This window comes from Polyodon spathula, chromosome 2 (assembly GCF_017654505.1).
Source record: "Polyodon spathula isolate WHYD16114869_AA chromosome 2, ASM1765450v1, whole genome shotgun sequence".
Classification (NCBI taxonomy): Eukaryota; Metazoa; Chordata; class Actinopteri; order Acipenseriformes; family Polyodontidae; genus Polyodon; species Polyodon spathula.
In genome coordinates this window covers 39,994,269-40,066,357 of record NC_054535.1, presented here as the reverse complement: position 1 = coordinate 40,066,357, position 72,089 = coordinate 39,994,269, and the positions used below count along the sequence as shown (strand labels likewise).

General features: G+C 36.8%; 1 protein-coding gene across 1 annotated transcript; it reads left to right on the top strand.

Annotated features, from left to right (window-relative positions):
• The first annotated feature begins 11,697 nt into the window (after positions 1–11,697).
• LOC121327954 (CXXC-type zinc finger protein 4) lies at positions 11,698–33,492 on the top strand. Its single transcript, XM_041272339.1, has 3 exons — positions 11,698–12,321; positions 13,987–14,926; positions 33,133–33,492. The coding sequence occupies exons 2-3, from the start codon at positions 14,102–14,104 to the stop codon at positions 33,175–33,177; spliced, it is 870 nt and encodes a 289-aa protein (XP_041128273.1). The 5' UTR covers positions 11,698–12,321; positions 13,987–14,101; the 3' UTR covers positions 33,178–33,492.
• Positions 33,493–72,089: the final 38,597 nt, after the last annotated feature.

The window sequence follows — 72,089 nt, the reverse complement described above, 5'->3', positions numbered from 1 at the left end:
TGTTTGTTTTCTGTGATTTTCTTTATTGCTTGCAATTTAACAGCAGAAATCACTGCATGCCCAGTGTCCAATCGGCTGTCTCACTAATTAGGTGATTAAGTGCATATGCTTCAGTCATACTCTCTCAAGCGTGTCATGGTCAAGGAAGAATGATCAAGTGATTAAAAATAAACCAAAAACATTTTGTCAATGTCCATCATTTATATACTTTTTTAAAAAAAATAAAAAGGCTACGTCACCGTGACCGGGTTTTGATCGGCAGGGGAATCCACAACTCACCCTGACCCCTGTGGCCGACAGGGCGCCTGTGGTTCTGCAGTGGAGCTGCCAGATCTGTGTTGTCCTCTGGCATTATAGGTATGGTGGCCTCACTGTGGATCCGCAGTGGGAAATATGACAGATTGGCTGGAGCAAGTTTCGGAGAACGTGTGCTCAAGCCTCCATTCCCCGAGTCAGCGGGGGGGTTGCAAGCGGTGAGCCAAGGATACACATAATAATTGGGCACACCAAATTGGGGAGAAAACTGGAATAAAAAAAAAACGTTTTGCCTCTGATGATTTAAATAAAATTTTTTTTATTGTTATTTATTTTATTTACACAATATTAATATATATTAGAAAACTACAAACCATATAAAACATTTTTTATAATCGATTATGTCGCATACGTTTATTTATACTGTACATAAAATGAAGTTATATCAACTATAGTTGATTTATTATATATATATACATATATATAATATATATATATATATATATATCTATATATATATATAATATATAAATTGTCTTTTTTCAATAGCCATATCGGCTCTCCGACTTGCTGACTACTGCATAATCCAGTTTATATTCCACCCGTCATATTTGTTTACAGCGATGTTTTAATCACCATTTTCGTGTTTGAAGCACCTTTGTTTTGTAGTATGTTTTGTAATTCATTTTCTGTTAAATCCCACATCAGCCATTTTTTCTTGTTGTGAGGAGTGAAGATGAAAGGCGTTCCTTTGAAAAGGGGCGGGACTGACAGTGATGTGAACCAATCACATGACAGATGGAGACTATTGTCCAGTGGTGTAAGTATGTTAGGGCAACAGTCCAATCTATTTTTCCTCCTATGATGAGGTTTTAACCAATCACAGGCCAGAATTTCCAACTACTGAAAACCTACTGATATGCATCAGTACATACATATGTCACCTTCATATCCTATCCATACAAAAAGAGCCATTCCTAAAGGACTGGGTACAAGGGTACAAAAGGACTGGGTATAAAAAACAGAGAAAGGAATTAAAAATAAATCTTGAAGAAGAGGATATAAAAGAACAGATTGAGAAAGAATGAGGATAAGTTGACAAACTCAATAGAAATGAGCTACTTGAGTATAATAAAAGGAAAAAGAAGGTTGAAAGAGTACCATTAATAATTACATATTCTAAATTATTACCCAACATTTCAAGAACAGTTTGGAAGCATTTAAGTATACTTCATAATTCAGAGACAATGGAAAGAATATTTCAAAAAGCGCCGATTGTTGCTTTTAGAAGGGATGCAAGTTTACATAAACGGATCGTAGACACCTTAAAGAACATTACAACCTGTAAGAGCACATGTAAGGCATGCAAATATATTTGTAAAGATAAAATTGAAGTCACAAATAGAGAAAAAAAAAAGTACTCAATCTTAAAAAAATCCCCCATGCAAAACTAGCAGCCTTGTTTATGGTATAATACAATTAAATATGTAGGAGAGACAGGTACAACATTATACAAATGCATATAGAATCACCTCTCAAACATAAGAAATACAAAAGTAAATGAACCAGTGGTTCAGCACTACAAAGAACAAGCATAACATGAATGACCTAAAATTCATAGTTTTCTAAACAATTTAATTTAACAACATAAAATAAATGGATGAATAAACTCAGCACCATGATGCCTGAAGGTTTAAATAGAAAGGAATACTAGAACAACTACAGCATGTGGTGAATGACATCACAATCACATTAAACAGAGATAAATGAGTGTAGTTGCCATGACATCCAAATCCTATAAATACCTCCACTGTTTGTTTTCAAACCAAACACTTTCCCTTTCCCATACCAAAGCATTGAAAAGTTGGCTCTTTTGAGCAAACACACACACACAGTACCTATAGAAACTCTACACTCCCTTTCAAAATGTTCACCTTTTGCTGCCTTACAGCCTGGAATTAAAATGCATTAAAATAGTTTTTTTTTTTTTTTTTATTATTTATCTACACATCCTACCCCACAACTTCCAAGTGAAAAAATATTCTAGAAATTTGTAGACAATTAATTAAAAATAAAAACTGAAATAGCTTGGTTGGATAAGTGTCCACCCGCCTTGTAATAGCAATCCTAAATGAGCTCAGGTGTAACCAATCACCTTCAAAATCACACACACCGAGTTAAGTGGCCTCCACCTGTGTTAAATTGTAGTGAGTCACATGATTTCAGGATAAATTCAGCAGTTCCTGTAGGTTCCCGCTGCTGGATAGTGGATTTCAAAACAAAGACTCAACCATGAGCACCAAGGGGCTTTCAAAAGAACTCTGGGACAAAGTTGTTGAAAGGCACAGATCAGGGTATGGGTATAAAAATATCAAAGGCCTTGAATATCCCTTGAGCACAGTCAAGACAATTATTATAGTTTGAAAAAACACTCAGGAGTGTGTGTGTATATGTTTATTATACACACACAGAGTAGATGCCGGTTATTAGCAACCCTGATTAAGACAACTATCGGTTATTACCAACATCTTCCCAGGAACCAGTCCCGTTCCATAGACTTTAATATTAATGGAATTCTGATACTAGCACGCTGCTTACTGATAATTTTATTACCAGTTGCTAGTGCTACAGAGCCTACTTGCATGATTTAAGTGCATTCATGCAGCTTTTATAACACACTGACTTTGCAACTGCAGATTTCTGGCAGAGTGAGGCAGAATTGTAGCTTTGAAACTGGCTATGAAGCTGTACGCAAAGTTGAGATAGATTTACAGTGGGAGGTGGTACATTGTAAAAAGCAGACAATGTTGAACAATTTCTTATTTTAAAAGTGTGCTCTTTAGATTTGAGTACAACACATTTTTACAACACATTATTTCTGTTTGCTTTACTCATTGTAAGGACAATTGTAGTACATCGTTGTGTAGCACTATGTAAGCCGACTCTTTTTTTGTTTCACACACGTGTGAATTAGACGTGTATGTTAAGGTATTTCATGTTGCTCATGTTCATTTGTAACACTAACGATTAAAACACATATATTTCAGTGCCATATTTGTACAACTACAGTATATACCCCTCCATATATATACATTTGAAAACGGGGACTTTTAGCTTATTGGCAACTCCCAGTTAAGGACAACTTTTTGCTGGGAAACGAGAGGTTGTTAATTAGCGGCATCTACTGTATGTATGTATGTGTGTGTGTATGTGTGTGTGTGTGTGTGTATATATAAACTGTACACACATATACATGCACGCAAATGTATGCATATACAGACGCATGTACATACAAATACATATAAATATACTGAAAGAAAGATAAAAACATTTTCATAATGGTTTTATTACAATTAAAACAAGTTCATCTCAAGCACAGATGATGCTGAACAGCAGTATTAAACCTGGAAAGGCTTGACAATGACACAATGGAATCCGGAAGGGCATTCGATAACCCAAAGGATGTGCCAAAGAAAGAACAACAACACAACTGAAGAGATAAGGAACGATTGTCAGAACTGCTCTGTGGAGACCTCTCAACCCAGGTCTTTTATGAGCACAGACTGGCACAGGGGTAGAACAGTGAATGCAAAACCTTACAGAAGTCAGCAGGAATAAAATAGGACCTTCTGCAACTTGGTGTTTTAAGAGAGGAGCAACTAAGAAAGTTATCTTAAGTAGAATCGCAATTCCAGTCATTCAATACAATCCTACAAGCACATTTTTTGTAGACTCAAGCGTCTTGCATTTTTTAAATGGGTGCCAAACAAAACAGATGTACTCTGAAATAGGTCTTGCCAAACTCTTGTAAAGATGTAAAATAACATTTGGAAGGGACTCTCTATAGGAAAGAAAAATAAACCCCAAAACTCTTCCTGCTTTACCGCAGACATAACCAATGTGGTGTGATCACAGCAAGTTATCGGTACTGTGTACTGTATGGCCTGAGCTTGCTTGCCACTTTAATCTGTTGCAATACCCAGATCCTGCTTCAGTTCAGTTTTATGGTTTTAGGCTGGTATCAGCAATGTTGTTAATGTACTTCAGCAAGCAAGATAAAAACAGATGGAACAATGCATGTGATTATGAACAACAACAACAACAACAGCAGCAGCGTATAATTAGCCAAGAATGACACCCAATCACAATTAACACTTGACCCCATAGCCTACAGAGAAAAGAGGGACCTGCTCTGACAGCTTTCATGAAACACTTCCCAATCTGGATTAAAGATAACAAACACCAGATGATTAGCCTTCAAAAAATGAATGGAATGTGATAAATGCATTTTCTGTCATTTTTTTTTTTCTTTAATGTGATTAACACAGTAAAAAAAAAGAAGAAATGTTCAGTCTTTGCTTAGGTTTTAGGTATCTTTGCTTTGATCTAATTGTTTATTTAGTTTTTTAGTTTTTTTTTTTTTATTACTTACTGTCAATTAATTGCCCTTTCTCAGGCCTTTTGCTAATTGCCTGGTTGAGAGCCTTCCTTCACCATCACCACTTTGAAAGAAACAATCAGTTTTACAATAACCAAAAATAATAATAATAATAATAATAATAATAATAATAATAATAATAATAATAAATAATAATCATCCCAAAATTTTGTGCACTACTGTACTGCTTATCAACATTATTGTGTTGCATCCTGCCACTGGAGCAAACAAAATGTATCCAAAGTATAGAATTTACACTAGTGGTGAAAAGGTTATCAGTGAATGCTGGCCACCACTTGCATTAAAAACTGGGAGAAGAATAAAAAAAAAAGGTAAAAAGAAAAAAGAACAACACATTTCTACTTTAAATCTGAAATAAGACAAAATGTTATGGATATTATTGTGTAGTTGATTTCAGACAACAACTTACAGGGCCGTATTTATAAAAGTGCCTGCTAACTGCCGTAATGAAACGAATTTTGTTTAAAACAAACAAAAATCGTCCATATTGCTATTCATAAAATGATCCGAGCTGAACGCGCGATTCAAGAACAAAAAAACGCCTCTTTTTGATGACATCATCAGCATTATTAATGTTCCCTGGGTGGTGACGGTATCTGTTGCAAAAAGAAAAACAGAATCCACCAACAGCACTACCGAAACGCGAGTCTGCCGCTGCCAGTCACGGGCAGTTTGCAAAACCTGATTCCGATGCCCCTATCACGTCTTCCAAAAATTAAAGACATGTCACAATTTTGAAATAAAAATATTTTTTAAATAAATACTTTGTATTTTCGTTTTGTTTGGCAACGCTGGTAAACACATTTCAATACACACACAAGATTGTCACCCTTAACTGCAGGACCAAAAAAATAAATAAAAAATAGTAAATAACTAAACTAAAAGAACAGTATATAATAATAATAATAATAATAATAATATAATAATAATAATAATAATAATAATAATAATAATAATAATAATAATAATAATAAAACCCGCTTAAAACAGGGAATCAATCGGGTGAGTTAATGTTTATGAATCAGTGAAAGTTTCACGCCGTATTGCACACTACACAAAATGGATCGTTTTATGGTGCGCGAAAAAAAGACTCCCTTTCAAGGGAGGCTCGATCAGTGTTTTGTTTTTTGCAACACCAAGCAAGCCCAAATTTCCACCGACTGCACCAGCAGCACTGGTATACTGTATATTGTAACGCTCCATGAACACAAGTAAAAGAAATCCAAATAAAAGGGCCGCTGTCGGCCGCGTATCACTGCAGGTAAATAATGATAATAATAAAACAACAACTGTCTATTCTCAGTCTCTCACTTGCTGTCTGCTTCACAGCGCTGTTTCAAAATGGTTATGCCAAAGATTATATTTCCTTCATATAAAGCTACAATTTTTTTTTTTTTTTTTTTTTTTTAAAAATATCACGGGTATGTCAAACTGTATAACAGAGCAAGTATAGTAATAAAATATGTCTTTAAAAAACTAGTTTTGCTGTCCTTCACTCTTATGAATAGCAGGTTGACGCTCAGAACTGATGGAAACTGTATACTAATGAGGTCATTGTTAACCTTTCTCTGAATTCGTTAAAAACATGCCTTCATAGACTAAAATCGTTGGGGCTTAACGACACATCTGAATGATCTCTTATGAATAGTAACTGCTGTTAAATAGGCAGCTTTGGACGAACTCTGATTATGTACGCCTGTTTTCTCATTTCAACAGGTGTTAACCCTTTTTGAATAGACCCCACAAAGATGCTTTTCTCATTTCTACAGTCGCAGACAAAAGTATTGGCACCCTAAACTTAACAGAAGATAATTCAAGAAAACATGTTAAATACAAGCATTTAGTGAACATTAGCCACTAACTAATAAAACAAATGCACTTAAGTAATTTCAAATATTTGTACATGACAACGGCACTGGCACCTTTACATTAAACATCTGTAAAAATGTAATAGAAGTGATTTAACAATACATTAAATGGTCTGAAAACCATTACATATTAATTAAGCTGCATTATAAAGTCAATAACCAGAAAAAGAGGTGACTATTTCCAACATCTGTTGAAGAAGAACATTTTGACAACACAGCAGATGATGGTCAAGACAAAGTTAGATTCACGTTTCATAAAAGCTCTCTTAGCAAAATACAACAAAGGAAATGGGTACAGAACAATATCAAAGAAATATGGAATACCAAACCCCACAATCAGAGCAATAATCAAGAAGTACCACAGAACACATTCAACTGAAACAATTGCAAGAAATGGAAATGCAAAGAAAATTAAGGGTAGAGCAGAGAATTGCCAAAGCAGCTAAAAAAATGTCCAAGATTAACAGCCAAGATGTAAGATTTAGAAGCATCAGGCATAACAGTGCACAAAATAACTTTACAAAGGCCCCTGTGCATGTATACCTCGCTGCAAACCACCTTAAAGAAAATTAATAAAACAAACCGTCTAAAATTTGCCATGAAATATGAGCAGCAATCTAAAGCATGCTTCAACAAAATTCTCTAGTCCAATGAGACTAAAATAGAACTTTAACCCCGAAAACAGACCATAGTATGTTTGGAGTTTGGGGAATCCTTCAATGAAAAAAAACCTTTCATTTACAATTTAACATGGTGATGGTTCGATCATGATATGGGGGTGTGTCACAAAGAATGTTGTAGTGGGTGACGTCAGACCAGAAACAGGGACCAACACAGAACAGGACAGACAGACGTGTTGTTTGGTGAAGCTGAGTGCTTGGTTGCACTCAGCATTTAATAAACAAACTAAAAGATTTAAATAAAAACAGCACATGGCACTGGAGGCCAAAATAAACAGACAACCAAACCGGACTAACACTTAAACAAACAATGGACTAACAGACAAACAAACACGGTGAGTCAAAAATAATTCTATTTACATTATTTTACTTTGTTTTACTCTCCTTCTCCACATCGTTCTCCACTCAACGAACACACAACCCTGAGTGAGTGAAAACATGCTGTTTTTATGCACCTGTACCGAGACTCGACTGCTAATCAATCATTCAATTGAATTCTCGGTACAACTGCACATGAATTAATCTAGTGCAATTTCCCGTGCTCTCATATTATTCCGTTTTACCTGCATGTGAAGTGCTGTGCAATCCTCGTGCCTAAATACAAATATACATTTTAAACCACCCGTGTTCATAACCCATATTATACCATGTACCAACTACAATACACCAACATTAACACAATACATACAACATATAACACAAAAATATGCACAGGGGCGGGGCACACTGCCACATACATCACCCCTTGTGCGCAGCACACATGGCCTCAATGGACACCTCCACCCTCAGTCCCAAAGTCCCGGTCACAGTTCCGGCCGAGGAACAGAGGCAACAATAAGTCCATAGGGGGCTGGCGGCCATGGTGGGAGGTTCTTCACCCACCCCTTCTTCGTGGCTGGCAGCTCCCTCTTCCGGGGCTCCCACCACACTTTATCTAGCAGCGAAATTGCTGCGGGGGAAGGTGGTCTCCTGACCTGTCCCCCCTTCTTCATAGCTGGCAGCTCCCTCTCGTGGGGCTCCAGCCACACTGACCCCTGTGGCCAAGCAGAGCTGACGGCAACCCCTGGCGAAACAATTCCGGCAACCCTAGGCGAAGCAGAGCCAGCAACCCCAGGTGAAGGCAGCAGCGGACCCTCCGGAGGTGAACTCGGGAGTCGAGCCTCTGGCCATAGAGGCGGCAGCGGAAGCTCCACTTCTACCTCGTACTCTGCAACCGGTGGCTCCACAGGCCATGCGGAGCAGCAGGCAGCCCCAGGTAATGCGGAGCAGCAGGCCACCCCAGGCGATGCCAGGCATCCCCGACCGATGACGTGAAGGCATCCTTGGGCGGTGTCGTGCAGGCATTCCTGAGCGATGATGGAGTCAGGACCAGTTGTGGTGCTGTGGTTGGCCACCGTGGCAGTGGCTGCGGTCGTGCTAGCCCTCTTCATGGCTGCTGCGGCCAGGCAGTTTTCCGCCATGCTCCCCTCAGCAGACTATGCAGTGGCTGCTGAGGAATGCCAGCATAGTGTCCTGGTCCTTCTTCTGGTGAAGGGAGAGGCAGCTCCTGCTCCTCTCCCCTTGGTGGTGGTGGAGGCAGAGGCAGCTCCTGCTGCTCTGCTCCTGGTGGTGGAAACTTGGAGGTGGAAGTAGCGTGTAATCTCCTGGCGACGGAGGTGGGAGCAGCATGAAGTCTCCTGGCGACGAAGGTGGGAGCAGCGTGTAGTCTCCTGGCGACGAAGGTGGGAGCAGCGTGTAGTCTCCTGGCGACAGAGGGGGGAATAGCGTGTAGTCTACTGCCAATGGGGGGGGGGGGGGGGGGGGGGGGAGCAGTGTGTAGTCTACCCTTGTTACAGTGGACTGGTGCGGCTTTTCCTCACTTGCAGGGGACTGGTGTGGTTCTCCCTCTTCCTCTGGAGACAGCGGTGGAACCTCTCCTGTCGCTGGAGACAGCAGCAATGGCTCCTCTCCCTCTGGCTCTGGAGGCGAAACCAGCAGGCATTCTTCCTCTGCTGGTGGAGATGGGAGCTGCACGTAGTCTCCCTTTAGTCCAATGAGGGTGCATGTAGGCGTGGCTCCTCCTACTTTGAACCTGCTAGGGCAGTCCAATATCGGCAGCCAGGTAGTTGATCACCACGGCTGCCGGGTTCACAAAGGGCCCACAGCAGGCCAACAACCTTTGGGAGGTCCTCCCCGTTCCACTCCGGGTCCGACACCCAGTCCAGCATCTCCTCAGAGGATGGGAAAGGCTAAGTCTCCTCCCTACTGGGCTGTAGATGCTCCGGGACCTCTCTCTTTGGCTGTGGACGTTCGGGCTCTTGCCCCTCAGGCTGTGGAGGTGAAACCAGCAGGCATTCTCCCTCTGCTGGTGGAGGTGGGACCAGCTCCCTCTCGGCCCCTGGACGTTCGCGGTCCCCCCGTCTGGGTGCTGGACGTTCACGGTCTCCCCGACTGGGCGCTGCATGCTCGCGGTCCCCCCATCTGGGCACTACTTCCTCCTCTCTTCATAACTGCGGAAGGGACAGCTAGAAAAGCGATGCCCCTGTTCACAGAGGGGGCACACCGGCAACGGCTGGTTGTATCACCCTGGGTTTCTAGCCTTCAGAAAGAACTCCTCTGTGTCCTCCTCCTCCTCCTCCTCCTCCTCCTGCCTGCAGTCGTTGCTACCGCTTTCCTCTCTTGTTTCTTCTCCCCATTTCTTTCTTCTTCTTTTTTTAATCCAAAAACATTTAAAAAAAAAATGTGATTCCCGCTCTGGTCTGTGTCTAGGAGGTGCTGGTAATCCCATGATGACACTACATGTCGTAAAGACAGCTGTAGTGGGTGACGTCAGACCAGAAACAGGGCCCAACGCAGAACAGGACAGACCGAGACGTGTTGTTTGGTGAAGCTGAGTGCTTGGTTGCACTCAGCATTTAATAAACAAACTAAAAGATTTAAATAAAAACAGCACATGGCACTGGAGGCCAAAATAAACAGACAAACAAACCTGACTAACACTTACACAACAGTCGACTAAGAGACAAACAAACACAGCGAGTCAAAAACAGTTCTATTTACGTTATTTTACTTTACTTTGTTTTACTCTGCTTCTCCACACCCATTCTCCACTCAACAAACACACAACCCCGACTGAGTGAAAACATGCTGCTTTTATGCAGCTGTACCGAGACTCGATTGCTAATCAATCATTCAATTGGAGTCTCGGTACAACAGCACGTGAATTAATCTAGTACAATCCCCGTGCTCACATATTATTACGTTTTACCTGCACATGAAGTGCTGTGCAATCCTCGTGCCTAAATACAAATATACATTTTAAATACACCCATATTATATCCTGTGTAACAACTACAATACACCAACATTAACACAATACATACAACATATAACACAAAAATATGGAAAGGGGCGGGTCACACTGCCACAGGGTGTTTTGGCAACTTAAGGACCAGAGACACTCATGTGATTGAATGAATGCAGCCATATATCCAAACATTGTACAAAGTACAAAGATACCGTCTGCTTGTAGGCTTCTTGGCAGACAGTTTCTTCCAACACGACAATGACCCAAAGCATATGGCTAAGTCAACTAGCATTCTTGAAGAAGTTAAAGATTAAAGCTATGAAATGTCCTTTGAAATCACCAGCTCTCAAACCAATGAATAGAAATGCTTTAGCCTGATCTTTAAAAAAGCTGTAGGCAAGCACTGTGTGTATCCAGTTCGTCTGAGCGGAAGGAAATGTGCATGACAGAATGGGCCCAGATTTCACCAACAAGATATAACATGCTGATTAGGATTCATCTGAAACATTTGAAAGTCCTAACAAAATATTTTTTTATTTATTTAAAAAGTGGTTCAAGTTTACTTAATGCGTGTCTTTAATCTGCTACCTTGAATTATAGTATAATAAGCATAGGGTGCCGGTACTTGTGTCTGCGACTGTAAAAGAGCTGTGAAAGTAAACGTGTACGTGTACACTTAATCTGCAGTCACAGTTCATTATTTTAGATTATAGAAATATCACGATTTACAGAAAACAGATTTTTTTTAAACAGCTTTTGTACTGTTAGCATTGATATATATGATGGCTGATGTGACTACGTGAAAGCTCGAATGCACAAGATGCAATCCCACGGCATCAATAATGATATTAATTTTAGCTTGCTTGATTGTCTTGTGGGTAAACAGCTTCTTAATTATGCTTCAAACCCTTATAATTTGACGCATATTTTTATGGAACACCAAACATGAAAGAATATATATGGTACTAAAACATTTCCGTGCAAATAAATAAATATTGCATATTACATATTGCATACCAAGTGTTAATAATAATAATAATAATAATAATAATAATAATAATAATAATAATAATACAAAAGACAAGTAGTGCGTTGGAATACTTAATTATGACTGGCTTCTTAAAAAAAAAAAAAAAAATAATAATAATTTACACCTCATCAGAAGCATTTTATTTTAATCATTGCACGTCTCAATTATAATTAATTTGACAAGTTTATTAACGAACCACAAAATCCTTATTAACGTACGTATCTTAAAATGACATGCCTCTCTAAATGTCCCGTCATTAGTCCAAGAAAAAAAACAGAAAGAAAAAAATGTTTAGACGCGGCTTCCACTCTATTCCCGACAGAGAGCCCTGAGCCACCCCCTCCCAAGTGCTCCTTATGTTTCTATAGTAATTTCCAGCCAATGATCAGTAGGTGTCCACATCTCTGCTTCCTCACCTCAGCACCAATCAGCCACACACAGCGACAGGAGAGACGGACCGAGCAAACACTCTGCAGCTACACAATACACACCGGACCAGGAGGAAACACCTCGCCTTCCACAGTACACCTCCAGCGCAGAGCTACCCTGCATGCCGTTTTTATTCGCTTTCAAACTCACATCTTGTATTACTTGTATGTACAAGCAGTAAAAGGGGCTTTGTTTTGAACGCATACTGTGTATATTCACATATTTTGCGTTCTATTTTCCCTCGTCGTGCAGTGATGTGTTGCTCTGTGTTGGCAGACTGGTAGCGTCTGGATTCCCTTTTCGCCAGGAACCTGGTAGGTGATGCTCTTCCATTCATCCCCCCCCCGCCACCAAAAAAAGAAAAATGAAATTTGCATGTATTATTTTACTGCTGTACTTCTTTCGTATGCTGTTGCCAAACTGATACAAGCACAGGCGAAAGAGTGTATTGGTTTAATTGTATCCTCCCTGCCCTTCTTGATCTGTCCATGCATGGCCTTTGATCTTAGTGTCTCCGGTAGAGCAAACTTGGAGAGTAATTCAATAATGACAGAATCGAGGTTCACGACCAAATGCACCTTTCTTTATGCAGAAAGTGTGGAGTATTTTGTTTCCCTAAACTTTGTTTACAGGTTTAAAATAAATAACTGGGACTTGCTTGACTCTGTTTTTCTAATGCCCAAGGGGTGGATTGATTAATATTGACTTGGAAGAGGGGTGGTTATTTGTGTGGGTGATTATTGGCCTGTTCTCACATTACACCTGCTAATGAGTTTATTAGTTTTAATGTTTACAGGTGTTGATATTTATTGGCTTACATTTAAATTACTGTAGTAATAATAATGACAGCTGTAAGCACAAGATAATGCTAACATGTTAATGACTATTTCTGATTCTAGCCATTTAAAATGAAAGTAAACTTTAAATACAGGTATCGGGGCCTTTTATGTTGTTATGTTTGACCTGGAAATGATGTTTTTTTTTTTTTTTTTTATACTTTACTGTTTTTGAAATTAATACGGTTCTTTTGAATAAAAAAAAAAAAAAAAACTCAAAAAAGGTAATAGGAGCAGCACATATGCCTAAAGGAAATCTATGGAAACAAAACCCAGACTGACTTGAGAGGAAATCAGGCCGTCTGAAGGCAGCTGACACTGCAGTTGTCGGGTCTATGGCTTGGCTGGGTTAAAATTCACCAGTGGCTATCTTGCTGTCATTGAGTTAATGTAATAGAGATGGGGGTGAATAGATGCCAGGTGCTCTTAAAAGGTTGGACTGAGGTGCATTTACATAGAGTGGAAGCACTTATGGCACTAGAGCACATAATTTGTTGAAACTCTCATCCTTCATCTTAAGAGACGCACCACAAAGAAATGCATCTAATATTATAATTCCCTCTAAAGTTAAATTTCTAAGTTAGCTGTCTTTATTCATAATGAAATCTGCACTTCTTATATCTAGCACATAGCTTCTTTTGGTGTATTTTTTCATTAACTAAAATGGTTTGTTTTCAAATACAAAAAACAAACTGGAAGGAACAGTAAAAAGGAAATGTAATAATACAAAAAAAGCCTGCTAATGTGGGTAAATTGTGTGTGTAATAAAAAATTGAACTGTACTTTGCAGGGTATAGGCTTGTGTTGTATTTGTTTTTATAAATCCAGTGTAACTGTAAAGAGGCAGAAAAAAATTTATTACAAATCTGACATATTACTGATGTTCTACTAGTCTAGCTTTGTAATGTTTACTTCCTATTATCATGTGTTGATATGTCATAGCTATCATGTCATTGTTATAAGACAGGATCTCTATTTAAAAATAATGAAATCCAGTTTATTAAATACAGTCAAAGAAAAATAAAATAGTCAACTGAAGCATCAGATACCAATACTCGTATCATACTTCATAACATTCTGTGTAAAATGATTAGAGATTTATTTTTAGTTGAATCAGTAATTGTTTTTTTTTTTCTGTTCTAGTATCAGAGAAGATATATGAAGAAGATGGTACGTTATTGTTTGTAACCTGCATCAGATTGACAAAGGTGGAATAAAATCATAGACTTTATTGTTAGATCACCAAATAATTACAGCAATGTCTAATATAAACAATCCTCTTTGTGTTGAAAATGGACAAAGTGCTGAGGCTTCGATATTACAAAAGGATAATATACAGGGAAGTGGATTAAACCCGGTTTTGGATTATAATGCAGAAATGGAAAGATACAGATCTTTTGCAAACTTTTACAAAACAAATGGGGCATTTCCACAGACTGCGAAGATTGCTCGTATAACAACGCCAATTTTTCCCAGTGCCAGAATTGGTGTGTCCCCTTGGAACTGTGATAACGCTATGCTGTGGGGAAGGAAATCAGCAGCAATAAACTCTAATAGGACCAGCATGCATAGAAATGATTCCCAGAGGCAAGGGAAGCCTGGCGTGCCGCCAGAGACGTTGCAAATGGCAAATAATAATTTCCTCACTACTTTATCCCCTGAACACTGCAGACCTTTAGCAGGAGAATGCATGAACAAGCTGAAATGCGGCGCTGCTGAAGCAGAGATAATGAATCTCCCAGAGCGCGTTGGAACTTTTTCTGCTATTCCGGCTTTAGGGGGCATCTCATTACCTCCAGGGGTCATCGTCATGACAGCCCTTCACTCCCCCGCAGCCTCAGCAGCCGTTACAGACAGTGCGTTTCAAATTGCCAATCTGGCAGACTGCCCACAGAATAATTCCACGGGTTCCAACGGAAACCCTGCAAAGAAGAAAAGGAAAAGGTGTGGGGTCTGTGCACCCTGCAGGAGGCTAATCAACTGTGGGGTTTGCAGTAGTTGTCGGAATCGCAAAACTGGCCACCAGATCTGCAAATTTAGGAAATGTGAAGAGTTGAAGAAAAAGCCTGGCACGTCACTGGAGGTGAGACAAGCTCTCTCTTACTATTAACTCCACACTCTAAAGCATTAACCTTTTCACTTTGTCACGTCTAAGACCTTGAAAATTGTTTCCATGCCTGAACATTCTCGATTTCTCTCATCTTCCTACCCGCCTAGCCTAATTGCCAATAATTAGGGGTGTTTCCATGGAGCACAAGCTGAGCTTGGCTCAGACACCCCTAATTGCTGCCAGTCAGGCTGTGGCTGGAACACATCCGAACAACCCCAGGCTTGGCTGGACTCCAAGCCAAGATGGGAAATGTTTTTCAACAGAGATCTTTTCCCCTTTTTTTGGTCACTTTAACCATCATACAAACTGACATGCATGTTCAAATAATATAGTTAGATTCTTAATAACATCTAAAAAATAGACTTTTTTTATTATAAAGGATATCATTAGCTAATGCACATCTCCTATTGAATTTGTTATTATTTCATGAGGGTACTACAGGGATGGGAATAAAACTCACATTGCCTGTTTTACTGTGACCCTAATTTGGACTCCCTGAACTTTTTATGTCTATGGTTTCCTAATTAAGCTGAAAGTTAAGCTTGGCTGGGTGAAACTGCTGTGCAATATGAGTATTTTTTCCACCACTGTTATATAGCCTTTTTTGTACAGTGCTAATCATAATAGTACTGATTTTTGAAAATGGTAAGTATCTGCAGTTACCACTCCAAAAGTTTGACAAGAACAAACTGGTCCACGTCGGATCTTGCAGGTTTGTTGTCCCGTAAAAGATTCTGAAATTGTTTAAACCTGCCCTTTGGTGTGTACCCTTTAAAGAATGAAGGTATGAGGACCTTTGGAATGTTTCTGGCATTTCATATTGGTTAACAAGACAACTCTTACATAGGAGGGGAAAATGGGATTGCTGTTCTGTACTACATTGTTGTATTGTCTTATTTCCCTTAAAATAATAAAAATTTGATCACAAAAAAAAAAAAAAAAAAAACCAAGACAACTCTCACACACACACACAGGCAAGTATTATAGGGGTTCCCAACCAGTTTGAAAGAGGACTGGAGCACACACCCCCTGCTGCAGGGTGATCTGTCTTCAGAATTTAGAGCCCACACACACACATACCTCATGCCTTGGAGAAAGCGATAAGCCCCTGGCAGGCAGTCAGATTTGCCTGTCATTGTTCCCCATGGGAGTCGCTATGAACTAATTATATTTTAAGCAGTGGTGGGAAATGCAAATCAGAGTTTTACTCATAACCCTGAAATCAGAGAGTCAATTTAATCTTACACCCCTACATTTAGTGTGCAAATGCAAAGCCCCAGAGGACTGTACTGAGTCACACCTGGGTTGAGAGTTGGGGTGGTCTCAGCCCAGTTAGTAAGTATTATCAACAGCTTGTATAGCATGGATTATACTGACCCTGCTATACTGTTACCCAATGATTTGCAGCACCACCCTCATTAGCTCTTTCGGTTCACTAGTAAAGAGAGATTCAAGTTCAGATCAGTTCCTGGTATTTGGAGTATGACTGTTCTGCAGCCTGCATGTTTATTTGCTCCAATGAAATCAATATCAGAGCAGCTTTGCAGTTAATCTACTGTGGTTTAAGGAAAATAAAACAAACAGCACTATAATATATATATATATATTATATATATATATATATATATATATATATATATATATATATATATATATATATATATAATTAGACACACACACACACACACACACACAATACATTTACTTGACGGTAAGAGCTGACAATTCCGTAAAAGACAGGAAATTGTTGGTTAGGCTGCCCTGCGCCCTTACCTGGCCCAAATATTTATAACTGTCCTAACTATTTCAGCTTTCTTTCTTTTTTTTAGGGGGGAGTGGGATTTTGTTTTTGTTTATGAAGGACAGAAAAACATGTGTTTTGATATGCTGGAAAATAAATTTGATCTATCTATGGCATAGTGATGTGCAGAACCCCTAAAGGTACATTGTGTAAAAATGTAAATGGGAGGCTACTGTGTTGTACACACGAGGTGCTATCTCGTGCACAGGACATAATATCATCATATCAAAATATCTCATACTCACAAGATAGTAGCGTCCCTTTTTAATTTACACAATGTGCCTTTAGGGGTTCTGTAGTAATGAGATCATTGAAAGGAGACAAATAATATGTTATACAAGCATTTTCCAACCAGTCAATCCATGAACTTTTATAGGTCTTCCTTATCCATTTATGGCAGTGACTCTTCTAAACTAAAGGATATCTATTAGGTTGTTTCAGAGAACTTTTAAATTGTCAGCAACCCACTGGTGACTACACATGTTGTGTGAAGTGAACCCACCTCCTGTACCAGTTAAGCAGAGTGTGCTGGAAAGCTTTGTCAGAACACGGGTCAGGTAAGGGCGCAGTGGCGGCCTTACCTGACAGTTTCCCTTTATCAGAATGGTCAGCTCTTACCGTCAAGTAAAACAAACGTTTTTGGTGTTTATTATCCATTCTTTTTTCACTGGAAGGCTGATTTTAAAACATGATATTTACCTACGATGGAAAGTAGATCCCTCCATATAGATTACAGTCCTCTCTGTACTATATCTTAAAGGAAGTTTTTGGTTTGCTTTTTTTTTTTAATTTGTAGTGCAACTCTTAGTTTTTTGTGTAAGATAAATTCTCTACTATTATAAGAAACATTCCCAAGTAGCACCACATTTTAGATGCTTTATACACATACATAAAACAGGCTATTATTATTAGGCTATTACATTTTTAATATATATTTTTTTAAATATAAATGCTATAGTTACGTTTATATTAGCCTAGGGGTGAAGTGTAAGGCAAAATCAAAGTTTATAACAGTTGTGGTTGTGCCATCATTTTCATTTAAGCCATGTCTGAAAGGTAGACAATAGAACCTCATGTTTTTTAGTTATAATGTTCTTCTTTTACTGTGAGTTTATTTGTCTCTTAATCCAGACGTTGCTTTGCTATTTATTATTTTTTCCCCACTGTTTCAACTGTAGGGAATCTAGTGCAACCAGGAGATCCTCACAAGTCACAAAAAGGAATACAGTTGTGTAAGATGTACCTGCAACAAACCTAAATAAATTGAATAGGTAGATATTATTTATGAGAACTTAGATATTGGACAAAAAGTGTCTAGCTTCCCTCTTCCTCCCATCCCTCACCAGTCCTGCTGGGCAGTCTCATCTAGGGAAGGGGAAAAACAATGCCTGTGGGACAGACGGCTTTTAAATCTGTAGATCTTTTACACATTGGGTTCATTCTAGACCTAAAAATGGCAGATTAATTTGGCTGGTCTGTAAGAAAAGAAAAACAAAATTTTATTATGTGGATCAACCTAAAGGTGAACCGTAAGTTCCTGTCAAGACAATGGGATTTTGCATCACAGCTGCATGTCAACTTTTTAAATATACAGTGCATATCTCCTAGCTAGGGACTGTTGGCTAGTGAAAATGGCTAGATTCTGATGGCCACGTCAGTTTAATCTTCTGTCTGCTTTGATTTTCTGTCTGGGTATTTTTTTATCCCATGGTCTGCACAGTGCTGCATAGTGATCCAACAGTTGGCATATAGTAAAACTTGAAATGGCTTTGCTGTTGTTGTGCAGTTATTAAAATAATAATACAGATGTACCTTAGCCATGCCTTTGCCTTGCATAATGTGGGTCAACCTGTGTTTATGATACCCTAAAGGTGAAAGGGGTTCATTATGACTTATCAGAGAATGAGTAAGGATGCATTTAGATAGAAGCCTGTATGGAAGTGCAGATGCTAAGGCTGTAAGTTTAACATTTTAAATAGATTGTCATAAATGATTATGCATAGCTGCCTGCCAACAAGGAACAACGAGAGGTTTTAATGAAAAAAATATCGTAGCTTACTTCAATATGAACATTACAATCATTGCTGCAGTATTGCTACTTGCCCGGTTTAAGTGATTAACAGATTAAAACTGCTGAAAATACAGCAGCTGTCTGTCCACCAACACGCATGCGCAACAGATGTGTGAGTCTGAAAGTCACGCGAGAGTGAGGAGACTTGCGGGAGAAGTACTGGGTTTGAAAATGAAATTTGTTGGACTGGTCAAAAGAGAACTTTATTAGATGCAACCTCAGCTATTCCTGTGGAATTCTACGATGTCACCGTTAAAAACGATAAATAGTTGGAAGTGACAAAATCAAACAGCAAGTACAAATTCAAAAAATAGACTCAAAGGATATTATTAGGGCCGGCGAACACAGCGTGGGCGACTTTGGCTCCTATGGGAGTGTGCATCATGAATGCTGTCATTTTGAAATCGTCGTAAGATTATCAGAGTTGTCATGAATCAAAATATATAACTATATATTAATATACAATTATATCAACTACAAGTGCGTATCATAATATTTACGTATGTTTGAGTTGATTTTGTTTTACTAAGGTGTAAAATCGCAACACAACGAAACGTGCCATATTAAAAAACATCATAATTTTTTAAAATATAAAACCAACCCCACGAAATAAGATTTTAAATTTTTATTTTTATTTTAGCATTAGTCTTGATTACAAACTGCACACAAACGGCCATAAAAACGCAGTCGATTTTATTATATAATAGGTGATTTTTTTTAAGACGAGCGTACAGTGTCATTTAGACTTATCCGCTGTGTCATATTCCGCGGCACCGGGGAGTACGCTTTTTATTTTGTACTGGCCACAAAAGGAACAGTATAGTACACACTCAAAACTTTTTAAAAAGTACACAGTACCCTTTGACCTTTTAATCCCCTTTGTCCGGAAGAAATCCCCCAATCGGAACATTAGAAAAACCTCAATTTAAACATTTGGGGCGCTTTAACACCATAACCACCTACAAACAACACAAAAATTACACGATTGGTAGGCCTAGGTGTCATTAAACATACGTTTTTTAATTATTAACCAACCTTTTGTAGCTTTGGAGATAGAGGGGTAGGATTAAGTGACGCGCAGATGTTTTCACTGGCGCCTGGCTGTTTGTATTCAGTCTTTGCTAGGTTGATAAATCACAACGCAATAAAAATGACTCATTTACATATTTGCTTGGCGGACTTAATGCACAGGTGACGCGGCTCACCTGTGGCTGCATCGGTGCCACGCCTACACGATGACAACACCCCGCATGTCACACAGGGAGGTGCCTGGTTTTTAGGAGGGCGGCTTCTTTCTTAGATCCTCCCATTTTATACAGCCAATCACTTTGAGTAAAGTTTTTTTTTTTTCGTTTCTCCTAATATGGTCATCTACCGGAAATACACAAGCAGGACCTAGTTTTAAAGCTCAGAACAAAACAAGCACAGTTCCAGACAGTGGTCACAAGGATTATTTTGGAAGTGAATAAAGTTAATAAGAGTAGAGAAAAATGTTTACAATTTAGGCAATTTTTTTTATTTTTTTTTTTTAAAACAAGCATGTTAGCAACATACACCCACAGCTGTAAATTCAAAATGACAGCTATACGTATGACAATAAAAAGTATGTATTAACAGTATGTACAGAACAGTGTAAAATAAACTTTAATCACAATTTCTAATGTTGTTCTCTAGATATATGCAGAAATGTAAGACACATGGACACCTCCATATACCGCCAGGAAGTAATACTCTCAATAAATTATGCTAAATAATATAATACCAAGTTTCATGACGGTTGAATCAGTGGTTCTCCAGAAACATGAAAAAATGTGAAGTGTGACATATGTACGATTACCTCCATGATATACCCTTTGCAGGGGGTTTCGTCCCCCTGCAAGGACAACTGAACAAACATTTCAACAGGTCTTTTTTTCCCAGTCTTTTTTTATATTCTGTCATTTTTGGAAAGCTTTAATGAAATAATTATTTAAATAATTCTTAGTTATGGTGAAATAAAGAATGTTTTGACTGCCCCTCGAATTGAATTCAGAAACAGCATTGTTACATCACAATCCCTTTCCAATAAGAGTAAAACAAATGATATTGTTGAAATGATGTCTATAATTTGTTTATTTTATGATGCATATTTACTATCATCAGTGTTTTCTGATTTATTGTGATATTGATCTGGGATTCATGAAAACTTGTTCAGTTTAGTTATTCAGTAACACAGTTTATAGTTTAGAGTGCCTCTGATCACATCTAGATGGGTCATTTGGTATAAATAGGGTTTACTGAGTATGCACTACAAAGATAAGACAAAAGCATACAATAGTTTTCTTTTAGATCAGGCAGCTACCTATTTGGCATTATGGGCTCGTGCGAGATGCAACACTGTTTTCTTCAATCAAAAGGGTTTCCATTTCCTTAAAGTGCAGGCAGCATGTGATGCCAATTATACCATCTTTGACCTGGGTCAAATTCCACAAGTCATGCAACAATCTGCCTTTTTCTGTTTGTTTCAAGGGCAAACACTTTCTTCATGGGTATAAAAAACATTAACAGTTGCGTAATTACAAATGAACCCCCTCCATTCCAGCCATTTTTGAAAAAAAGTATTTAGTTGCACATAGGCCAGAGAACGGACAAGTCTTTATCATTTAATCTCTTTTTGATATTTAACAAAGTAACAGTTCACATAGGGGAGAATGTGATGATTTGTTTTAGTAGTTATTTAAAAAAAAAAGGGATCATAAGAAATCCTGAAAGTTTAAACATAGTAAAAATTAAAAGGTATATATGAATACAGTTTGACTGAAATGCACAGTACAAACACACACACACACACACACACACACACACACACACACACTTATCCTGGATGCCAGTCTAGTTTTCTCCTCACCAATCAATGTGCAATGTCATAGATCACTCTTTTGGGATGATAAAATGCATTAAAGACATTAGATCATTCTCTGTCATGCCATGTACTCAGTAAAACTGGCATTAAAGAAGATTGCTGGACAGCATTACCATGAGCCAGATGAGGCTCTGCCCCCTCCAGTTAACATAAATGACACAAAGCAGCACATACATGCCCTAACTGACCACAACCAAATGACAGACGTTTACAAACATGCATTGTTTCAATTTAGTTTTTCTGGTCTTATGTCCAGTAGTGACAGATGTGCTTGGAGGGAAAGACACCATTATTATAGCTTTATTAGGCTACGGGTGTGCTTTAGACTGCTGAATTTTTAAAAAGTCACCAGGATGTAATGACTAAAACAGAAAATTATACAAAGTGTATTTGAACAAGAAGAATATTTCAGTTAAGACTTCTGTACAAACCAAGTATGGCACAGGAAAAGTTAAGGACCATAGGGCAATATTTGATTCTTAAGCAGATCTTACATTATTGATCAAAATAAATTACAGACCAGGCAGACTTTTATGAAAGATTAGGATGTCTGACCTGCACAATAAAAACATTTTAAAAAAATTATATGTACGATTAGTCTGCTATTCCTTTACTGTTTTAACCACTTGACAAGTTGACTATTCAGTGCTACCTCTGCTGAACTGATGAATATATTTTTACATAAAGTTTGTAAAACACAGCCTATTTTAAAATAACTAGCTTTTCCAAGCGTAATCACGATGTTGAGTAGCAGGTATTTCTGTACCTCTTACCATGCATGTGTCCTCGGCATCCTTTTCTTATACTTGTCATGATTTTTTAACACTGTGTCATTCTTCACGCCAAAAATCCCTTTCAATACATGTAATTGCATTTACAACCAATATAACATTCTGAAAATAATTTTAAAATGAACCATAACCTTTTGGGACATGTGGTCACTTTATAAATAGGTATTTTGATTTCATTTATTTTACAAACTCCTGTTAGCATACTAGGCCACATCCTTGCGCTCCGCTGTCTTCATTATAGTTAACCAGGCTTAACTCTTCTTACATGGGGTAAAAGGCCTAATTTGGTTTTCCTCAAATTAGAGACAAAGCCCAGTCTGGATTTATATGTTCAATCACGATTGGTTAAAAATGTAGTTATTTAACTTAACACAAAGACAGGTTAACCGGGTTTACGTGAACCCTGGAGGTTAATATATCCCTTCATGCAAAGCAGCAAATATTCTGATTCATGTATTACCTTACTATGAATCCAGCCAATTTACAGATAAATCACACTGCAATTGCTGAGAGAGAACTATCTGGAGACGTGGTAGTGATGACATGCCAAGTTAGCATGGATGGAGACAAACTAATGCGATTACATATATAGGGCAACATGGGAAATCTAGGGTATTGCCACAGCTATTCCAAATGTTAAAATTCAATAAATATTATATTGTGGTTATAAACATTTTAACATCACATGCCAAACAGCATTTTAATATATGTTACAGAATTATAAAAGAAATAGGCATACCGGTATTCAGCAACTATAATCAAAGACGGTCACCCCCTATTTGAGAATACTGTTTTATAACAGACACACACATCTCTGTTTCGGCATTCTTGCCGCAAATACTGTATACTTATTTGTAAGGAAAGTTTAAAAGTTGTATTCTTTTATCAATCTGATGTTTTAAACTTGTTTTAAGCCTTGCCTACTTACAAGTCTTTTGTTAATCGCTTCATATGTTCTAAATATGTTTAGTTTTCTAATATGACTTTGAATTGATATACATTTGGCCTTAAATACCTTTTACTTAAACATTACTGAGGGGAATAATCAGCCATCATCTCTGCATTTTTTTTTTTTTTTTTTTTTACTTATGATGGGTCGTCTTCACAAAACTCTTAAGATTTAAAAAAAAGACAATTTTTAATAAAATGTGTAATATATTGCGGTTTATGAAACCATTTTTCCCCCACACTGTTTTGGGAGACTGGTGTTTATTGATTTATATAGAAATGTAATTTCTTCACAAAATGTAAACAATGGAGCTATAATATAAATCCTTGGTGATTGTTCTGAGGTGCACTTGCCATTGACCTCCTATTCAAAATGTCTACCTGGCAGCCATCTTGTTGGTTTTTTTGAAGTTAACTCTCCAGAATGACTGAATGCATTACCTTAAAACTAAAGAGTGGAATTACCTTGGGGGGGGGGGGTTGAATATATTTGTAGGTAGGCCATATTTACAAAATTGCTTAGTTTCAGAATTGTAGTGAATATTAACATTTTATTTTAAATACAGATGAACTGGTTTTATATCACCTCGCTTAATGTCATGCCACATTGTATTATAACTGCTCAACCAATTATAACAAAAATAATAATTTGGACATTCTGAGGAGAAGCTACTTTTGATTGGTTGAATGCTGGAAGGTCATGTCAGCTCAAGTAGACCAAGGGGAGCTGCTCACCCCTTACGTTAATTGCTTGCATCAGATGTATTGTTTTTTGGTGGAAAGGCATTTCCCACATGTAGAAAATATAGGTCAGAGGGAATCATCAAAATGTGTATTTTTGAAAGCACCAGTCAAGTTCTCACCATCACATCAGCTTCAACTTAATTTGATTCACTTGAGCTGTACTTACCCTGCACTATATCTAGTTGCTTCTCAGAATTTGAAACAAGAAATAAAATAATGCACTTTTGTTAAATATTCACATCTGTGTACTGTTGTTCGAGCTACACTACTCTTAATATAAGCATGTATTCATGATATTAGAAAGTACTCTCTGATAATACTGCAATAATTTGAGGATTTGAAAGTGCGTGTGAAGTCAACCAATCACAGTTAAGGATTTTTCATAAATTCCAGTAAGTATTATCTTGTGTGTAAATATCATCCAGTGCATAGAACAAACAGCGTAGCTGTACGATTTAAAAAACTTTTTTTGATATCTAATAGTTGTCAATGACTGCAATCTTTATGTCCTATATATTGAGTTAATGCCTCTTGTATAAACACAAAAATCATATTTTAATAAATTACATTATTGCAAGTATCTAATCAGAAATTGTTCAGGTCAAGTCTGTGTTTTATTAAACAGTTTGTGGCAGTTAACAACTTTACTTGCATTCAGTAGTTAGTTGACTAAGGGCAGGGATGAGGAGTTTGTGATTTGCCCTAATGTATACATTTTTGGTTAGTTGTATTGGCCTGAAGGAGTTGAATCAGATGCAGTTATAAGGAACAGTAATCTCATTGTATGCCTTCACTTAGAAATATTTCTCTCGGTAAGGCTACTATACAGTGCTGTATCTGCAGCAAAGACTGAACTTTTAATGGTACAGCCAGTTGCATCAGTTCTGTTGAATATTAATTATCTTGAACCTGCATTTAACCATACTGCAGGTTACATTTAGCAACTCAGTAGTTTGACTACATATACTACAATTTCTCACACCACATACTGTAGATGCTATAGGTTTGGCCATTAATACACTTTGAAATACATTTTTAATTTATGTTCAAGCCAAATAATGTTTGAAGTTATAACACATATTTCACTGACACAAATGTGTCGATCCTTCCACACCCCAGCTTGCGGCCTTCATAGACTTGTAGAAAAATATAAGACAGCTTGAAGATTTAAGAAAAGAGATGTGAAACTGCATTGTCTTTACCTTTTTTCAACAAAAAGGTATAAAGGAAAGTACAGCAGCGAGTGCTTTATTCTGAAGGCATTTGACTACTCTGAGAGCCTTCATTACATATGGGCTTGTTGAAGATAGTCAGGTGGTTCCAAAACATCCATGAATAAAATAAATAATGGATGTGTTGCAGTAACGTATGGGCCAAGCCTTATATTGAGCATACCGGAACACATTGCTGCTGTCCCTAGATTGTTATTCATCCATTCATGGTGATGTATTAAAGGGATGTACAGTACAGTGCAGTACCTTGTTGCCTTACAACCTGGAATTAAAATTGATTTTTTGGGGGTTTGTACCATTTGATTTACACAACATGCCTACCACTATGAAGATGCAAAATATTTTTTATTGTGAAACAAACAAGAAATAAGACAAAAAAACAGAAAACTTAAGCGTGCATAACTATTCCCCCCCCCCCCAAAGTCAATACTTTGTAGAGCCACCTTTTGCAGCAATTACAGCTGCAAGTCTCTTTGGGTATGTATCTATAAGCTTGGCACATCTAGCCACTGGGATTTTTGCCCATTCTTCAAGGCAAAACTGCTCCAGCTCCTTCAAGTTGGATGGGTTCTGCTGGTGTACAGCAATCTTTAAGTCATACCACAGATTCTCAATTGGATTGAGGTCTGGGCTTTGACTAGGCCATTCCAAGACATTTAAATGTTTCCCCTTAAACCACTTGAGTGTTGCTTTAGCAGTATGCTTAGGGTTATTGTCCTGCTGGAAGGTGAACCTCCGTCCCAGTCTCAAATCTCTGGAAGACTGAAACAGGTTTCCCTCAAGAATTTCCCTGTATTTAGCGCCATCCATCATTCCTTCAATTCTGACCAGTTTCCCAGTCCCTGCCGATGAAAAACATCCCCACAGCATGATGCTGCCACCACCATGCTTCACTATGGGGATGTTGTTCTCAGGGTGATGAGAGGTGTTGGGTTTGCGCCAGACATAGCGTTTTCCTTGATGGCCAAAAAGCTCAATTTTAGTCTCATCTGACCAGAGTACCTTCTTCCATATGTTTGGGGAGTCTCCCACATGCCTTTTGGCGAACACCAAACGTGTTTGCTTATTTTTTTCTTTAAGCAATGGCTTTTTTCTGGCCACTCTTCTGTAAAGCCCAGCTCTGTGGAGTGTACGGCTTAAAGTGGTCCTATGGACAGATACTCCAATCTCCGCTGTGGAACTTTGCAGCTGCTTCAGGGTTATATTTGGTCTCTTTGTTGCCTCTCTGATTAATGCCCTCCTTGCCTGGTCCGTGAGTTTTGGTGGGCGGCCCTCTCTTGCCAGGTTTGTTGTGGTGCCATATTCTTTCCATTTTTTAATAATGGCTTTAATGGTGCTCTGTGGGATGTTCAAAGTTTCGGATATTTTTTTATAACCCAACCCTGATCTGTACTTCTCCACAACTTTGTCCCTGACCTGTTTGGAGAGCTCCTTGGTCTTCATGGTGCCGCTTGCTTGGTGGTGCCCCTTGCTTAGTGGTGTTGCAGACTCTGGGGCCTTTCAGAACAGGTGTATATATACTGAGATCATGTGACACTTAGATTGCACACAGGTGGACTTTATTTAACTAATTATGTGACTTCTGAAGGTAATTGGTTGCACCAGATCTTTAGAGGCTTAATAGCAAAGGGGGTGAATACATATGCACGCACCACTTTTCCGTTATTTATTTTTTAGAATTTTTTTAAACAAGTTATTTTTTTCATTTCACTTCACCAATTTGGACTATTTTGTGTATGTCCATTACATGAAATCCAAATAAAAATCCATTTTAATTCCAGGTTGTAAGGCAACAAAATAGGAAAAATGCCAGGGGGGGTCAATATTTTCGCAAGCCACTGTAGTTCCAAATAGTGTTTCCCTGTATAACTAAGTTATATGTAGATAGAGATGTTTAGCAACAAAACACATAAAAAAAAAATTGAAACCATAGGAGAAAATGTGCCATCTTAATACACGTACTGTACTTGCAATTATTAAAGTTAAAAAGACTATACAACGTCTCTAGTTAAATTACTGATGGCGAACAAAAGCGTTATAAATCTGAGAATTGCGTACTAATTTGTGCCTTCATATTTGTATATCCTACTAATGAGAAAGATTTTTAGTGCTTTTTCATACGTCGTTGGAGAGCTCTACGAATTTTCGTAGACATTTTTAATATGCATTTTTTCATTTCTTTTTCCAGCCTATATTATATTTCAGGCACTGCTACATCTCCCATTATCATCCCCATAATCTTTCGGTTTATCTCTTGAATATCCTCTTGGTAAGCCTTGCATGCACTGCTGCTTGCAACTTGCAGCTCCAGGGAGAAGCTGGCTCTGTAGTAGCTGTGACTTGGTTCCTGACAGCCAGTGGATTAGTGCTTGATTATGAGTCAGCAGCTCAACTGAGCGATATACAGTAGGGTGTCTGACTTCCACAGCCCTAAGTGATCAGGGCCTAATGCCAGTGTCGTCACCTGGTGTCCTCTTTAGAGGTATCATAGAATGGTTTATTTTTTTCCCTTGGTTATAAAATACATCCTTTCCTGTAACGGTAGCGCATATGTCATTGTCCTTCCACTTAGTACTGTAATCTGTAATCGGTTTTGTTATTCAGTCGTGGGCAACCCTTTCCTGACAGTTATTTTATAAAGCTGCCTCCTGCAGTGTCAGCGCCTGACATTTCAGAAACTATTTCAGGTTATACAGTATAAACCCTGCATGCTACATATGCTGGTGACCATTACATTGACATCTGACCTTATGGCGGGCACACTGAGGTCATGTGACTTTTTTTTAACATTTCTGCTGTCTACAGCAGAGTTTATCACATTTTGTGATATCAAGCCTGCTGTGCCTAAAATCTGTGCAATCTGTTACCAGGGCATGTGATTTTTCTTTTCTTATTTTAAATCTAGTATAACAACCAAAAGCAAGACGTTGCATATATCCTCCCATGTCCCTGTCGTCACCATTCTGAATTGTGCAGGTGTTGAATAGAAAACAAATGTCTAAACATCCAAGAAAGAAAATTTGCACTTATCAAAAAAATTCAAAATCGCAAGGAAAACCATTTCAGATATTCTGAAAAGAAAATATGCCTGCCTATTTAAGCTAACGTGAAAAAGACTCACAGTACGTACTGATGTTTTTGTTCCCAGGACCTTCGTATAAATGTGTATTTCCTTTTATATTATTCCTGAACTACAAGATCATTTTTACTATAAGGAATACAACCTTACACTCTGGCATAAATGCATGTGAACACGTGACCTCTTCTGAGGATGGTTTGTTTCGCATAGTGTTTGGGAATGTACTAGTTGTCTGAGTAGTGAGTTTTAATACAGTTAGTGCTTTTGTTTATTTGATCTTCACCTATGTGTTTTCAGACAGCAGCTGTTCTGTGCCACTTGGCATTAAATTTAATCTTTCACAATGGGGTTAAAACAGAGATTCCACTCAGCTGGTGACGTATTAGCCTCTGGTGCTTGTTGTCTGAATCGCGCTAATGTATTAGTCTGTGTGTTGCCACGGCAGAGAGCTGCATCTTTAATGAAACAAGAGGTAGCAGGAACAGGCACTGCGCCTCCCCTGGAACAGCTGTGCTCCCCCCTAGGGGAGCTGGAACCCCTGTTCCAAAAATCCCATTCTAGGTAAATGAACCAATTCACAGCAACTTATCAATGAGACAGATTTTTATTTCTTTATTCATTTATTTTCATATATTCTACATTTTACATCAAGTTTTAAAACTGTTCAGCCAGAGATACCATTCCCCTTTACATTACACCCCTGTGTATGCTTTGTTTTTACAAAAACAAACAAGCAAAAAACACATTTCTAGGTTATCATTTTGGAGGGATGCTGTTGGGGTAGCAGGGGCATGGCAAACACTGGTCGGCTAACCATTATGCACGTAATTTCAGTGAAGACATTCATTACATTTTTAACAGAGGCATTGTCGATTTTAAGCTATGTTTATTAAGTCTGTGTTGGATTGTGGGTGAAGTTAAGACATAAACCAACTTGGCTGGCCTGTGTTGTTGGTAATGCAGTAATATACTGCATTTTTACCGAATGTACATTTTTCAACAGCATCCATCCTCTACAGTGCTTTTGCTCTGACTGAAATTAATGGAATATTGTGGGAACAGAAAATAATGAGCAGCATTGCATGAGAGCAAGATCTGAATAAACTGTGATGCTTAAATGATCTTTCTTCTGACTCTATTTCTGTCTACCCATAACGTGTGAATAAACACATGATCAAAACAATCAGTTGTCATATAGAAATTAAAAGTACACTTAGTAGACAAACTGGAAATGCAGAACATAAATGGATGTTCTATTAAGTTTTAAGTAGGTCATATTAATGTTATGTATCCATATACAATAGTTTGGTATCTTGCAGTTAAGCAATTTATTTCAAGTGTGCGAGATGGCTCCCAAGAAGACTAGAGGGTTATTTTTTCACCTGCTTGGCATTTGATATTTCAGTCTAGGCTGAAAAGTTGCAGTACTACTTTTCAGAGGCACCTTGCTGTCAATCTTACAGTAATATGCATTGAAGCCATACTTCTATGAAGATGCATTCAACCTGATCTTTCAGCAGACACAGCATAATATTTAATTTGAATGCTAATAGTCAAGGATAACAACCACTGCATACATATCACTTGAAAGCTAAATGATAGAGGTAGCTGATCTATGAAATATTGCAATGAAGTGTTCTCTTGACTTTACATTAATATGTATTTTTATAAATGAGTTTGCAGAAAATGAACATCAGGTTCAAACTGTTCAATTCAGATGGTTTATAAAAGCTTATCAGTTCACATTGTATGAAAAACTGCTTGAGTCAATATATTTTGTTTAAGCTGTTTTTGATGAACTATATAAAGTGTCATTATATGTATTCAAACACACAAGCTAAATGATTTTACCACTGAAAGTTGAAAACAAAAATGTTTTTTATTCCATTGACAGCTGAAGGAATGCAGGCTTACTGTATTAGGGTCAAGAGACACCTGGGGCCAGGTGATTTTTTTGTGTTCAGTATGTTCTTGAATTTCTCAATAGAAAATTAAACTGTTAATGTTTTAAAATTAATGAATACACTTTGTTGCATAGTTTTTTTTTTCATAATTTCACATACATTGATCTATCAAACCCCCCAAAATACCCCCCCACCAACAAAAAAAAAACAATAAAAAAACACCAGATACACATGATAGAAATATACAATTTCTGCAGTTCCTGTACATTTATATTAGAGATTTCCCCATTCTAACATCAGTCGGTTAGCTGCACTCACAAGTCAGGCTAACTGCAACCACAAAACAGATAATTTGCTCTGTGAAACCCCAGTTCTTTAGCCAATCCATGTGTGTGCCCCAGACTCTTTCAAAAAGTTCAGGCTTGCTTTTAATATTATGATATCTGCTGAACAAAGTTTTATGAACTGTAAGCCTGGTTAAATCATAGTGTGCTTTAATAAAACCAATCCTTAACAAAACAATAGTGTGATTAGGTCCCATAACTTAATTCTTGGCTTTGTTTAAGTGTTTGGATAATAACATGTTTTTTGTTTTGAATGCTAACTTGATTATTGTTCTTTTAAAGTGCCGACAAAAAGTTTGTGAACCCCTTAGGATTTTCACATATTTCAAACCGAAAATGTTATTAATCAAAGTCCTAATAATAAAGATAACCTGATTAAACAAATGACACAAAAACATGATACTTTTTCAACATTTATTTATCCACAAATGATTCAACATTTAATATCCATGTGTGAAAAAGTATGTGAACCTTTAGATTCAGTAACTGGTGGCACCCCCATGAACAGCAATGAGTTCAACTGAGCGTTTCCTGTAACTGTTGGTCAGTCTCTCATCGGTTTTGAGGAATTTTGGCCTATTCCTCCTTACAGAACTGCTTCAACTCATGACATTTGAGGGCTTCCTTGCATAGACAGCTCGCTTCAGGTCCTGCCACAACATTTCGATGGGATTGAGGTCCGGACTTTGACTAGGCCATTCTAAAATGCAGAATTTCTTCTTCTGCAGCCATTCTTTTGTAGATCTACTTGTACGTTTAGATCATTGTCTTGCTGCATGACTCACTTTTGGTTCAGCTTCAGATCACGGACGAATGGTCTGACATTCTCCTATAGAATCTTCTGAAACAATGCAGAATTCATGGTTGTGTCAATGATGGCAAGCCATCTAGGTCCTGAGGCAGCAAAGCAGCCCCAAACCATCACACTCCCACCACCATGCTTGACAGTTGGGATGAGGTTCTTATGTTCAAATGCAGTGTTTGGTTTTCGACAAACATAACTTTTCTTGTTGAGGCCAAAAAGTTCTACCTTTGACTCATCTGTCCAGAGAACATTGTTCCAGAAGTCTTGTGGATCATCTGTGTGCTCTTTGGTGAATTTCAGATGGGCAGCAATGTTCTTTTTAGAGAGCAGTGGTTTCCTCCTGGCTATCCTTCCATGAACACCACTCTTCTTTTAGTTTTTTTCTGATAGCTGAGTTATGAACACTCACATTAGCCAAGGCGAGAGTGGCCTGCAGATCCTTGGATGTTACTCTGAGGTTCTTTGTGACTTCCTTGATGATTTTCCAGTTTGTTCTTGGAGAGATTTTGGTGGAGCCCCAAATTCTTAGAAATGGTTTTGTAACCCTTTCTAGACTGATGAGCATCAATAACTGTTTTTTTGAGGTCCTCAGAGATTTCTTTTGATCGTGGCATGATGCGTTTCCACACACTTGTATGGTGAAGACCAAACTCACAAAGTTGCTGATCTTTGTATAGGGTGGGGCCTCCCAACCTCACTCCTGAAGATCTACCTAATTATTTAAACACCTGATTCTAATTATTCCCTTAATTGAGCTGATAAAACTAGGGGTTCACTTACTTTTTCACATACCCTGAATCTTAATTACTTATTGTTTGTCTAATTCATACATCATTTTGTTTCGAAAGACATGGAATTGGTTAATATAAACCCAATTGGATATTTAAGTTTTGATTCAAGAAGGCTGTCATGGTAAAACTATGGAATTTCCATAATTATCATTGGGGTTCACAAACTTTATCTCGGCACCTTATATACATTTTGTATTTGTTAAACTTGGTCAGTTTCTTTTCCTGTGTATTTTCCATGAATTCAAAACTATAAGAAAACTCAATTAGACCAATGCTTTGTCTCATACCTTCATCAGTGTACTCTTTTCCTATATATAAAGTGACTTTGTTCTTGTGCGACATGTTGCCACAATTGAGCAATTCTCAGTCAGCCCCCAAAGAAGACTGATGTCAATCAAGGTGCTCAGTAAGGCTGAAATGTGGATTCTAGGGTGGTCAGTTGGACCATCCTTGGCTGAATTCTTTAGGTCAGCTCATCTGCACTGTTGCATGACATGACATTAATGAGGGTCTCCTTAGTTTTACTTGGCACAGTTTCCATAGGTTTTACACTTGCCGATTTGGGCTGTTTTTGCTACAGTGCATGATACACGATTTCAGTATGTCCTATTTACAGCAAATGTTTCTATTTTTTTTTGTAAATTGGTTGATTACAACAACGGAACATTTTTTAATCACATAGCTTGTGCACCATGTGAAATAACCATATTTTTTGGACAGATGAAAACTTCTCCTGTTAACTTTTGCGTTTTATGCTCCTTTTTTAGCGAACGCCTGTTACTGGTGGAGAAGCATTCAGATGGTTCTTTTAGATGGCGACTACCATGTAATCAGGACAGCCTGAAGTGAGCGAGGTAACAAGTATGCGTGTCACAGGAGGCACTTGTGGCCTTGAAATCCAAGTCCAGCTCTGAAGAAGAAAACACTATGGTGGTGGTTTAACTCTGTAATTTCCTTTCCTGTGTAATAATGTACCTTTTGACCTATCATAATGTATATTTTTGATGTCAATGAATGTGTTTGCAGTGTTGTGACTGTACGGATAACGGGCTCAAAAGACAATCATGACAGAAGAGGCCATGAGGATAAATATCTGCATACATACAACACAGTACACATTAGGTTTGGAGCAGTAATCTTTGGGTTAATTCATATTCTCTGATTACTTTTTTTTTTTTTTTTTTTACTTACTTTTATTTGTATTTCATTTTACATACAATATATGTATTTGGTTCTTGCACTGAAATTATTCAAATAGCAGGGTTTATTTTATTATGGTATTTAATTTTCAAGAATCCAGAAGTCGTATCTGAAGTACATTTTACAAACTGTGTTTGTTTTGTTTTTTTAAAAAAAAAACAAGAAACCAAGAAGTAAAATTGATTTTTTTTTTTTTTTGTCTAATATTGTATAAATTCAGTTAGGCATGTATGGAGAAGAGAACGGTGTTGAGAAATGTTGTAATTAAGTTTGATGGTTGAATACATTCATTTACAAAATCAGATGTACAGAATTTGCGGTGATGTGGGTCAACCCAATACTGTAGTTTAATAGAACAGAATGAGCTCCGTCAGACAAGTAGAAAAAGGAATTCTGTTTTTACATTTCAGGTATTACAATTGAGTATTCTCCTACAGTACCTACCAGTTATCCTTAAATAGAGGATTTTATGTATCTTCCCACTGCAGAGTTAAACCTGATCTGCATTGATGTCTTTAAGTGAAGCAAAAGTACACATTCCAAATTATGATATTAATAATTTACTCATGTCTTAAACCCTGTTGTTGCATGTATAAATATGTGTTTTGGTTTTAAAGACTTAGAGGAATTTGTTTATTGTTGTTGTGATGCTTTTATGTGTTAAATAAAAAAAAAAAAAAAAAAAAAAAAAAAAAAAAACTCTGATGTGGATGTAAATGATTAATGGCTAATTTAATTCTCACATATACAATTAAACTGTTTATGAGCACCAGAATATTTTCTTCTAGTCATTTTACAGCGCAGAAAGCTATACTGCCACTCCGAGCTTTTGCTACACAGCTACTTTTATATCACTAATGAATGTTTAATAGTTTGTAAAGCCATTGATAAAGAACTACAAAGCACAATATGTAAATAGCATGATAAAGTACCAGAAAAGCATTGTAAACTGCCACGTAAATATGCATCTGTTCTACATTTTATATGGGATGATTAAAAAGGTCAATACATTTGATCAAAGTTCTGTTGCACCTTCTAAGTCCTCTTAAGATTTGTTAGTATAATTTTAACCAAAAGAATTGACACAACCTGTATTTGCAGTACATTTCAGGGCCTCCTAAAATGTATTTTATTTTTTTGCACATTTAGTCGATTATTGTATATTGTATTTTTCTACTCATACCCACATAAATAGTTGTGGTATTAGCACTATAACATACTAGAGCATATTACAATAAGCTTTATAGTTTTTATACATAAGCAACATACTTTTAAGTAGGTTAAATCTAAATTCTTCCTAAAACTAAAGCGTTATGCATGTACAGCATTACAAAGGGGAACCATTATTTGGTTTCATTTGATGCATCAGTTGTGCTTGAGCCTTCACTTAAAAAACGTTACAAAGCAGACATCTATTACAAATACCAGCTGTTTCCAGGTGCAATACTGCTTATTCACATTTGAAGCCATCTCGAGAACGCTTTGAAGACCCTTTGGCGGTCTTAATTACAAGATGATTCATATATTGTCAAAAGCACTCATTATAGGTTGGTAGTTGGTGACACTGTAAAATGTGCTGGCAATGTAATTGATTTATTTAGCCACAATAAGCTTTTTTTTTTTCTCAGTGAATTTTATTTTTCTTACAACACCAACACTTCTGCTAGCTAAGCATTTATTATTTTTCAATAAAATTCTCCCAGACCACCTTTTATATTATTTCATTATTATACTTAATCAAATATTATAAATAATCAAATAATACCATTCAATGAAGCTTCCCTAACCAGTGTGTGAGATTGCGTTCTTACAAACAAACCAGGGCTTTGGATTTAGTGCCTTTTTATTGCAAAAACATTTTATTGCAAATAACAAATTTAAACTAGTACACATTTAGCTGGATAGTAATATATCTATCTATCTATCTATCTATCTATCTATCTATCTATCTATCTATCTATCTATCTATCTATATATATATATATATATATATATATATATATATATATATATATATATATATATATATATATATATATATATTTAGACTGAGAAGGATTTGGTTTATGAACATGAGACATTTATTTTGTATCCTGTCTTGTCCATACCAGTATTTTTAGGAGCTGATGGATTTATACAGAGCAGTTTATATGAATTTCATGAAAATGATGTGCTGAGCTGAACATTTCGAATTCAACAAAAAAGGCAGATATATTTGAAGGAATATGTAAAACTGGGAAATATAAAAAAAAAAAAAAATCAGATTATTTGCCTAATGTATAAAAGCTGCAATGTTATTACTGGGACAGCCCTTTGAATGAAGTAGGACATTATTTTGCAGTAGTAAAATTGTATGAAAGAAAAGTATTTTACTTTTGTAAAGAGCAACAGTGTCAGCGCAGCACACAGGGCTTTGCAGTTATGTCATTAAGAACCGAACTATATTATAAATATGATGCAATTGAAGTTAAAATAAGAGACCATAGTCAAGGAAGACTTAAACTAACGTAAATATGTAGAAAAAGCAACTGGGTACAATCTGTTTTGTATGTATTTGTTTATCATTTAAATGCAGTACGTTTTTATAAAAGAGGAAATGTACAGTATTATAATATTTATGGATCATCTCAGCTGATCAGGTCCATTATCCCACAAGCAGAAGCCCAAGCCCCTTAAAGCTAACAGGACATACAATCTTAAAACTCGCTTTGAACAGCAACATAAGAACATTTGTTTGGTTTATAATAGCTTTGATATCCTTTGCATTGGTCATTACTTCTACATAACTACCCTTCAGCTTGGGACACGTGTTGCTGTGAATAATTATCTGTCAGGTAATGACCACTGTTTTGAAAATATATATATTGGCAGTCCTCATTGGTGACCCTGAAGTGAATAATGTCCTGAATTCAGCAATTACTAAATATTGCTGACTGATGGAAATACAATTAATAAAAAAGGGTGTTAATTTGATGAATTAGCATGGTTTCATCCTAACAACAAATAAAAACAAACATCCTGTTCATTACGTTCTTGTCGCCTTGGAAACAAACCGGATGCATTCTTTAGTTTTAGGTAAACTAATGTAAATATAAGAAAACACAGTACAGTAATCCATTGTGTATCTGACTGCCATGGGACCAGAGTAAGGGCAGATATGTAAAAAGGCAGATGAATGAATTCTGCCTTTTAACAATTACTATATTCATACAATTATTATTTTGAGATTCAGCTTTTATTAGGGAGCTCCCTTAAATCCCTTGTTTAGAAAGATACAGAGCAGCAATCTGCCGTGTGGGTGCGCGCATTCACTGCTGAGTGACAGGCAGGAGATCAAGACAGAGGTTGAAGTTGATACGCCCTGTAGACGAACAGGATTTATTTACATATCAACACACTGAGCAGCTCACGTGACACTACCGACAATGGTTGCGTATGGAGCACATACAACACAGTGTACGAAAACTTTGGTAGGATCTACAACCTCTGAACTAATCTGTTCAATGTTAAATTAATGTTGCTGAAGAGCTTGACCATGGCGGATAAACGGTTAGGGTGGATATGTGACAGACGGATGCACAACGGATTACTGTATTTCTGTGGTAACCTTGAGGAGAGCTCACTGGTATTCATAATTTGCTGTTAAACTGGAGTGATTCTCCTATCCTAGATTTAGGAGTAAATAGCGTCACACACCAGTTTAATGTTCCTTTCTGATAATGTTTGAAATCATTTGCATTGGTTGTGAGTCATATTGCTCCAATATTGGGTATTAACAGCTGACTGCCAGTCTTTACATTTCTTTATTTTAGTTGGTCATGTGATGCAGATCTTAGTATTCCAATAATACTAGGCCTTGCAATCGCATGCTTATATGTTGCATATTTTACCCCTTACACATAATCCTCAGATATAGAAATAATAATAATAATGGTTTCCTGTATGTTATTCCCAAGTCGAATCTTACCTCGTCTGTGCTTGCTGTTGGGCCACAGAGAGGGACCCTTGTCCATATCAAAATCTGACCTAAACACAGACACAGCCTCTGCGTGGAAATGGGTGCATAATCCAGTTCCCAAAGGTAATAATGCAAACCATATTAAATTGGATTTAGGACTGATCATTAGAACCAGTTATGAAGGATCTACTACTGTCTATGTACAAACATGAGGGCTCTTTAAGCAAAAAACAATACATTTGTCGTGTGTCAATTATGCAAACCCTTATAGATTTATTACATGCCTGCCGACAGTCAACATTGAAAAAAATAACCGGGATCCTTATTATCACTACAGCAGCCAAGCCTTTACTTTCAATTGATTGTAATAAATTGTGAAACTTTGGTTGGACCAAGCTCTCATTAACTCCTGGGATACATCTTTACCAACAAACAGACAGCAAATGACTACAGCAGTTTGGGTTAATTCAGATTGGAGGCCTTTAAGCAGAAAGTTATCTCAGGGGACAAAATTAGGACCTCTCATGTTTACCATCCTGATTAATGACCCGAAGCTATATAATCGCTCCATCATCTATGTAAATGATACAGCTGCCTGGAACAGTTTGAGTGATGTTCAGTAAGCTTGCGAGCTTGCAAAGTGACCTAGATACCTTTCTGGAGTGGACTGAATCTCTATCTATGAAACACATTTTGAAGACAAATATTGTAGTTCTACTGGAAAGAGAATGAAGATTTTGACATCTGAGCTGTGATGGAGAGTATATTGGTTTCGATCAGAGCTGGGATGAATATGTTGATGAAGGTACTTTTGCATAAGATAAAGTCTGAACCTATAGCCATGAGAGTATTTTTCCATTAGAGGTCTCTGCAAACTGATTTTTAAGAAAATGTTGTACTTAATAAATAAAAATGCATCTTGACATAAAATAAAACTAAAGAAGGCCAAATATAAAAAAAATATATATGTTTGGAGGGGTTGACCAAGAAGTTTAAATTAGTAGTGATATAAAAACAGACAGCTGCCATTAAGATCCTGCTTTATCTTCTGCACATATTGAGATTTTTGTAATTAAGCCGTTTGTAATAGGATGTGCCATTTGCTTAAGCTGTTCAATTTCCTTGCTTGTTGGTTTTGTAAGAGGCAAGTTATATCGAAAGAAATGTTAATGAAGTCCTTTACAATTTTTTCCAAGACTAAATCATTGGAATTAATTTTTAGCTAAAACAATGGATTACAGTAACATACTAATAAGTAGTAGTGTGCAGTAGTAGTTATCATAATATTTGACTTGTTTGACAATGCATATTGGAATTATAATTTTTACTTTTTTTGTAAATGTGACTGTCTCACAAACATTTGCTTGTGCAGTTCCACGCAATATATACACTGAGTGTACAAAACATTAAGAAAACCTGCTCTTTCCATGACTGATGAGGTGAATCCAGGTGAAAGCTATGATCCCTTATTGATGTAACCTGTTAAATCCACTTCAATCAGTGTAGATGAAGGGGAGACAGGTTAAAGAAGGATTTTTAAGCCTTGACACAACTGAGACATGGATTGTGTATGTGTGCCATTCAGAGGGTAAATGGGAAGACAAAAGATTTAAGTGCCTTTGAATGGGGTATGGTAGTAGGTGCCAGGTGCACCGGTTTGAGTGTGTCAAGAACTGCAACGCTGCTGGGTTTTTCATGCTCAGCAGTTTCCCGTGTGTATCAAGGGTGGTCCACCACCCAAAGGACATCCAGCCAATGGCAGGCCAGTGGTTGAAAATGGCTCATTGATGAAAGAGGCCAAAGGAGGCTGACACGAATTGTGCAGAGCAACAGACGGGCTACAGTTAGTCAGTTGACAGTTCAGTACAACATTGGTGCCGAAAGACCCATAAAAGAATGCACAACTCATTGTACCTTGACACGAATGGGGTATGGCAGCCGATGACCTAACAGAGTTCCACTTCTTTCAGCAAAGCACAAGAAACTATGGTTGCAGTGGGCTAAGCAACGAAAACACTGGACATTGGAGTATTGGAAAAACATTGCCTGATCTGATGAATCCCGGTTCCTGCTGTTTCACACTGATGGGAGGACTAGGGTATGGAGAAAACCACATGGGTACATGCATCCATCATGCCGCGTGTCAACATTGCAGGCTGGTGACGGTGGTGTGATGGTGTGGGGTGTGTTTTCATGGCACACATTGGGCACCTTGATAAAAGTGGAGCAACGCTTGAATGCCACAGGATATCTGAACATCATTGCCAATCAAGTGCATCACTTCATGGCAGCAGTGTATCCATCTGCTAATGGATTTTTTTTCAGCAGGATAATGCCCCATGCCACAAGGCTACGATTGTCCAGGAATGGTTCCATGAACATGACAGTAAATTCAGCTTACTGCAGTGGCCTGCCCAGTCACCAGATCTCAATCCAATTGAGCATCTGTGGGATGAGATGGAACAAGCTATTCAGAGTAGACATCCACTACCAACCAACTTGACACAATTGTGGGAAGCATTAGAGTCAACATGGGCCAGCATCCCTGTGAAACACTTTCGACACCTTGTAGAGTCCATGCCCAGACGAATTGAGGCTGTTCTGAGAGCGAAACGGGTTCTGAGAGCGAAACGGGTTCTGAGAGCGAAACGGGGTACAACTCAATATTAGGAAGGTGTTCCTAATGTTTTGTACACTCGGTGTATGTACACCAATGGAAATGTTGGAAGCTGGAGCTTCAGGTAGGCAAAATGTTGCATCCTCTTTTATAAACACATTCTCAGAATTGTTTTCAATCTGAAGCACTGTTACCATCAATAAAGGCAAACTTCACTACATTAACAAGCTAGTATTTCACTGTATTTGCAAAATATTATAAACCCTGTGAATTGTTGACTCTCTCTATCTCTTTTACTTGTGCATGTACATTAAAACTGCAAAACTGGTGTAGAGGACACACAGGTGACTATTGTTTATTTAACTACATGTCTGATGCAGTGCTCTTCTGAGAAATTCTCAGTCTATCCCAGTAAACTTTGAGTGTTTTTTTCCATCTCATCATTTGTTCTTCTGTAAAAGGAAAATATTCCCCAAAAAAAGATGCAACAGGTAAGGTAATACCTGCTGGTGAAGTCTGGCGGTCATCTTTTGGGAGTCAGCCATTATCTGATACACCTGACACCTTTTGTTTTTACAGTTTTGTATGTACCTGCTCGCACACTAGTTTCTTTTGAAATGTTTATTTTATAATAGTTTTTCATTTTTTGAAGTAGTGCTTTATATGTGGTAAGTTAGAAAATAAACCCTTTTATGTTTAATCGTTCATTTAAACACAACGTTTCGGCTGTGCAGATGTTTGATTTGATCTGCTTGAACAAAATGTTTGAGTTGTACCTGATAGTTTGTCTTTCATTTTAATATTGAGGTTGTTTAAAATGTAACCGTCATAATGACCTCTGGGTGCAGTTTTAGGTACAGAGTATAACTCTAACCACAAAATAAAATGTTTAATTGTATAAATGGTTATGAACACATTTTAGAGTTAGAAAGAACCCCTAACCTTAAATAACATGTGTACAGCAAGACTTTAACCAGCCGTTTTTACAAATAAATAATCGAATTATGTACTTATTGCAGCAGGTACTGGGCTTTACTGTGGTAGAAATAAAAAGGCGGGGAAGGGTTAAAGTCTTCAATATATGCCAAGAGGTTGAGAGGTACTGTATAAATCAGAGGTTAGGCACAGCCTCCACATATCAACCTCTCTAAGTAATTACTTTTAAGTGTGAGGCCTGAGAGCAATGTGGCTGCAGGCACTCACACAGATTTATGAAATCCAAATGGCTTTGCTTATCAACTTCGTAGGATAATGCAATATGGTTGCGTGTGCTAGTGAAGGCAGACGCAGAGAGGAATCTTTGCTTAGATTGATGTGTAGAGCTTCTCAAAAAGCAGAGAGCATTTGATGCAGAAGTGTTTTATGGACTGAAGCTAATTCAGGGGGAGCATTCACTGTACATTCAGGGATTGTGTGCCTTGAGGTCCGTCACAGATTCCAAATTTAAATCCCCATACAAACTACTTACCTAAATATATTTCATGTCTGTCATTTTAATTACTGCTGTATGTAACAGAATATATGTATAGCACTGTCACAAGTGTTTAAGGCCACCATGTGCAGACAGGACAGCATTGATTCGACAAGACTAGACAACAAGATGTTTCAATTGTGCTCTAGCATTGCAAAATGGTCCATAGCGTCAACCCTTTCAAGACTATGACTAGAGAAACTTCAGTAATTTGTGCAGTCTTGGATATGAAAGCACCTGCCATCTGAACACCTCAACTCAGTCCTCCAACATATCTTCTGTCTTGTTCATTGTGACTGAGACAACAGGGAAATGCAGCAAACGTGGGCATTGTAGGCTGCTCACCTACGTGGTTGAAATTCAAGTTGCATTAATCTGTTAATTTACAAACTACATTGTATTTAACCCTTTCCCCCAGAAAACATCTACATAATTCTTGGTCATTACATTAGGTTGCTAACCTTGAAAGAAACTACCTATAATGTATCAATGCTCTGGGATCTAAATTTGGATTAAGTGTTATTTATTGCAGGGATGGGGTAGAAGGACTATTTCTTTTTACCTTGTCTGTAGTAAATTATGTTTGCATTATAAAATGATAAAACCTAATGACCATATACTGATCCTTTACAAATACTTACAACAGACCCCATGTGATGTTAATAGTGATATTAACCACTGACTCTAAAGAAAATGTAAAACTTGTGGGTTTTGTTGTATCATTTGTTAAGTGTTCTTACATTGAAGCAACAAGCAATACAACAGTAAAAACATGCCACAATACAGTATTACATATTTCAATTTATTATATACTGTACCTTAACTAAAATATGTGTGTGTCTTGCACTACAATGGTAATGCACTTTATGCTCAGTGGTAATAGTATGTTACATACAATTAAATTAGTCTGAAGTGTAACTGATTAGATTTTTATGCTGTTTGTTGACTCTTATATCTATTAATAAAATCATTGTTACCTCTGGTTAGAAAAATGACAGCTTTAGCAAGAATAATGCAATGTAACTAGAGAGCTCACATCTAATGTTCACCCCCACCCCCTCCATCTGATAGTCTTCTGTCCCTGTTCAGAAGACCTGATTAAAATCTCAGCAGTCTGTCTCAGATGAGGTGGGTCTACATTGCCCACAAACACCCCTGCAGTTAATGCATGCCAAAGGCTGCTTCTGTTCATCAGCCAGTCATACACTTAGCAACAAAAGATCTGTGGTAATTTCCCTGTTTGCCGTCCCCAGAGGCCAAGCGCTCACCTCACCGCCAAGGAGAATGACCCTCATGTCATGCATGATTGAGGTCTGGAAACTTGCTGCGTCTCTCAGCCTGAGTTGCAGTGCAGGGATTCAGACTTGGCAACAGTTCAAATGTTGAAGACTGCCACTAGCCTCAGACGCTTGTGTGCATTTGTTAAAGTTCCTTGCTTCTGTGTTATCAGACTGATTTTGCACCTGCTACCGACTTCCTCCTCTTGCTTGAGGAAAAATGTACGCCACATTAGCAGAGTATCCAATCATTTACAGCACATAGACACTTCAATATCCAATATTAATCTGCAAAATATTTTTTGAATATTATAAAGTGATCTATTTTTTTCTTTACACTGTATAATATAATATACTGCATAAAGATACAAAAATATAGTCATACAATAAATTTGTGACCAATGCAAATGTTATATATTTATCAATGTTTTGTTGTATAGTCTATTGTGAGCAAGATTAGTAAACAACACTTGCTATCCTATTTTCCAGGTTTTCTGTGTGGAATTAACCTTTATGCTTTTTCCACTTAAATAGAACCTCACCTTTTATCCGAACCACAACTTTTGTCTGAATATTTGTATAAAACATATTAAGTTAAACTGATGGTAATATTGAAGAGACATATACAGACTTATAGTATATTCACAGGTTAACAGACATTCAACATTCAATTACATATTTACATTAAAAAACAGGACAGAAAGCTCCATTTCAGTATTTACTTTAAATTCCCATTTCAGCTGGACAAATGGAAAATATCAAATCTGCAGTATGACTGGACTGTGCTTTTACAATGCTTTGTAGACAGGGTGGAAAAAGATGAATTCAACATAGAAACTAATCAATAGAAAAACCCAATAGCTTATATGCACTTCTAATTAAATTAATAACATATGCATATTACTGTGTCATTATAACTCATATTTTTTTAAAGGAGAAAATTCCATGTTAAAGACTAAGCAGCTTCTACTGTCATTTTCATTTACATTTCTAATTTATGGTGCAAGTTTGGATATTGAATTAATATACTGTCTTGTTTGTTGAATCTCCCTTCACCCACCTTGCTTTGAGTTTTTTTTTTTGCAGAGTATCCTAGGGAGCAGCCTTCCTCAGTTCATTTAAATCATGTGACAATGTGACTTTTCAACTCTGCTAGTCTCACCTACTTTATTTAAACAGATATAAAGAGAGTAGGTGGGGCTTGCAGAGTTAAAAAAAGGCTTGTTTTGCCACTGATTTGGCTGGAATGAGGAAGGCTATTAGTCTCAACGCATAGCGTTCTCAACTCAAGCAAAAAGCCTGAGGAGCCGTCGAAAAAAATGTATTTATAAGAACACAAAACAAACTTGAAATTATACAGTATTGTACACAAATGAGCCTAACTATATTAAACTATGGATATTAAAATGTTGCTTTTGTTTTATTAGCACTTTCCCAATCCACAGGGTAACATGCTCCTTCACTGATGGTGGATTTCATCTCCTGCACATGGCATACCAGGTCCTTATGGATTATCTCTGTAATGAACCATCAAAGACTGTTGTTGCAGGTGGTAAGCCTGCATATGGGAATTCCTGGCTAATGTAACATCCTTCATATTGTAAATGAAGTTTATTTTTTTTACAGTGAATTTGCACAGAAATGTTGCAGTTCCTCCATGTTGTTCTATGGTTATACTTTACATTTACCATAGTTTCCCACCATGTTTTTTATGTTTTATTTGCTTTAATATATCTAGGTATACAAATAAAAACATGTATTCAATGTACATCAGTCAGTACAAAGAATAAAGTTTTGTCATGTTCAATAGACTTATGCGTCGTTGAGGAATACGTCCGTGTATCCTTATGCAGGCAGAAACTTTAACTGTTAAATTTAAAGACGTTATATATTATATATATATATATATAAATATATATATATATTATATATATATATATATATATATATATATAATATATAATCAAAGTTTCTAGCTTCCCTTATGCATCTAGATACAAATAAATAGACAAGTTTTGAACAATATCTCGTCACATATATGGAGCAAATACATAGTGTAATAAGTGTAGATTTTAGATTATATATATATATATATATATATATATATATATATATATATATATATATATATATATATATATATCAAGCGATCTACTGTGTATAGATACTTTCAATATAGACTTTCATAGTAGTGTATGACCTGAAATATCAAACAGTTTTAATGTATGCATGCTTCTGAAATGTTTCAGGAAGGGGAGCCTACAGTGTAGATAAAGCTTTATGCTCCACTGAACACTTCCTGTCTCTTAATTGAGTTGTAAAAGCTGTCAGAGCTACAATACTGGTTCTTAAGCATTTACCAAAGTGTCAAAGCTTTAGGCGGCCTATGTTTTTATTTATTTCACTTTTTTATATACTGGAACATCACAAAGTAAACAAAAGCTGCTGCCAAGATGATTACATTTATTTATTTATTTATTTAAGGGTTGCTTTAATAATATTTTCTTTTTCACCTGGACGTGTAAACATTCAAAACAGTCTTTATGTTTAAATTTAGTTAAAATTTTAACTTTTACAAAATGTAAGTTTACTATATATATATATATATATATATATATATATATATATATATATATATATATATATATATATATATATTTTTTTACACCACTCTGGATTGTGTCTTTCAAGCTTTGTAGAAGTCATTACCAACTCCCATCTGAACTGTAACTTGGGTGGTGTTGCAGGATTTGTAAGTATGTTTTTAAGTATGTTTAACAGCCTTTCAGGTGAAATGATGTGGCAGCTGCATAACTGCATGGATTAATATTTTCTGAGTATTTAAACTAGTCCTTTTCATGCAAACGTGCCAACAGCTGGCTGTGTGGAAGTTTCTTAAACAATGAGAGAAACAGTGCTACTGCAGCAACCCTGTAGATATGTATTTTCAAATAAAAATCAGCGGGCTTCTCAGAAATATAGCGTTATACGTCTCCATGTGTTGGTACAACTGTTTAAACACTGTACCTACAATTTTTCTTTTCATTTTTAACACCCTGATAACTTTTTACACTTAGAACTTGAAAGTCTGTTTCAAAGCTCTTTTCAAAATATATGTAAAATGCAGATGCCTCTAAATCTGATTTTTTTTTCTAAAACTCCAGTTAAGGCAACTCAGAATCTGTTTAATTAATCTACAACAACGTCATCATAAGGTTTGTATTAAAAGCAGCATGTGGAATTGGTGTAATGTGAATACATTTAGGAACAGCCTTGCCATAAAAATCATTGATTAAATAAGAAAATATAAATATTGACAATGGCTGTAATTTACCACAAAGTGGCAAAATTGGAAAAGGAACCATTTATATACATATATACTGAGCATCAAAAGAAACATATGACTTATATTTGAGCATCAAAAGAAACTTATCACTTATATTTGATTAAAATTCACTAGTTATAATCAAAAAATGACAAACGCTGTATTAGAGCAGGTACAGTGACTTTTTTATTGTGCTGATTAACAACTGGCATCACAAAGATGCTGCAAAATGATCTGTCGTTGGTTGTGACTCTTGGTCGACCAGTTCGTGGTCTGTCATTGACAGAGTGTGTCTGGTTATACTGTCTCGCCAGGTTTGAAATTGCTGGCTGTGAGCACCCAAAGCGGTGAGCCACAGTACGCTGCCCTAGTCCAGCCTCCAACGTGGCGATTGCATGAAGACGCTGCTCTCTTGACATTGCGATTTTCTTTATTGCTTTTATTAAAGCTTGCAATTCAATAGCTGAAATCACTCATAACCAGTGTCCCTTTCAAAAATAAATGTGTTATAATATTGATAAGTTTCTTTTGATGCTCAGTATATGTTAAAATAGTCGTTGACCAAGAAGAACTCTGCTCTTACATGCTAACATAAAATAAATAAGCATTCTTATGAGGGGAGCATGTAGAGGCACATTGATTTACCCTCTCTCGTTGATTTCTTGACCCTAAAATTATGACTTCTGTTTTATCCGAATTTCACAGTAGAACATTTTTTGACATCAATTTCTTAATATCAATGACACAGGTAGTTAAAGAAGCTGCAGATGTGGAGTCATCTGGTTTCAGATAGATACAATTTTGTGTCATCGACATAGCATTGAAAGTTTACCCTGTCTACGGACAACATCACTCAGGGGAAGTGAGCACCGGGGAATATGCATTGAAAATGCAATGTGCATGGATAATTTGGACTGAAACATCTTAATTCACCCACCTCAACTCTTGTGATTTGTAAGTGAATAAAAAGTTTTATTATCACAGAATTTCAGACTTCATTGAGGACTCACCATTTTTAAAAGATGGTTAGCAATTTCAATAAAGCCTGTACATTCCTTATTCTATAAACAATAACACAATGGCTTGCTCTTTTTTCCCCAACACTGACTGTGTAATTTTGATTATTTCAGGATCTTTAGCAGTATAGCAGAGGGTTTGTTCAATACACCTTTCAGGAAACAAACCTAACGGAGCATCAGCATTTGCATTGTTAATAAGAAAATCCTTTGTTGAAACAAAAAAGTGTGTTTGCATCAGAATTGTCATTTAGTTTAAACATAGTTGAGTTTGGTATTAGTACTTAGACCTGGGCGGGTGCTGCAGATCGGTCACTTGCTTACTTTAACAATAAGAATTCAGGGTATTCAAAGCAGTGACCAATCAGGATTAAGCATTAATGTTCGACATAGCAGTCATTACCTGATAGATAATTGACCGCAGTGACTAAGGTGATCAAAGCTAATGGGAGGGGACTTCAAAAAAGACAAGTAAGAAATAACCCACGACAGGGTGAGCGGTAAGACGATTCTTACAGTACACCCTGGGTGCGTTGTAAGGCACTAGGCCGTGGGGCCAAATGCCTTCAACCACCCAGGAAGTGCGGTAAGAATTGTCTTGCCGCACACCCTGGAGTCGGTTATTTCGCTTATAAAATGGGGAAAAAAAAAAAAAAAATTACACAAACTGGGTTTTTTAAGGAAAAAAATAAAAACTATATTATGTATCCTTCCACTGAGAAAAAATACTTCATGAAGGCTGTTTGATTGTAACATATATTTTGTACTTTTTTTTATTTGCCATAAACATTTCATTGAACATTGCCATTTATAGTAACATTTTTCGAGATGAAATAACATTTGCGAATTGAAAGCAGACTGATTTCCCACTTCTGAGAAAAGATTCAAGGAACAGCCAAACATTGCACTGTATTGGCACTCGAGGGAAGGGCTTCCGAGGTTTTTTTTTTTTTTTTTTGTAAGAAATGATCCTACTCAAGGCTTTGCGGTCTTCAAGAGAAGCAGACCAGTAATTTATGAGGCTGTTTTCACACTGATGCCGGTAATCGGCATAAATTCCGTAAATTGTAAACCAGCATTAGATGATATGTGGACTGAATGACTTCCATTTCATTTCGTGTAGTGCCGCGGTCCTTCCCGTCCGTGGGGAGCACAAAAGAATTCTATTCCGAACCCGACCTTGTTTAAAAGCAACGGTTGTGTCAGCAGAGAGCAGGAAAGATTTTAATTTTGTTTTAAATATGTTTCTGAAATCGGAGGGTTGAGATGTATTGGTTGTGTCGAGTTTAAATATTGCATACTCACTAGTCAGTTTGATAAGGCACTATTTAGTTTCATAAGTAGATGCAGCTACTGCATATACAGTACATTACATGTTGAGTGAGACGTGATGATTTCTCAGGTGGCTTTTGAATAGTCTTCCTGCTACTGCTTGCCTCTGAGTTTTCTTTGTTCTGTTCTCTGACTAAATAAATACCACAGTATATTTGCCAATTTTTCTGTAATTCTTAGTAACAGATATTTGAAAAAAAAAAATCAGTTGTATGTTGACATTTCTACCTACAGAAACACTGTTTAGATAATTGTTACTATGAAGGCCTAGTAATATTAATAGATCAGGTAAGTAAGTTGGCCTATGATGTCATAGACATGTGGTCGTGAGATCTTGTTCAACCAATCACAGCACTTAATTTATCCAAGCCATTTTATAAAGTCAGTTATCTACAGGTAATAATCTCTATGAAAGATATTAATGCAAGTTTTTTTCAGTGTAAGAAGGCATTTTTAAATGTATTTTTTAGGTTACATTTTGGAATGTATAGCTTAGGCTGCTTGAAATGCATTAGACTGTTCATAGCAAGTTTTAAGATTCTAAAGTCATGCAAGCTTTTAGAGGGCAGCTACCTGTGGGGTAGTGACTACTTTACTGGGAACATGACAAACCTGGCTAAGGTCATCTGTGAACGTTATAATATTCTTTACTATTTCGAACATGAAGTACTTGAGTGCCTTCATGAGAGATTTCTGGAGTCTTTTTGGGAAACATCAATGCAACTATAACTATACTTTTACATTCCTGCCAAGCTGTATATAAAACTTATACTTCAGGATGAAAAGACCTATGACACTTTTTCCTAAACTTGTTGGTTTGTTGCATTAATAAAACACTAAAACAGTGCAACAGTGCAGAGCTCAGGTATGTTACTGTAAGAACTAGAACTTAGAACGTGTTCAAAAAGGGCTCTTTGTCTAGAAGAAATATTTGATTAATCTGTCACTTTAAGCTGTCCTGGTATATTCCATAATAAGATAATGAATCCATCAAGACCCAATTTAGACATGCAGTACTTCAGTCTCTGAAGTGTGCGAGTCTTAAACACCACCTTACATGCTGTTCAAAGCTGCTAGTATTTAATTTTTTTAAGCATAGCATACAGAGTCTGGCAAGTCTAAAACCTGGGAGAATATCATATATGTCTCTGTTCTGAATATTACTTTGGCACAGAATTGAAAGAAAATCCCTCTGAACTGTACATAATCGCTATATAAAATACAGGTATATTCTGTACACTGCAACTACGCTGTACGTTGTGTTAGTTAGTGCATATTAGTAAATTGTACATAGTTAATGTACCTTTATTTTGCATACTCATGAATTATTACAAAAATTATTATGTTGTATCTTCCTTATTTAATATAATTTGATAACCTAAATAGCATTGGTAAAAATAGTTTATAGTATGTATACAAAAAAATACAACCTTCTGCTTGTCTTAATATTTGAATCCTCCAAGTCTTTATGTTTTGATTTTTAAAACACAATACAATCAATCACTATAGGTGTAACATACCATGTTCAAAGTAACCTAGGGATATTAACAAAATAGTTTAAATCTTTAGTTACTATTCAGGATTGAAAATTATATTCACCTTGTAACAAGAATAGCACTTTTGGACAGGTGCAGCAGTTTACACATGTATTGGATGCTGGCCAAACTGCTCTGATTACAGCTGTCGAGGTATTGGAAGGAACAATGCAACAATCCTTCCCCCCCATGCTCTGAGTCAGAGATACACTGAAACCTTCTTGGCTCAGAGTAACTTCTAGCGGGGTACCTTGCAGTCAGAGCCATTTTTTGCCTATTTCTTCTTCTTTGTATTCATAATCATCGACTAACCTGTATCTCTTTTAATGTGTCAAACGTGAACTATTTCTTAAAGGTAGATTACAGGTCCTAATGGGGAGAATGTTGTTTTTCAAAATGATTAAGACTGGAGAAAACTGAGTAACATAAATCTGATGTAAGATAGTTACATTTTAGTGTATTTCCATATTTGTGGTAAAATCCATAGTTAAAGTAATTGTATTATTAGAGCATAGTTAATGATATCATAAAACATTTTGATTTCTGATCATTCAAACAGGTAACTTGGTAATGACTCCATAGCTTCTTAAACTGTAACCCTGTCGTGCGTATAAGCAGAGCTGGCCTTAAGGCCTACTCACATCGGACGTGAAGTACTTTTGGTATGAACCATACACACTGCCTGTGCTACGATAATGTGACATTGAAGCAACACTGAATTGTGAACTGAAGACACACTTTTTGCGATTTTGTCATGCTGCAGCTATGGAATTGATCACTGACCAGTCAAAAAAGAGTTGCCTATCACATGGTGCATGCCTGTTGCCACTGGTGTGAAAGGTAGTGTCACAATGAAATTGCATCGGTGTGAATAGGCCTTTAGGCCTATGCAGCTTATACGACCGCATAGGACCTCGCACATTGCTTGGTCTTCAGTTTGGATGCCCGCTCACTTTTTTAAGTAAGCAAGCATGAACATCAAGCACTTTTTTTATTGAACCCTCCAAAATATCATACTAATTCAGGCAGACAGGGAAACAAGTCTCTGGGTAAGACAAACAGTGAAGAATAGCTCCCTTAATTTCAAGAGCAAATGAAGATAAATACAAATAAATAGAGAACAGCAAACAAGGACAGAAACCACATGGGAAATACAAATTAACAGGCATTGTAGGATCAAAAAGGAGAGCAGAAGTTAATGAAAAGTTCAAAAGCCAGGAAAACATAATAACTCTGTGGCACAAAAAGCAAGAAAAGTTAATTTCTGATTATATAGTTACTGAATTTATAGCAACATTTCTAGGTGTGACAAAAGCTTCTTTTTTGTATATGCAGTGTCATTTTTAAACTTCTTTGCTACTGATTACTAACCAAGACAGACTGTAATTAACATTACAAGATTGTCCAGGCTACCAACCCCTTCAAGCCATTATTTAACTATTCATATCATCGCTTAATGGGGGGGGGGTTGTCTTGTCTTTTTCCACAGGGTCAGTTTGACTTAGACACTGTGTGGATGAGTTTTGAGCTCTGGTGGTTTTTGAGTAATTGCACTGCTCTGAAATAAGTTAGGAAATAGAACCAATACATTCTATTATAATCTAAATGTTATATGTAAAAACTACTATGCCCTGTATGCCAAACAAAAGACGGGAAGCTGCTACGTTTTGTTTACCCTACAGCTGATGTCATTCAGCTAACCTATACCCAGCTCACATAGTCAGTTTGCTATCCTCCAAGACCTCTCTCTCTCTCATGTGTAACACATCTTTCCTGCTACATGGATCAAGGAGAGATTCATTACATAGACACAGGTCCCTTTTGATCACATATTGACCAATAAGTCTTTGTCTTCTTGGACCATTAGTCCTGCATACCAATTGGCCTTTAGAAAACCCACAAACTGTCAAATAAAATTTGTGCTTTTGCTAATCATTGTTTTTACTTGATTTTACTAATCAAAGAATACCCCCCCCCTTATAAATGACTACTTTCAAATCAAATTACACATCTCTTTATTCCTGTTGAAATTCTGCATGGTTTCCAAATGTGTTGTTTGAATGTGTTATGAGAAGGATTTTGGTTATGATCACCAGTGTTTATCTTTTGAATTCCCTTCTGTGCTGTGAATAAAGCAAAAAAAAAAAAAAAAAAAAAAAAAAAAAACAAACAAAAAAAAATCCGTCACAGCCCATCAATCTGCTCTGACTTTGACTGCTTTAGCGTCACGCACGTATCAGTGAATAGCTATAACTGCCCAATCAATCACACAATAAATCAAATGGTTATGTTCCTTCTTATAACTTGATGTGCCAACTACATTTACTTACAACCCTATATTCTTTGAGATTTGGGGGTGTCTTCCAAATGTTATTTTTTTGTTCTTTTGTATGCAATCCGTGTAAAAACAGAGGAGACCATTAAAATGACGCTTGCCATTTGAACTGGCTTACCTAACTAATGTAAAATTTTTGAACAATACCTTACTCACTTGAGACCAGGCTGTTCTGTAAAAACACAAAACAATGGAATTCAGGGCCCATGACCAGGGAAAATGAGAGCAGCACAGCCCAATACAATCGGTAGTGGTATATTGTAAATACGTCAGCTGTTATGGTTTAACCATTATCATTGTATTTTTATTTTTCTAACCTCACCAAAATTGACCTAAGTTAAATTCAAATGTAATATATACTTAATTTTGTATGCATATAATATCAGATTCCATTTGTAATGGTTTTTCAAAGTTTTAGTCCACACAGAATTGATTTGCTTCTAATCTATACAAGTTATACCATGAAGGTCTTATCCCCTATAAAAATACAACATTTATCAATAAAAAATAATTGGAAAATGTGCTGTGAATAAATATAATACAGGACAATACTGCACACAAGGTGATAAGAGAGGAATTAGGTTTTCATTTGTATTATTTGTATTTTTATTCTTGTTTTTATATAAGTTCATACATGTTGAAACAAATAAAAATGAGTCTATAAAATGTACTTAAATGACAGTGAATATAAATAGAATCATATGTGTTATAGATAGACAGAAATTCACTAAAAGGATTTACATGCACTCTTAGAAGTTTAATTTTCCTAACCTTAGTACACTAAGAACCATAACCATGGCAGTAGATCTACCATTTATCTGTTGGGTATACCCTAATATTTTTTATTGTTTTAATACTTAAAAAAAAATAATACAAAAAACTAAATTAGACAGAGAGAAATCTAAGTTACGTCTAATACAGGAAAAATAAGACAAAAAACTCGGACATTCCTACTTAGCAATAATAGATAAGTAACTTTAAGACATAGATAGATATCTACTAATTATTTAGACAATAATAATAATAATAATAATAATAATAATAATAATAATATAATAATAATAATAATAATAATAATTAGTCTGTTGCACAGCTAAGAACACTATTAAAATATGCCTGTTTTCTAACACAGTAGATTTCCTGGCATGATGAGAGTCAAATTCTACTTAGAGGTCTGCAGTCCACACTGCACGCCTAAAAAAAAAAAAAATAGCCTGTCCATAGAAGAATAGAAGAATTCTCGCTTTTGCTTGGGATTTTATCTGTGAAGCTCCCCACCCCCCACAGATAACTGCCTGCTGAAGCTGGGTGTCTTTTCTACTGTGAGCAGAGAGGCTCCAGTGTTAAAAAAAGCGCCTGCACAAAGCTGTCTGTGTATTCTAATTCCAGCAGCTCACTGCTGCAGCAAATCACCAGTGAATTATGAGTACGGTCAATTAGTGGCACATTTCTCATAAAGGATGATCAGCAACTGTTATAAATAGAGACCTGTGCAGGCCTAATCCGTTTCGACTAAAGTTCCTGAAATGAATCAGGTTCGGTTTGCCAAATAGAAGCATTTTGTATGATGAACTGAAAGCAAAGGGAGCAGACTAGAGTGACAAATAGTTCAAATGAAAATGTATTCACATTTTTCAAGCTGTTCGAAAGCTAATGCCACAGTGAGATACTGGTGGTCATGTATACTGCTAGATGCAGCCATCCACCTGAAAAACACTGCAATAATTGCACACCAATGTACGTGTTCTAATGTTTTTGCCTGTGCTACAGTAGTGTATTCTTTGTGAATGACCACAAACGATAATCGCAATCATGATCTGTAGCACCAGCTACATAGAAAATAGTGGTATTTTCTATCCCATTCAACCCTTCATTTGTTTATAATCATTCTAGTTCACAAATCTCATAATCTTTAATAAATAAATAAATAAATATTTTCTGTAAATCAGGTGTGGGAATTTGACTTTGAGTTACCTCAGTGTGATGCTGCACAAATGCATGTGCTTAATCTAATTCAAAATTTTCACCACAATAGTTTTTAACTAATTACTCATAACATGTTTTTGTGTTAAAATAGGAGGGCATAGTCCCCCCCCCTCTTCTCTCTCTCTCTCTCTCTCTCTCTCTCTCTCTCTCTCTATATATATATATATATATATATATATATATATATATATATATATATATATATATATATATATATATGTGTATATGTGTGTGTGTGTGTGTGTGTTTGTGTGTATAAAAAATATGTAATAATAACAATTTCATTGTGAAGAGCAACCATGACTACAAAAATCTCAATTAGATCCATGTTTATTTCTCAACAACAGAAAGAGATTCAGAATTCCAGGTCTACCTTAAGAAAGACACCTTAAAAGATTATATTGGTTATTTCACCACCACTGAGCCGGCACTAATAGTCCAAGGCAGATATTGAAGAGCAGCACAGGGCCATGGAGATCTATTAGAAATTCCCATCTACGCGCCTCATACATATTGATTTCTGACACCAAGCAGCAGTGAAAGCCCCGCGGGAATAATATATTTAGCAGGGTTTGCAGTGAGGAGGTCACAGAGTGCATAAAGATTAGCTTCAGAGGACCATGATAATACTATGCGTGAGCCAAATTCCAGACGCATAGACGTGTGTATTTTGTGTTTATTTTCCACATTGTGCATTTTATTCTTGTCAAAAAAAGTACATTAGCTGCAAAAAAAAAAAAAAATCCTCAGCAGCAAGACACACTGAGCCTAATGCAAGAGACATACAAATGCAGCCTGTATTTAGAAATAACATATTTCGTATTTGAATTCTGTGTGGATGTGAATTTCTTTTTCTGTGCAAAACTCAAAATATCGTTCTTTCTATCTTTGAAAAACCACATTTATATCACCTATTATTATTATTATTATTATTATTATTATTATTATTATTATTATTATTATTATTAGTAGTAGTAGTAGTAGTATTGAGAACCAAACGAGAAAGACCTGTTTTATATCCTGAATTGATTGTCTACTAACCTCTATCAGTTGTATTTACTGCTGTTTTGCTATTTATATTTCCTTGCCTCCTCAGTACGGTATGCTTCTTCACTGCAGAGCCCGCTGTTTGATATGCTCAGACTGCCCATGCTGATGAGCTTGTTTGGGTGAAAGGGTAATTGGCTAGAAAGGAATTCAACTGCCAGGAGCAATGCTCAGACCAACTGGTGATGTCTTGACTTCCAACAGAGAACATTTAACACTGACCTACCCTTCTATCACATCCCCGAGCCTCCTGCCGTTTGGGATAACACATTGCCACTCTTCTGTTTTGTACAAATTCTATACGCACTGCATTTTTCTTGGCTGTTTTGGTATAAAATATGTGTTCCTGGATCTTGTCTGAATGCCTGCAGAAAATGTACTGTTATTAAAAATTCAGCACTGGGGTACAACAAAGAGTCAAACAATGAGAGGCAGGCCAGTTGGTACGAATGCCTTGTAGTTTTTGATTGCCTGGTTTCCAGTCCCTCTCACAACACAAGTGGTCCCACACTGTGCTCAAAGGCCACTAAAGGAGCTAGGGAACTAAGGCCTTGTCCACACTATGCCTTTAACAGTAGAACCACCACAATTGTACTCATACCTGTACCATACACTGCAGCAGTCAGTCATTATAACGGTTCCATTTTAAACAACATCAATATTAAAATGAAAGACAAACTATCGGATACAACTCAACAGTTTTATTCAAGCACATCATATCAAACATCTGCACAGCCAAAACATTGTATTTAAATGAACACTTAAACATAAAAGGGTTTATTTCTTAACTTAACACATATAAAGCACTACATTAAAAAATTTAAAACTATAATAAAATAAATATTTCAAAAGAAACTAGTGTATAAAAAGGTATATGTACATACAAAACTGTTAAAAGCAAAATTATTTTTTAATTTAAAATGAAAGTAACAATTGTTTTCTCTCGCGTGTGTCACTCGGTGCAGCACTGAATCCAGGTTGAGCTGCAGCAGCTTGCTGCTTTTCAGTTTTCTGATTGAAATGTTTCTGCCGAAGCGCTGTGGCTATAGCTTCAAGATGAAATCTCTCCAACAGATATTTTCCCCAGTGCATTCCTTGTACAAAATGTAGGAATTGATGGCTGCCAGGTCGAGCAGAGATAACAACAGGCTTGTATATAAAAAAAAAATATAGAATATTGTAGGTTATATTCAAAAGAAAAACATGTATTGTAAAAGGCATTCAAAATTACTGCTTTGGCAGTTGTAGGCGGGTGGGATTATAACGTCCTTATTTTCGCAATCCTGCCTTTCAAACGCAGTCAGGGTATTTAATACATGTATTTAGGAGAAGTCATAAACAGACAACCGCATAACTTTCAGACACGGAGTAATTTAAATTTGAAAACCTCAAACCATCAAAATGACTGCCGTGGCAGTTCTAGTGTTAAACCGGCTTAAAAGTGTTAAATACGGTTAGCGTCAACACTACCCAGCTTTTAAAACCGTACTTGAGACCATCTCAGGGGGTAGTCTCGAGTCTGGTTTCAACTTAGATCTCATCAGGCAGTGAGGTTTATCAGAAGTGTGGATGCTGCAATACCAAACTACATTTTTTGTGTATCCTCCAATATCCCAGAAGGCTTTCTGATATGTTTTGGCACGTGGACATTACACATACAGTACAGAACAAGCACCTGAGGGAGTTGAGAATGACTATTAATGTTATACAATTTCTGAGGCTTATTGTAAATGGTGTAACAATATATAATTTTATATATATAATATATATATTATATATCTAGATATATATATATATATATCGGATATTATGTAATATATATTATATAGAATATTCAGACACACATGCAAAATAGGGTATATATGCAGACAAAGAGCCTTTAAAAAAATAAAATAAAAGTATCATCCCATTAAGTTTGACAGGGTATTTTTTTATCTTCTTAAAAATATATTTTTTCCCAATATCAGTATATCTCTCTTCCACTGTTTTCACAATAGATTAATTCAATTTGGATTAAACAATTTCCTTCACAGTACAATAAATTAGCATTATGCATGTGGAGAGTGTATTTAGTATATAGAGAAGGTAATTCACAACAGGTTTTGCCCCGCGGTCCCTGTGGCATTTGTGGAGTGTTGAACTGAGCAGAGTGGGTGGAGCAGCTTGTCAAAATTAGATAATAAAGCATTCGCACAGCAGATGAATGCATACTGAAAAGCATCCACCCTGAAAATACGTGATAAAAAAAGATGCTGGGTACTGAGAGTGCATATAGGATTTGTGTGACTGCATGCACAAGCCCTGCTTTCTGAAATCCCCTCCCTCACAAATTTACAACCAGTCTGGGAAAAATATATTTTTATTGTGAACTTTTCTCTGGGCAACTGTGTGTAGTTTTGTTGACCTAAAAATAGTGATTTCTTGCTGTTTGTTGTTGTTGTTACTTATGTTTTTTTTTTATATATATAATTATTGTTATTGATTGTTTATACCTTTTTCCCCAGTATATTGTGTTATATCCTGTCTGCCATATAACAATGAGAAATGAACTGAAATGGACGGAATGTAATTCTTGCTCTATTTTTTGCAACCAATTAATAAAGTATTAATAAACATACTCAACATTAATATGCAATATGAAATAAATAATAATAATAATAATAATAATAATAATAATAAATACTAATAATAATAATAATAATAATAATAATAATAATAATAATAATAATAATAATAATAATAATTATTTTTTTATCTAGTGCCTTTCATAGTGGACCACCATCACACAGCATTTTACATTTAGAGTCATTTACAACATCTCACCCGAAAAATGGAGCACAAGGAGGTTAAGTGACTTGCTCAGGGTCACACAGTGAGTCAATGGCTGAGCTGGGGTTATAATGGCAGTTTAATGGCAGGTAAACACAACACACCCCTATTTCATATTTATTGACTGTTTATTAATATATAACAAACTTAAATAAATGTTTAACTACATGTAAATTAATAATAATAATTTTTATATAGCACCTTTCATAGCGGACCACCATAACAAAGCGTTTTACAAGATACAAGACTAGGGTGTGTACTATAAATGTACTTAAAATATGCTAATATTATGCTTTAAATATACTTAAATTATACTTGGGCATAGTATACTTAAGAGTTAGTATACTTTAAGTATGTTGCAATAATATGCATGTACGTTTTTATACTGCCTTTAAACTTAGAGTATACTTTTTCGAGTATACTTTTTCGACCTGAAAAAAGAAACAAAGACCAGGGTTCACAAATGAACATTAGACACACGGGCATTCAGAACAGAAAATAGGAGGCACTTTTTTACACAGTGAATTGTGAGGGTCTGGAATCAAGTCCCTAGTAATGTTGTTGAAGCTGACACCCGGGGATCCTTCAAGAAGCTGCTTGATGAGATTCTGGGATCAATAAGCTACTAACAACCAAACGAGCAAGATGGGCCGAATGGCTTACTCTCGTTTGTAAACTTTCTTATGTTCTTATGAAGTAGTATACTTTTTAAAATGTGTTTTGTACTGTGTCTAAAATGCAGTCACAATAAATATGAAATATCCAATTGTATTTTATTACTGAAGCACACACACACACACACATATATATATATATATACACATTGTGAATGATCCTTGCACTCTCAAGGTTCGTTGCCCCTTTAAGAACAGACCCAGGACACAGAAATGGATTTTCGTAACGCTCACGCGCACTTTTAATGAACACCAACAAAAATAAACAAAACAAACAAACACCTAGCTCCTTCTTGGAGCACTAACTATACAGTTAGGATTCCCCCAACTAACACCTCAGACAGCTAAGCTGTTTACCAGTAACCCAAAACACAAAACCACACAGTTTAACTCAGTACCTCACTCTGACTGCTCGGAACCAGAACACACTTTCTGTTCCTACCTCTCAGCAGCCCTGAACAGACTGGCTGCATTCTTTAAACACCCTGCACCTGGCTCTAATTTGCAATTACCACCAGGTGCAGGGAATTACTAAACAATAAAACAATTAGCCCATTCACCCCAATGTGCATTCTCAAATGTTTTCTGCAGGGAAGGATTTTAACCCCCTTCCTGCTATCTTACAATTACTATATATATATATATATATATATATATATATATATATATATATATATATATATATATATATATATATATATATATATATCAATAAGTTGCCACCAGTTTCATCAAAGCATTACACAAAAAAGACAATATTCCTCTGTCCAGGAGAGCAACCACCAAGAAAAGGTGTTAAAACCAAGCCTCGCCCAGGACAACTGGAAGCTGCTAGAGACTGGAAGGTGCTGGAGGATGTTGGTCAACGGCTTATTTTTCCACTTGAGATTGCCACCACTAACCTTCGACCAGATATTGTCTTGTGGTCTGGATCAGCATGCCATGTTCATCTTGTAGAGTTAACAGTGCCAAGGGAAGATGCTGTGGATAAGGCGTATGAGAGGAAGAAACTTCGGTATGGAGAGTCCGAGTTTACCCAGTGGAGGTGGGTTGTCGCGGATTTGTGGCACACTCTACAACTCGGTTTCTCAGAGATGTCGGGTTCAGTGGCCAAGAGTTGAGTAGCACAGTGAAGAACTTATCGGAAGCAGCAGAAAGGAGCAGCAACTGGCTGTGGTTGAGACGGAAAGATTGTGGATGGGGATCTCAAGCACAATAGAAAGAAAGCAATGCTGATGTACAGGTAAGTAACCTGGGCTGAGCTGAGTGGGGGATGGAGGGGGGTGATGCTGGGATGCCAGAATCACTGTTAAGCCCTCATGAGGTGTCGTGGGCTAGTCAACGAAACACAGAGGATGGAAGGTGCCCACTTGAAGACCCCAGAGATGTGCCCTACTTAGTTCAATCCAGATGGCTGTCATGCTGATGCGCTGGGGAGACTGCACTGGGTTGATCCCCGGAGCCAGCATCGCAGCCGTTGTGTGTGATGATGCGCTGGGGAGTCAAAATGAGCTGATCCCTGGAGCCAGCATTACACTTCAACAATCAATACCAGACAGAAGGATATCTACATCATTAGATGGAAAACAACACAAATGGATGGAGATGCAGATGGATCACATTAGTTTACTGCAAAGATACGTCTTAGTTGGTGCTTATCTTGGCGAGACCCGAGTTCAAATCAGCATAAAGTTCAACATCTACTCTCATGTAATGGAAATCATATATATATATATATATATATATATATATATATATATATATATATATATATATATATATATATATATATATAATATATATATATATATATATATAATATATATATATACATATATATATATATATATATATATATATATATATATATATATATATAATATATATATAATTTAGTAGATGCCATTTATTTATTTATTTATTTATTATTTATTTATTTTTCTCCCAATTTAGAAAATATGTTTACTTAAGAGATAACTACAATGACATGAAAACGCTTGGGGAAGATAGCTGGCAATCTGAAGCACCCAAAAGAAAGCTACAAATAAATAAATAACAAGGTTTATTTCTGAGGAAGAAGGCCCCGAGGAAATTAAAAGCAAAAAGGTAATTTTTGAGTGAAAGTAATTTATTAAAGTGAGTTGCAGATTTTATTTAGTTCTTGCACAATTTCAGCTACTTTTATTATCTTTGTAGTTCTGTTCAAAAAGAAGAAACGAAAGTAACGTACTAAAGAAAGCTGCAAGCGAGGAAGACATGTAAAGAGAGCTACTGATTAAGAACAGAAAGACTGTGTAATTGAAATAAAACAAACCGTAGAGGACAGTTTCCAAGAATTAGGAAGTAATATAATGTATTCTGGCGCCTTTATCTAAGGGGTTACTATTTTCAAAATACAATGAATGTTATATAAAAGAAAAAATGAAGAGGAAGGAATGAGTAAGTTACATAAAAGTGCAGTACAGTGGTTAGTGCAGGATACAATGTAGAGTACAATAAATGAAGTGGAAAAAATAATACAATGCAACATAATCAGGAAACGCTGCAGCACAGAGCTGTATGACATCTAGTAGACTCTATCAATGTTAGTAGTATACGTTACATTTAAAGTTTTAAAAGTAGATGCTTTTAATTATGGTACATCTTACACTTCTTTATTTAAATTGGGGTTTTTGCAATTATTATTTGTACAGAATTATCACATTGCTTCAAAAGTAATTTGCCTTCCAGCTGTTGTGATTGTTTCTCCACTGCTACTATGGCGATATTAATACAAAAACCGTGACTTAGATGGAGATGAGCAGATTGATGCAGGCGGAAGAGAAGTGCAGGAAGTTAAAAAGTTTAATTTAGAATAGAAGACTGAAGGAAGGATAAGTTAGACCAAGATCTCAACAGTTACCAAGACATTCTACATGCTCTTACATTTAATTATTTTTTTTTATTTTTTTTATGAGATGCGTGATGTATTTTTTTTTCTTCTTTTTATTTTTTTTTTTTAGACCTCCCTGATAGTAAATTCCTTCAAAGACTTACTTGCACAAAGCCTGTCACCAAGGCCCAAGCCCATGATGTCTCACATTGCTGGTCTTCAAATTCCTGTATATTACATTCTACTCAAAAGCATTCACCGTCTCATGTTGTTTTCAACTGCTACTGACCGTGAACTTGAACCCTAAAGAAACAGCTAGATTGTAGAGACAAGCCAACTGTGAATAATGATAAGTCGTCCCAGGTGGTTGTTTTTTTTTTTAATTATTTGTCTATCCATTGACTGTCTTTAAAAGTGATTGATAAAGGAAAAGAAATGTGGGTATCATGCAGTACATACCACACCTGTTCCTGAGTTAAGACTGTATACAATTAGAAATTGCAGTGTTTTAATTTTCCTTGATCCCAGTGTTGATGTTCAATAACACACAGCCCTGTATAGCTTTTGAAAATAAGCATAAATAATTAAATAATTTAAAATATATTCATAATAACTGTGTTGTACATAATTAATACTTAATGTTGCTACCTGTTTACCCAATGTTGTAGTATTGGGTAGTTTATGAAAGCATCTAATCAACCATGGATTTGCATGTATTGCAGAGCTCAACAATAAAGTGTTTATTTTTTATTTTTTTTCTTGCATGTTTTGAAAAAAGGTGTAGTTGAGCTTCCTTGGCTGGAGCGGCTGCCTGATGGCGCGATGACATGCTGGCGGCTGGAGTTGCTTACTCTGAGACGGTCTGCCTAATGTCTGACCTGGGCCGCTGAACAGCTGAGCGTGGCTGGGGAGTTTTCCTGGGTGGAAATAAAGCTTCTGCTGAGATTCAGAGTAAAAAATGAAAAAAGGATTCTCGATTTCTCTCTGCTGGGATTTCGCTGCTGATTTTGAGGAGGGTCTTTATGAGCTTGTTGAAAGTCCAGTCTTTAAATTACAGCTGCCCAGGATAGATATCCTGAGTTTGGAGCTGCTTGGATCGGTGAGGATTAACTCCTTGAACGGTGGGTAGTGTAATGGTATCCTGCTCAGGAGGCACTTGTTCGGATGCTTCGGATACACCTGATAGAAGAAAGAATGGTGGGGTGATCAGCTCTTGGATTGACGCCATCAGAGAATGCTCTGATACGGACATAAAGTTATCCTCAAAATCCCTTGAATCTGAGGAACAGTTGTGCGGTAAGTACTCCATACTTAATTTGTTCTTAATTCTTTACACAGAAAGAATTTGCTGAGGGTCTTGCAATCCGCTTAGGTTCACAACCAAACAAAAAAAAAAAAAACAAGACACTGCATATGGTGTAACTAATGGTTTAAATAGGAAGTAGATTTGATTGATAATAGGAGATGAAAGGATAGTGTGGAGCCTAGCTCACACCCCCTGAACCACACAAATAAGTTAAGATTTATATAGTGCTTTTTATACAAAAGTATCGCAAAGCACTGTACAGTACATAGCAGAAAAAAAGAACAAACCACAATACATTTGTATAGCATATCACACATACAAATGCCAAAGTCAGACCATTTCGGACTACATACAACTGCCGCACGCGCAAAATGTGCCGTTCCAGATATGAAAATGAAAAACAAACAAGCTGATACAACTTCATATTTTTATCTATGAACCTCATACATAACATTTTCAGAGCAGAAAACCGTATTGACATTGAAGCATAAATACAAAAACATGAAAAACTGTAATAAAATAAATTTTATGCAATTATCTTCTGTGTAAACAGGTGTAGAAAGCTGTATGCACATATCAAATTATAAAACACAAATAACTAGTTATAAAAAAAGCATAAAACAAAAATATAACATCACTTATGCAACGTGAAAGCACTTTGAGTGAAACAGAGTTCAAAGGCTCTGTCTGTCTGTTTAGAGTTCTGTTACAGCTTTCTAAGTACAATCTTCTCAGAAAACACACTTTTCTACTGTATCAGTGCATTTGCCACAGACTGCCTTTTCACAACGGGCACAGACATCAAAAGTTTTGACTGAATTTAGCAACCTGGCATTGTCTTTTATTCCATGTGCCAGTGGGCGCAGCGCTGGCTGAAGGTTTAGGGGCATTTGCCAGATGGCTTTTGTGTCTCTTATCAAAATGTTTCTGCCGTAGCTCCAGGGCTAGCTGCAAAATGAAGTCCCTCCGAGTGATTGTGTTGCTGGTGCAATCCTTGTACAAAACCAAAGCGTTGATGGCTGCCAGGTCCAAAACATTATAAAAAACATCCACAGGCCACTTGTGAGTACCACCTTTGGGCAGAGAGCTTAGAATAAGCACATTTTTAAAAACATTTTGCACCGTGACACTCAGGGTGGCACAGCCGTTCTGCCTGGAAATGTAGTGTAAATAATAATAATATATGATGTGTAGAATGACTTTCATCAGTGTTTCAAGCACTCAACAGGATTATAATATGTTATTTCACAATGACTTTGATTTTATTACAAAGCCCAGACTAAATTGTCAGCTATATTTTATACTGATTGATCGGCTGAAGAATTAAGTGCTTATAACTTATTCATTTTTATGATTCTGCAGCTGAAACACCTTATGGGTATTTAATTCAAATATTTAGTACCGCTTAAGTACAGACATGCACGAAATATTCACATACGCAGAGATATTTAAATTTGAATTGCAAAAGCCATTCAAAAAGCAGCTATGGTGGTGCTAGTGTTAAAGCCCACTAAGATAAGCCATTTTTTTTTTTTTTTATAAAAGTCTGTTTTTAGTCTTGACATGAAAACTGTAATGGTCCCAGCTTTCTATAATTTAGGAGCTCTAAAAGAAAAAGCCCTACCTCCCATTTTGCTTTTGTTGACCCTAGGAATAACCAGCAGCCCCACATCCTGGGATCTCAGAGTGCAGTTTGGAAGATAGGGATCGTCCAAGATTACTACGCTAGCTGCTTCTCCCTCTTCTTATTATTGTGGAACTTTGGAATTTTGTTCTGAAGGCTAGATTGAAAATAGAACAAAACTGTTTATCATTTGTAAATGCATTTACTGTATCAGTACAAGCAGGCACAAATAGGCGTTGCACTGCTATATAAAAACATTTTATTTTATTGTGGCAAGCCATACGAGTGCTGCATATGCTTACCTTATCTTTTTTTGTGTGTGTTTCCTACAGTATTACAAACTTCAAGGGGAAAAAAGTGCTTATGCTGTACTGTAGTGCAAACTACAATATGTGTCCACATTGACACCAAATCATGTTTTTATTTTGATGTGCCTTTTTAGCCATTAATATACATAATCATTGTTCACCTTGCAGTTAGCCTCTTTAAGAAGGAGGGCGGTGCTGGCTGGTCACCTTCTTGCCTTCATGGCAGCCTGCCAGCCAACATTAGGATGTGTTCAGTGAGGATGGAGCCATGAGCCAAATGCACCATGGTGTCCTAAATTATTTGGCAGCAACATCTAACAAATCATTTCAATTATTCAAACAGTCATGAATGTCCTTACTTCTTCTTTATATATATATATATATATATATATATATATATATATATATATATATATATATATATATATTATATTTATATTATTAAACCCAGAGCACTCCAGTGCTTTCTTTTCTTAGCTCTAAGGGAAATTTGCTAAGTGAAATATACTGTATATTCAAATGCAAACTTTTAAGAGAGAGAAAATAAATGTCAAAATGGTTACAGCAAAGTTGGATTAGGAATTAATGTTTTCATGCTTCTGGCATCTAAGTTTTAAGAAATTGTGTGAGGCTATCAAATAGTCTAACAGTATAGTAAGCTGTGAAACATATTGGCTTATTTAAGAAAATAAATCTATTGTGTGGTTACTTGTATTGGCCTATGAGACAATTCAGGTTTTTTTACACACATTATCTATGATCTAAAAACTCCTCAAGTTCCTGCATCGGTTCATGGGGTTTTGCAGGTGCTTGGTGCAGCAACCTACAATATAGGATGCCAAATTCTTCCCAACATTAACAACATGCACCATGTATGTTGTATACTAAACACCCATTATTCATTTAAACTGATACAGGAGCTTATATACATTACACTGTTTTATTTCATTTAATTTTTTTGGAAGTGGTGATAAGGAGGCCACATCCTAGTCTGTGGTATTCTTTTTTTTTTAATACTGGAATAGTGATTCATCATTTAATTATGATTTGACAAATGCTGGCTCTTTCACCATTTTTAACATCCTCCTCCTTTTCAATTCTCTGCTCTGCCAAACTGTCACGCACTCCCCCTGGGATTAATTCGAGCTGTCTGTCTTTGTGAGCCTGCCGGCACACTCAGGGCGGCGGGTGCATGACACTGTCAATGAACAGAGCGCCTGACACTTCCACAGAGCAGCACGCTCTCACTTCCTCGTTGTTATTGTTTCCAGCTTAACCCTTTCCTGGCTCCACATCCAGACCAGCTTGCCTGCTCAGCTCTGAACAGCAAAACAAAAGCAATACACTGAAAATGTGAAAATAAATGACAAGGTTTTGAGCTGTAAAAGAGTGTGACGTGTGTTTAATTGTCTAGTTTTAGATTCTGTTAGATTTTAGGTTCGATATTAAAAACCTGCTTAAATAACAGAGATTGCTGGCTATGGGTTGAATTGACTCATCGAGATGCATTGAAAATAATAATAATAATAATAATAATATGAAAAATGCACACAGCATATGAACTGCAAGGTTACAAAATACACTACAATTCCTGGTCACTTGGGTCCTGTATATTATACCTTTTTTCTTTTTTTATTAAAAAAGAGGAACTTGAACAGATGTGTTAATTCCATTAAAATAATGTATTACCTTTTCAGCTGCAGGCCCCACCTGTTGATCCAAACCAAAATAGAACTTAAAAACACAATTTCTTCATACACAAAAACATGTTTGGTTTTTCATACCGACAGCCTTAATATTCTCTGCTGCAGTCACTGTCTGTAGATAATTGACCTTGTCTTTCGTTAAGCCACCTAGCTGTCGCCATGGTCAATTATTTAGCAAGTAATGACCGCTGCGTCGGGCAACAGTGCCTACGTGACAACTGTAGATAATGTGTTATCACAATATGCGCCAAAAAGAATCCCCATGCAAAGCTCTCTCTGTCAGTCCTTTTAATTTGGAGTGCTCCCTCTGTTAGAACCAGTTCTCTAGTAAGACCATTTTATTAAATCCTTTTGTCACCATAAAGGGATTCTACTACATTTTTGTGGAGACAGATATATGTACATCATGGTATTATAAATATGATCTATGATAGAACAGTATCATGTGACACTTGTCATAAAAAGCCTTTTTTAATAACAGGGTAACACTGCACAGAATGCAATTGTATCGCTAAGGGTTCACAATAGTACTGTGATTAAACAGATTAAGCTGTAGTGCAATTAATTCAGGAGAATACACTGGCAATAAATACAAGCAAAATTACCATTATGAGCTTTTAATGTAGTAGACTGTATTTTCTTGTATATATTATTCACATAAAGCTGAATTTGAGCCAGACATGCCTTTTTGCTTTTAGGACGGGGCTGCATTGTACAACAGGATTTTTTTTTTTTTTTTGCTGCTCTCCATTACTACTCAACAAGGTGGGAGGGAGGATTTCAGTACAATACAATCTTTTCTTTTTGTGCTCCATAGGCTGTAGAGAGGGAAGCATAAGAGGAAAGCTTTTCCCGCAGATGTCCTTCAGTCACCCCTTACCTATTAAAAGCACACTCTGCTGCTGCTGCGCTGGTTGGAATAAGCCATTCTCAATAATTACAAATCCTGGGCTGAGCCCAATTAATTAGTCATATCTGAGTCTAGCTTTTTTTTTTTTCTGTGGAATCTACGATAAGGGCAGTGTAATTACACATGTACAAATAAATACAAAGTTTCCCGTAGATAATTCTTCTTCTTCTTCTTCTTCTTCTTCTTCTTCTTTCTTCTTCTTTCTTCTTCTTCTTCTTCTTCTTAATAATAATAATAATAATAATAATAATAATAATAATATGTTATTTGAAAAGTGTAAAAAAAGTCTAAAATAATTCTAGTGAGTTGTCTGAAACTGCTTATGGGATGTATTTATCTGACAGAAGGGAATAAAAAGAAATTAGAACTGTCAAGCTCGAGAAATTTGCCTTAATTAAGCTATTTGGAGTTTTTCACAAAATCAACCTTAATGAAGATATCTATGGATTTCAGCAAAAAGCGGTACTGACACCACCTAGTGTTGGCTTACTGTCGGCAAGGAGAAGTAGAGTTTAGTGGAGGTTTAGTCTATACATGTTAGTGACAGTGAGTCAAAATAGGGTAAGAACCAAGTTGTTGAAGAGAGCACTGCACGTCTGTAAGTTCTCTTTAAATTCAAAGAAGACTATTTAGTTTTTATTTAAATAATAGTTTGTATTTATTTTACTTTGAAGTGTTGCATGCTGTTTATTGGAAAACCCTGGTGTATTATCATCACAGAAAATACCATAATAAATCACTCACACCTTTCAGAGGAATATGTTAAAGCACATATGCCCACAAGCTAGAATGTTACAAATTCTATTTTTGCCTGACATAGTGTACAGTGTTGGTGTTCATTGAGAGATGGCATTGATTAAACAAATCAAATATGCTCAGTCGTTAAATGAATAGCCATTTTCAACACAATTTGAAAAGGGGGAGTGGAAAATCTAGTACACTTCCCTGGCCCATGTCATCACCAGCTGCTATGACATCACCTGCATTATCTGAACATCATTAAGTGCCAGATGGTGGATATAAAACAGCTAACCAAGACACACAAAAAAATAAACACTCTACAACATTTAACTAATGCTTCTGAGAAACAAAACAAACGCAGGTGAGTACAACATCAGATATTCACTTGTATGCTACTCCTATGGGGAAAAAAGCATACTATCCATGGAAATGTATTCTTTCTATAAATTTAAACACTCACAATGTAGCCTAAACAGAAACACAGTAATAACACTAGACAAAGAGCTGCATTATTAAGATCCACCATTGTGTGACATTTCAAGTTCTCACTCTTTTTAGATCTTTTTGGCGTCAATTGTGGCAGTAATAACTCCTGAAAGAAAGGATGCGGCAATTCACTTTAATGGAGTATTCACATATCTCACTCATTTAGATGTTCTGACCTTGGCATCTCTGCACCACTTTAAACATTTAAATAGACCCCGCTGTCTTTCAGGGTACTACGGACTCTGCACAACTTTAGAACATTAAAATAGACACCACTGTCATTCAGGGAACTACGGACCCAAGTCTCAAAAATGTAAGAACTGATGGAAGGTATTTTTTAATTAACCAAGACTGCGGTTCACACAATGACTTTCTACTGTTGTAGACAAGGGTAGACATTGAGAAGTTAGAATTATTTTATGAAGAGATGGTGTCACGTGGAAAATGGTCCCCCAGACAAATTTTCATAATTTATCCTATGAAAATCTGCCCAACTGTGACTCATTTTCATATATTAAAATGAGGAATATAACTGCAAGATTTTTTTTTTTTTTTAACTGAGTAAGCAACAACATACAAGACATACATATGTATTTGTTTGTACAGATGTTTGAATGCAAGTAGTAGTAGTGAATGCAGGGTTTAAGGGGAAGGGGTAAAAGCCGGAACAAGATGGAATGGCACTTTAATTAAATTGCATTAAAAAGCAGCTGAGAAAGTTACATACAAGTGAGGAGAATATTTTAGAATTAGAACTGATTAATAACCTGCTATCATTAACCCAGTTAATAATGTGCTGTCACCAAAAAGCTCCCAGAACAGTCGGTTCGAAGGTGCAAAGATGACGGAAATTATACATATAATACTGTCAGCATGTGGTAACGCCAACAACAGGTGATGGTTAAGCTCAGGTGGAAAATAGAAATAATAAACAAACATGTCCTGAACACTTTATGTGATCCAGATAAACAATCTTTCACACAGCTGGTGCAACAGGGTCAGGCAGCACGGCACAGGGGTCCTCAGTCGACAGCTTCTCCACAGAGCGTTTATCTCTCCTTCAAGTCACTCCTCGTAGTCTGCAATGATGTAAGCACAAAGCTGGTCACAAAAACAGAGAAAACACAATGCAGCCCAACACTCAAAAGTGAGTACCCAAAACTGCTCCGCTATATACTGCCAGGCTCCTCCTCACAATCAGCACTGCACCAAAATCTAGCCAATCAGTGTACACAGAATATGAAAATGATACACATAAAACTAAGTGAGGATGAAATAACACTGCTGAAAATACTGACAGAACCAACTTTTATTTGCCCATTCCGGGTAATAAAATTATGTATTTTTTATTTGTTTTTTATAGGGAACTTCAATATATATATATACATTTCTACCCAGTGTCCTTTATGAACCCGGCAGCTTTGGTGATCAACTACTCGGCTGCTGATCTGTGACTGCCCCAGCAGGTTGCATTCCAAGTGGGAGGTGCCACGCCTACCTGCATCCTCATTGGGCTGAAGGGAGACAACGCATCACCTGGGGTTGCCTGTTGCTTCGTATTTCCTGGGGTTGCCTGTTGCTCCGCATCGCCTGGGGTTGCCAGCCGCTCCGCATCACCTGGGGTTGCCAGCCCCTCCGCATCGCCTGGGGTTGCCAGCCACTCCACATCACCTGGGGTCACTGGAACTGCTTCGCCAGGGGTCGCAGTCAGCTCTGCATGGCCGCAGGGGTCAGTATGGCCGGAGTCCCACCAGAGGGAGCTGCCGGCTATGAAAAAGGGGGGAGAGGTCAGGAGACCACCTTTCCCCGCAGCAACTTCGCTGCAGGAGTTCTGGGGGCTGGAGTCCCCCCAGAGGGAGCTGCCAGCTATAAAGGGAGGAGAGGTCAGGAGACCACCTTCCCCCACAGCAGTTTCGCTGCCGGAGATCTTGGGGGAGGTCTGGAGACCACCAACCCCAGCAGCTTTTCTGCTTCTGGTGTTGCCCCGGCTGAAGGAATCAGTCTGGGAGCTGTCAGCACGTCTGTTGACAGTTGCACCATTGGCAGCATTTCCATGTCCAGTGGTACAGCTGGAGGAGAGATTCCCCCCCACTGTCAGCATGTCTGCTAACAGCAGGGCCAGTAGCAGCCTGGCTACTGGCAACATTGCCGCCCATCAACCCCTTAAAGTCCCTGTTCTTGGCCCAGGACTTTGAGCAAGACTTTTGGGATTTTAAGGGGGGAGGTGGCCATTGAGGCCATGTGTGCTTTGCACAAAGGGGGGTATATGAAGCAAAGTGCCTGTCCCTGTGTGTATTTTGTGTTGTATGTTGTGTGTTAATGTTGGTGTATAGTCATTGGTACATGGGATATAAACGGGTCTGTGTAACACGAGTGTTTAAAATGTATATTTGTATTTAGACACGAGAATTGCACAGCACTTCATGTGCAAGTAAAAAGTAATAATATGTGAGCACGGGGAATTGCACTTTATTAATTCACGTGCAGTTGTACCGTGACTCCAACTGAATGATTGATTAGCAATCCAGTCTCTGTACAGCTGCATAAAAGCAGCATGTTTTCACTCACTCGGGGTTTGTGTGTTCAGTGAGTGGAGAACGGGATTGGAGATGGAGGTAATAATAAGAATAATAATAATAGTTAAAATATCAGCTCACCGTGTTTGCCTGTGTAGTTTGTTTTGTTTGTCTCTTTAATTTGGCGAATGTGCCGTGTCCTGTGTTTCTGTTTATTGACTAAACCACGCAACAGCGCAATTCACATTTCAACTTTCTTTGGGTCTGAAATCACCATACACACTATCCTGTTATAGTCATTCATGAAAACATAAAAATAAATAAACAGAATAAACTAATACATAAACAAACAGTCAAACAAACAAACAAATATAATAATTAAAATAACATTAATTAATTAAATAAATTGAACTGGGAACCTCCTGGTATTAAGCCCTTTTCTTTACCCACTGGACTATTAAGCCTCCTGTTACCCTAGCTTCATTGAATACCTCACTAATTCACTTTTTAACTCTCAACTCTCACCTTACGTACTTCTTAGCCAGTTCCTCACCATTCGTATCTATGGCGGCGTTTACATGCACAAGTCATGACAGTTTTCCTCACAATGTGTTTGTCGAAGTTTTCAGGAAATGCGTTGATGCAGTTCTGAT

Excerpts from the sequence above, each read along its gene's own strand:
- LOC121327954 (XM_041272339.1), top strand. The coding sequence starts at position 14,102 with ATGTCTAATATAAACAATCCTCTTTGTGTTGAAAATGGACAAAGTGCT. Across the intron at positions 14,927-33,132 it reads AGCCTGGCACGTCACTGGAG|CGAACGCCTGTTACTGGTGG; the intron begins GTGAGACAAGCT and ends CTCCTTTTTTAG.